Source organism: Bidens hawaiensis, unplaced genomic scaffold (genome assembly GCF_021521415.1).
Source record: "Bidens hawaiensis isolate Kalapana, Puna unplaced genomic scaffold, B.hawaiensis_p1.1 tig00026864_1, whole genome shotgun sequence".
Lineage (NCBI taxonomy): Eukaryota > Viridiplantae > Streptophyta > Magnoliopsida > Asterales > Asteraceae > Bidens > Bidens hawaiensis.
In genome coordinates this window covers 171,741-243,829 of record NW_027494333.1, presented here as the reverse complement: position 1 = coordinate 243,829, position 72,089 = coordinate 171,741, and the positions used below count along the sequence as shown (strand labels likewise).

The 72,089-nt window shown below is 40.0% G+C and overlaps 2 protein-coding genes and 2 pseudogenes across 3 annotated transcripts; 3 read left to right on the top strand and 1 right to left on the bottom strand.

The window, feature by feature from the left end:
• Positions 1-769: 769 nt before the first annotated feature.
• LOC143574257 (AAA-ATPase At2g46620 pseudogene) lies at positions 770-2,473 on the top strand (annotated as a pseudogene).
• A 26,949-nt stretch (positions 2,474-29,422) lies between these two features.
• Positions 29,423-35,136, top strand: LOC143574242 (vacuolar protein sorting-associated protein 26A-like). The gene is made up of 11 exons (XM_077058909.1): positions 29,423-29,482; positions 31,319-31,393; positions 32,384-32,458; positions 32,613-32,685; positions 33,014-33,058; positions 33,186-33,297; positions 33,470-33,536; positions 33,664-33,708; positions 33,830-33,885; positions 33,994-34,169; positions 34,815-35,136. Exons 1-11 carry the CDS (start codon positions 29,423-29,425, stop codon positions 34,994-34,996), a joined length of 966 nt encoding a protein of 321 aa, XP_076915024.1. The 3' UTR covers positions 34,997-35,136.
• Positions 35,137-36,295: 1,159 nt separating this feature from the next.
• On the bottom strand, positions 36,296-50,357 carry LOC143574239 (MAG2-interacting protein 2-like). The gene is made up of 13 exons (XM_077058907.1): positions 50,257-50,357; positions 48,728-48,858; positions 48,578-48,626; positions 48,268-48,441; positions 47,948-48,149; positions 47,641-47,861; positions 46,610-47,549; positions 44,451-45,385; positions 42,464-42,546; positions 41,871-42,230; positions 39,824-40,982; positions 39,049-39,314; positions 36,296-38,953 (listed from the first exon to the last, which is right to left on the bottom strand). The coding sequence occupies exons 2-13, from the start codon at positions 48,827-48,829 to the stop codon at positions 36,296-36,298; spliced, it is 7,149 nt and encodes a 2,382-aa protein (XP_076915022.1). The 5' UTR covers positions 48,830-48,858; positions 50,257-50,357.
• Positions 50,358-54,887: 4,530 nt separating this feature from the next.
• LOC143574256 (U-box domain-containing protein 44-like) lies at positions 54,888-60,594 on the top strand (annotated as a pseudogene). The gene is made up of 4 exons (XR_013142560.1): positions 54,888-56,093; positions 57,268-57,572; positions 57,949-58,439; positions 59,541-60,594. The product of XR_013142560.1 is annotated as a U-box domain-containing protein 44-like (transcript).
• The last annotated feature ends 11,495 nt before the right edge of the window (positions 60,595-72,089 follow it).

The window sequence follows — 72,089 nt, the reverse complement described above, 5'->3', positions numbered from 1 at the left end:
TCCAAGGACAACATCCTAGAAGTCCTCAAATTATATATTTTTAACTTCCAGGGTTTTTTGACCCCTATTTCCCTCGACGGGTTATAGTTATACCTTCCCCATTCCTAAACTATAATATCATTATCATAAAATATTAATGTTGGACACGTATAGGTTAGTTAAATTGAGTACAAACAAACTACGAATTAGTACAAACGTGACACAAGCACACGTTTATAGACCAATCAAATATTCCACCAGCATCTTCATTCTCTTCCTCACACCCTCCATTTTTGACTCCCACATGTTTAACCAATTTTATAATCATATCTTTCTCTTGACTCACTCAAACTTTCAAACCCTCAACATAAATTCATAATCCTATATATTCAATCCTAAAAGTATATCATATCCCCAAGCACCTCTCTTTCCATACTCAACCCCTCAAATCAATATTATTGTGTTCTTAAATCTTAATCATCATTTTGTTATTAATTAGAGCACCAGCAAACAAGTCAGTTCAACACAACCACCACCTCTCTCCGTCTTCTTACTCAATCGTTCAAATTCGTGTTCTTAATCATCACCGTGTTATCAATTAGAGCACCAGCAACGTCAGACGAGCCAACTCAGCACAACCCTCACCTCTCTCGTCATTCCCTAGTTTTCTCTCTCCTTCCTCCCCTGACAACCAAACTCCTCTCTCTCTCTCTTCCACCTGTGCTCCAACTAGGATCCACACGAGCGAAAAGTGTACTATTGTGGGTGCTCTTACGTGCTTGTGTTATTGTTTTTTTACGACAAAGTTACCGTACTCCTAATACTCCGAACAATCACTAATCACTGTGCCATTGCTAAACATGATTCTCACAACTTTAGTGGTGTTTGTGATGGTAATCATCACTTTCTGGTTAATCCCTAGAGTACTATCAACAACAGCAGTAGGACACATGTTACAAAACAAGTACAGAGAATTAGAAGAATGCTTTCACCGGCACCAGACCTACAAAATCCCTAAATTCAACCAGCAAATGCAGGAAAATCAAGTCTACCGGAAAGTAGTAACCTATCTTAACTCACTACCGTCAGCTGAAGACTCCGATTTCGTTAATCTATTAGCCGGTAACAGCAAACCTAACGAAATTAATCTAATAATCGACTCCACTACAACCGCAAAGTTTACCGATACGTACCTCGGTTCGCGAATCCTCTGGAAGTTCGATAACGACTGCTTAGTGTTGAAGATTCGACGTAAAGAGAAGCGTAGAATCCTCTCTACATATCTTCAACATATTCACAACGTTACGGACGAAATTGAGCAGAAAACGAAGGAAATTAGGTTATATATTAACGCGGCGAGTGAACCGGTGAACGGCCGGTGGATATCCGTTCCGTTTAGTCATCCGGCGACGATTGACACGTCGGTACTGGACTCGGATCTGAAAAATAAGATGAAATCGGATTTAGAATCGTTTTTGAAGTCCGAACAGTATTATCACCGGCTCGGACGTGTCTGGAAACGGAGTTACTTACTGTACGGTCCGTCCGGTACCGGAAAATCAAGCTTCATCGCCGGAATGGCGAAGTTTTTACGGTACGATATCTACGATGTGGACTTATCAAAAGTCGTTAATGATTCGGATCTGAAGCTGCTTCTGTTACAAACGACGCGTAGATCGATGATCGTCGTGGAGGATTTGGACCGGTATTTGACTGAGAAGTCGTCAACCACCGTGAGTTTGACCGGAATATTGAACTTTATGGACGGAATTGTAACTGCCTCCGGTGAAGAACGCGTGATGGTGTTTACGGTTAGTAATAAAGATCTAATCGATCCAACGGTTCTAAGGCCCGGTAGAATTGACGTGCACGTGCAGTTTCCGTTATGTGATTTTCCCGCCTTCAAAACATTAGCGAATAGTCATTTAGGGGTAAAAGAACACAAGCTTTTCCCGCAAGTTGAAGAGGTTTTCCAATCGGGTGCGAGTTTGAGCCCCGCGGAAATAGGCGAGATCATGATGTTTAACCGCGGGTCCCCCACCCGAGCGATTAAAACGGTTATTACCGCGTTGAAGTCAAATACTGATGTAAAGCCTGTGACGGTGGTTAATATTAATAATAAAAAGGAAAAGGAAGAGCCATTTAGGCTGACGCATAGTGTTTCGGTTGGTGGGGCACTGGGTGTGCCGTCAGGGTTGCTTGACCATGGTGGCCCGGTTGCGTTACCACCACCGAGGTTGATGTATAGTGGTTCGGCTAGGACGGTTGATGAAACGCGTGGCTCGCGGTCGTTTCGTGGGGATAGTATTTCGACGGTTAAAGAGTTTAAGAAGCTTTATGGGTTTTTGAAGCCGAAACATAATAAGAAGGAATTTCTAGATAAGGAGGAGTCTCGACACGAGGTGTCGGTGTTTTAGTTTGTATGTTGGTTTGTTTTTGTTTATTGAATGTAAATTTCACATAGAAATTTAAACGCACACGATCTCATTTGTTACTTTTTACAAAATGCTCATAGTTTAGTGAATTTAGTGTTATTTTAGCATATGATTTTCCAATTCTGATTTTGGGTCTTTAAAGATAGAGTAAATTTGTGAAAAGTAACACACTTAACTTTTTGTTAAAAATATGTATTAATAACGGTAATTTGATAAATTTATTTTGACCAGTTATAAAACAAATAATAATCATCCCTCTTAATGTCACGTTACCTCGTATTTATAGCTTTATATCATCCAAGGATTAACAATAAAATGTGTAAAATGGCGTTTCGATATCAGATTTACAGTTGAATCGTGGCTCTAGCAATTCATCCATTATCAAAGGTTAGTTGGCAGACAAAAAAAGAAAGGCAAGATCATGGTTTGTTACCAATATTATCGGGTTCATTCAAAGCTGGCTTTTTTATTTATGCTTGATTGATTGTCGTATAACTCAACTGGTGATAACATCGATTTCATGTTTTCCCGGTTAGGCTAGTCAATAGAGGGCTCACTAGTAAAGGATGGTGCAAGGGTAATTGTTTGAGTCCAACTAGTAGAGCTATAAATGTCTCACTTTGAATCCAATTTTCATTGGTATTCTACTTTTAACCAACTAAAAATCACTTGTCTAGCATAAGCTCTATTTACGTGATTTTACTAGTTAACTAGGATATAGCCCGTGTAATACATGAGCGGTTAAAAAATATAACAAAAAAGTTAAGATTTAATAATACACGTAATAACATATATTATGGCTCTTCTAAGAATAATAATAAATAAAATTTTATAATTTATAAATATCTAAAAGGCTCATTAAATACAATATTTAAAGCTACATTTATAACTTTATTAGTAATTATATATATGGTAATATTATTAGTTGACATCCTAATTAGTTACTCTAGTTGAATGACATTTGAAAAAATGGTTTGGTTTTAATAGTATATGCAGATATATGATAGGCTTTGTGAGTTTTCTCACAAAAAGTATAACTTTTTTAACAGAAAAGAAACAAAAGAAATATTAGTAAAAGGTTGAACAAAGAAAACATAGCTTTTGAATGCCAATGAGATTGTGATGTGGGTCAAAACAATGGACTTTTAAAACTAGCCTAAAATTGAAATTTTTGGTTGAAGTTCAAACTTGTCACATTAAACCAGTCAACAAAATATTTATTTCATTTTCATGCCTAGTAACTTTCAATAACCCATAAGCTTATTAGACAATTATTGTATTGACTGATTGACTCTTCCTAATCTTTCTTGGATGTTTCCTTTGGTTTCTTTTAGTTAAAAGGTACAAAACATATACCAACAAAAATTTGTATGTTTATCTTGTGAACTTGTTAAGAGGAAATTATTAAATCAGTCCTTGGATTATATGTGAATAGTCAATATTGCCGGTTAAACATTATATAAATTAAGATTAATATTTAGTGTTGGGGTCTCTTAACATTTCTGAATATTCTATTAGATTTTTTCTTTAAATATGTTTTTTTTGGTATTTATATTTTAATTTGACGAATATGGGTTTAGTTATAGAACAATAACGAATCTAATCGATACTGACAGAATTCGTGTTGATTCACCACTGTTCTTTTCTTTTTTTAAATAAGTTTTTTTTTTGTTTTAAACATGTTAACTGAAATTATTTTTTTGGTTAAGTTCTGAAACTGTAACTAATCTAAATAATACCAACCAAATTTGCGTTGAATCATTTCCGCAACGTTCGTGTTTTACCGGCGAAATAAACACCGTTTTCACCGTCTTATATTTTTTTATTGATTAAATTTTCTCATGTCATTCATGAGGTCGACTAGTAATTAAAAAAAATGATAAAAAAAGCAGACGAATGTAGTGATAACAATATCAGGTTCATGTCCATGGGCAAAGCTTTAATGGGTCCTTGGGGCCGACCCTCCCCTCCGTTTATTTTTGCTATCGTAATGTAAACTTTACGTATTTTTATTCAAAAAGAATTGTACATATTGAGTCTTACCCTCAAACTAGGTGCGCGACTTACGACTCCCTATGTTTATCATTCAATTCGTTTATGTATATCTACTTTCTAATACTCTTAACAGTAGTTAAGTGAATGCTTACTTCTGTAGTTCTATTATTTTTTATTTGTTGCTATTTGAAATTGAAATAATCTAGGTAGAAAAATGATAAATATTAATTTCTTACAATAAAGAAAATTTTTATTTTATATGACACTCTGGTATGTGACAGATTTAAAATTTAGACTATTTAGTATATATATATTTAGTCAAAACTGTCACTTTTTATACATATTAAAAAATCGTCCTTACACAAACTATTTGTTTAGTCAAAATTGTTTATAATATACAAATGAATTTGTAATATAAAAAGTTAAATACTCGTATAGTCTACACCTATATTATTAACTTAGTACAATTTTTATTAACAATTCAACCAAGTCAAAGTCTAACTTGTAATAGTTATCATGAGTGTTGTGGACTTGTGGCTGAGGCAATTTACAAGTAACGACCTTTATTTGATACTATATAATATTATAAAACTACTCTTTCAGATTAAGATTTAGTCATTCTTACTTTAATCTAGGGGTTAAGTAATGTTTCCCACGAGGATAAGGTCCAGCAGAGAAGGTTGTTCTTCAGGTGACCTGCAAAACAGACACCGTAAGCTCGTCACTGAGAAGGGGGGGTTCCTCCTTGTGACCACCCTCCGGCGTGAGAATCAGACTAGATTGCTCTGAATATAAGTGTATATTAAGAGATTGCTAGATAAGATAACGAGATATCAGATGATGTCCTTACCATTCCAAGGAGTTGGAGTATTTATAGCCGAAGGTAGGTTTCCTAGAAGGTACAGCCGGCTGAATAGTATTCCTGTTCTACCAACAGTGGGCTACGCACAAGCCATGCTGGTTGGTGGATAGGCTGCGGCCGACAGTGACAAGGTCGGCTGTATACTGTTCCTTTACTGCCGGCTATGAACTGTTCCACCAACTGTAGGCTGCGCACGTCCCACAGTAAGGGTTGGTGAGTAGGCAGCGGCTAATAGTGACAAACAGTACTAGAGGGTGCACCTCCTCGTACTGTTGTCGGTGAGCTGTCACCCTGTGATTGGTTCATGGGCGTCTGGCCAGATCGTCTGTTTTGCCCATACCTTGGTAGGTATAGTACAAAAGATCTTCCAGAAGCATACGGACTGGCTCATTTGGGCGGGAGTATTCCCGCCTTGCTCATTCCTTCAGGTGACTACTGAAGTAGCAAGAGTTAGTGCCTTGTGCGTGTAGCCTTGCTATCAGTGCGGGTAGCCTTCCCTGATGGCTTGTATCCGCAGCTGCGGGGACAGGCGGAGTACTTCACCATTGGGAGGCTTTTCCTGCGGGAACAGCTTGCGTACTGCGCGTAAGGACGTCACGTCTCTGAGCATGGTGGGTCCTGCGGATCCAGTTGGTTTCTGCGCAGACGTCTCTCTTCAAGGTGAGTCATGCGGGTCCAACTGGGCTCTGCTGGGACCTACCTCTTCAAGTCCCCCCAGTCCAATGTTCTTCTCATGAATGTTTAATAAAGTGAGGTGAACTTTTGGACTTAAGCAAAGGGTTTTGAAAAGGGTTTAGTTTTAAGGTTTTCCATGGGGATTCTTCCCGCGGAAGTCCTAATGTCACTTGCAGAAATTCCCGACTTTCCTGCTTGATCTTTGGGTATGATGCGGGTAGGTCTGTAACCTCCTCGCAAGTCAGGAGCGTTGAGTCCCACTTGTGTGGATTCTCCATGAGGTTTCAGTAGTTTTGAACATAGTGATCAATTATGTTAAAACCACCAATTCCATCTTGGATCTTCAAACAATGTAGTTCTCGACGTTCCCGCTATGCGGGGATGTTATTCCCGTTTCCGCAAGCGTGGCCCAGAAGATCCTTCCTGGTTTGAATTCCCTGCGGAGTGCTAAGTATGTGAAGGGTTTTGCCTTGACACTGTACCCGCACTCGTCTTACGGTTACTTCCAAGGTATTCCTGGCGTCAATTCCCTGCGGATGCTAAGTATGTGAAGGGTTTTGCCTTGACACTGTACCCGCACCTGTCTTACAGTTACTTGGTTGCCAAGGTAAGAGGTATTTTCCCGCTTACTTTTGAATCTTTTTTTTTTTTTTTTGAAATTTTTGAAATTCGAAGAGTTGGTGAAAGGATAAGAACAGTCCAAACTGCTGAAACGTCGTGCGACGGTTTCTTCTGACTGTGTCAGGACGTGCAGGAAGTTATGGTGACGTGACAGTACCTGGTCATTCCAGACGTTTTTTCAGGCGCGTGGGCGCGATTTTTCGGGCACGTGGCCGCGAAATTAATGGTACGCGTCCTTTCAACAGCTGTTGCCAGCTTGCTTTTTGCCACGTGTCATAGTTTCATTGCACCTTCGATTTCTCTCTCTTCCGCATTAAATTCATCGCATTAATTGCGATTAGTATATAAAGAGGGAGAGGGTTCTTTGTAATCCACACTTTCACTTCTCTCTTCATCTTCAAAACGATTTCCGGCGAATACTCATCTTTTCAGTCGAGCATTCTCTTGAAATCGTTTTCTTCTTTCGTATCTGCAAGATGTCGTCTCACGATCTTGAGGCTACAGCCCAGGAGGCTGGGGTGTACGCCGATGACAATAGTACTGCTGGCGAGTGCCAGTGTGCTCTGCCTGTCGATCTATATCAGTACATCGTCAGGAAGTTCATGCTCGAGTCTCTCGAGCCTGAGTTTCCTGAACCCCATCAGATGGTGTATGATGCCCCCAGAGGCAAGATCGGGGTATATGCTGACAAAGTTTGTGTACCGTGTCCTAGAGAGGCACGGTGTACACCTGACCGAGGTGCACCCGATGGCGATCGCGAAGATTCGCCACTTCGAGTGGGTGTGCCGGATTCTGAGCATTGAGCCATTCGTCGACCGCCTGATGACCTTCTACTCTTGGAGGTGCATCCAGGGGTGGTATACGCTGATAACCCGAATCAAGGGTTTGAAGATTTGCGCAACCGAGCTCAGTCTTCGTTCGTGAAAGCGGGAGTTCTTCTACATCTCCGCTCGCGCCATCCCCCTTGCCATGAAATTTAAGAATGGGCAAGCTCTCCCAAGCCTTCACGCCTCCAACTACCAGGAGGCGGAATGGTTCTCGAAGATATCCCGAGTCCAATCTCCGGTTTACCGGTTTGCGGAGTCCGGGATGGTGATGCTCGGGATGAGCCGGGTGTGGAAGGATGCGGATGCGCGAAAGATCCCGATCGTCCTCGAATACGGTTTGAACTCTGTTCCTTACGGTATGCTCTGTTTCTTTTTGTTGATTTAGAATCTCTTCTAACTTCTTTCCTGTTTATTTCAGAGGGGAACGACTTGCAGTCGCTCCTGTATCCGCGGGAGGCTGACAGTCCCGCTCGGATGGGTACTCGCGCTCTAGACGAGAACGAGTTGCCCATCCTAGAACAAACGGCGGATCGGTTCGTGGAGGTCTACCCGCTAGGCCACGAGATCCTGAGTGCCAGGCGGCCAGGTAAGGCGTTATTCAACCCTCGACCCCTCAATGCTGAAACCTCTGCTGGCATTCCTCTAATCTTATGTTCTGATGAGGAATCCGCAGATGGTCCTCCGTTGGTGCGGAAGAAGAAGGCTGCCGGCGGGAAGGGGAAGGAGAAGGTGGCCTCCACTGCCGATCCGGTGCCTCGGTCTGACTCAGAGGCCGAGAGCGAGGAGGTGGCGGGGAACCCCGGTGGTGATAAGACCACCGCTCCGGAGGCTGCGACGACTGTTACCTCCGGAGAGCCCAGGATGACAACGGTGAGCGGCGTGAAGAGGCCGGCTCCATCGGGTTCATCCCCGCCTGTCCGCACTTTTAGGCTCAAGAAAACCCGTAAGTACAAACTTTATTTTTAACTTCATAGCTTTCCATCATTAATACTTTTCTTTGTGCAGGCGTGGATGTTGACGCATTCCTGGGTGGAGCGGGGAGGAGTACCTCCCCGCCCATGACGGTAGGCTTGGTCAGCCTACCTGAGGCGACGACCCAGGCGGCTGCGCCTGCTTCCGCTGGTTCAGTTGCTCATTCTATTGAGCCAACTGTTCCAGCTGTGATGACATCACCGCCGGCTGTCAGTGCCATTTTTACCGCATCTTTCACTGAGCCGGCGGTTACTTTTGCTGCGGATTCCGCAGCGGCGACCGCGGCGGCCGCGGCGGCCTTCACCATGCCTCCTCCGTCATCGGCAACGACGGCCGATCCTTCAGGTATGCATGGGGCTTCTCGCCAACCTCTGCCTCCTTCCCATCTACCTGACCTCTTGGACGGATTTCCCTTGGGTTCAGGTGATGGGTTTGGCGGCTATCGGCCTGTTATTGACCCTACAGGTGCGTAGGGTTCTTTTGGCCTATTTTTTTTATATATCATCTTTTCCTAACTGCTTTTTGTTTTTTGCAGTGTCGGATTCCAATGAAGTGTATGTTCCTCGATGGAACATCCGCCGAGGAACAACCCTTCGCACACCTGTGGAGTGCGTGGAGTGGGCTCGTCACGCAGCTCCCAGTGGTGCGTTGGGGGAAGCCATGGCTAGCTACCAGGAGGGTAGGCTAACCAATGAGCTTCGGGTTCTCCTGGCCCGGATGCAGCCGCGCGTCGAGCTGCTTTGTCGTGAAAACGACAAGTTAAAAGCAGCTCGCATTCAAGAAGTAGCTCAGGCGCGGGCTGTCCGGGAGGAGAATAGGAGGCTCTCCGCCGCGGCTGCGGAGAAGGAGAAGGCGTTCAAGGCCCTTGAAGTTGAGGTTCAGGCCCGTCTCGAGGCCCGTTCCAAGGCTGCCCAAGCTGTTAACGAACAGCTTCTGCTGGCTAAGGAAACTGCTAGGAATGCAACTGAAAGGGCCACCAAGGCTGAAGCTGTTGCTGAGCCTCTACGCCTCGAGAATGAGGAACTTAAAGCTAAATTAGAGGCGCTCCAACAGGCTCATGATGCCTTGGCGATGGAGGACGCGAAGAAGCTCCAAGAGATCCTGGACCAGAGGGGCGTGCTTGACCACACTGAGCGGAAGCTAAAGGGCGTCGAAGAGGCTGCTGCAAAGGAAGTGTTGCTTGCCAACCTCAATAAAAGTGAAGCCGAACGCGCCTGTACCCAAGCTCAAGCCGCCCTCCAAGAAGCTCTGGTTGCCAAGGAATGGCTTCTTCGAGAAGCGTTGTCTCAGGTAAGCTTTTCATGTCTTTACGCTTTTCTTTGTAAATAGAAAAGGTTTTGATACTTGTATTTTTTTTTCTTTTTGTAGGTTGTGCATCGGGTCTTCACGGAGACGTCTTATGACGATGCTATGAGCACAGCCCTCAACGCTTCTCATGAGGATGGGGAAAAGGCCGGCTTCCTGCTTGGTCTAGGGTTTGTTGAGAAAGGCATCCCGCCTTCCAACTTCCCTTTGTATGATGTGGATACTGAAGCTGTTCATGACCAAGCAGTGAATCAGTATGCCGCCTTCCCGCATCCGGTGGTGGAGAAGGTAAACGAAGTCGCTGCTGCTGATGATGGGCTAACTATCCTTAAAGCTTTCCTTGAACCGCCACGCTCTGCTGATGGTGCGGGTCCTAGTGGAAGTGGTCCTGAAGCATGATCCTGAAGATCCCTTTCCACCATTAGCGTAGATTTTTGCTTTTGTATAGCTTCTTTTGTATGCGGGTATGCACCCAGCAATCTTTGTAATATTTGAATTTGATGGAATAAAGATTGTGTTAATTCTTTGCCTTGTTTATTTTACGCATGTTTTGATCTAACTTAGCAATTTCTTTAGTACTTAGATAAGTTAACTTTTTAACGTGGCAAATTATAAGTTTGTTTCGCTTCCTCTTTCATGATTGTGCGGGTATGACCGTCACTTACACTTAGGATGGCTTAACTTTACTTATATCTGACCTGCGTGGAAGTTTTCCTCATCTTTTCCTTTGAAATTTTCTAAGTGTTCAGAATAAGTTAACCTTTGGACGTGGTAGATAATAGGTTGAAGTTTTGCCTCCTTGTTCGTGATTGTGCGGGTAAGACCGTCACTTGCACTTACAAGGATGGCTAAACTTTACTTACATCTGACCTGCGTGGAGGTTTTCCTTAAAACTTGAAATTTTTACCGTTGTGTTTATGCGGGTTTTGCCGCCTTCCACACGTAACGACTTACTTCTTCCCCTATTTATGCGGTGAATACCGGCACATCAGTGTGGGAAGTTCATAAGTATAAAGGTAAGGCTATCAACACATTGTGAAAGGAGAATCATTTCCATTAGAAGTGGCTCTAGGCCTTTACAAGTTTGGAATTGATCTACATATAACATTTGCGTAATTGAGCTCCATTCCATGTTCTTGGGATGGGAGTGCCATCGAGCCTTTCGAGCCGGTATGCGCCCTTTCCCAGAACTTCTTTGATAATGTATGGCCCTTCCCAGACCGGGGCCAGCTTTCCTGGGCGTTCTTGGTTCGAAGCCTCGTTGTTACGCAGTATGTAGTCTCCTACATTGAAGTTGCAGAGTTTTACCCGCGTGTTGTAGTACTTTTGCATTTGTCGCTTGTAGTTCTCTTCACGCACTGCGGCTAAGTGTAACATCTGCCCCGATCCGACCCGACCCAGGTACCCGTTTCTCTTATCCGATCTCTTTCTTTTATGATTTAATATTTATTTATACTTATACTTTATTTTTAATAATAATATATTTTCCTTCCCGCCTCTCTCTCTTTTTCTTTCCGCCGTCCCGTCCCTCTCCTCTCTTTCCGCCTTCTTTTCCCTCTTGTCGCCGTCCCGCCCTTAAGCCTTGTTTCCCTCTTTTTCTTCTAACTCTTTGCTTGTCCTTTGTTCCTTCCCGCCTAAGGTTGTCTGCGCAGCTCCACGCGCCAGACTCCTTACAAGGAAGCCTGCGTGAAGACCATCTGTTCCAGCGATACGCGAGACGAACTCTTCTCGCAGCGCGCTAAGAATCGTAGTTCATCCCTCGACGCGCGAGGAATTTTAGTTCCTCCCGCGGCGCGCTAAGAAATGTGATTCTTCCCGCGGCGCGCTTAGAAATGTAGTTCTTTCCGCGACGCGTTAAGGTTGGTTCCGTCTGCCTTCGCGCTCGCGCTCTCTTGACCTTCTGTGTCTGCCTTCGCTCTCGCGCGTGCGCTCGAGCTTTCTCGCGCTGAACCCTTTTGAGTTTTCTTCTGTTTAATCTAGCCGTTGCTTTTGTGTTGTTGACCTAATCTGCTTTATGTCTGAAAAGTTACTTTCGGCGCAGCATGCGCACCAACCCCATTGGTTGGCAGAAAAAGTGACTGACATTATCTTTGGAGATCTGCTTTTTGCCATGCTTGACCAGTACCTTTATCTGATCCGCCCATGCCTTTTTTTACTGTTAACCTGTCAGCTTTATCTTGCCCCCTGCAGCTGCCATATCTTTCCATATCTTTTGCTTTTGTTTTCTTATGCTTTTTGATATCTCTTGCTTTTGGATATCTTTTATCTTTTGTTTTGTCTTGTTCTGTTTGTCTTGAGATCCTTTCCCCTTTTCTAGGGATTATGTCTCCTAGGGTTTTCCTATAAATAATAATCTTATTTTTCTTAACACTACACACACAAACACTTATTATCTTTCTCTTCCTTTGCTCTCTGCCGATTGTCCTCCTGCCGCCTCCTCTCTTGCCTCCGTTTTCTCCTCTCCTCTGCCCTGATTTTCGGTTAACTTGTGCTTGTTTAAAGTTGGTTCTTGCTTTATCTTACACCGCATCGTTTATCAAGTGAGTAATCTCGTACCTAATCCCTTTTTGCTTTTAATGTTTTGGGATGTTCATGTGTTCATACAAACTTAGAGTCTTAAACTTGTTTATGAACTTTAGTCGCGCAGTATCCCATGTGTTGAGGACGTGGACTTGGCTGTTTATTTGTATGTGTGGATCATTAACCGTCTTGTCGGTCTATTCCGCAGTTCTCATGGTACCATTAGATGAACACGGGAGAACTATCGTTTATGATTTTCTCTTTTGTTTACACATGCACAGTTTGTCTTGTTTGTGAGCTCAATTGTGAGCACTGGCAGTCTTATGAATCTTAGAGTTGGTCCCGATCAGATTACACCCTTGTTGAAAACCAGACATACACATGTTGCGCGCAGATTTATTGTTATCTATGTATTGTATTAAACTTGATTTCTCACCAACACGCAAGTGTTTGACGTTTATTTTAACACATGTTCAGGTTTGCAGTAGCTGTTTTGGAGCTTGTGGACACATAGGAAGTTTCTTTATTTTGGACCTAGATTAAAATGTATCAAGACAAGTTTTTGCTGTTCGAATATTATGATTTATAATATATTGATTTATGATGTTTTATGTTATCTTGTTTACCTTGCGCGTGCGCGAATGAATGTATTTGTTAAATATTGACACCCAATAGTGTCACGAGTAATGAAACAATATGTGGCGCCCCGATGTATAATCCGCCTTTGGTCGGGGTGTTACAGATTGGTATCAGAGCTCGTTGACTTTAGGATAGGTGGTTAGACGTAACGGCCTAGAATACCTAAGAGTCCCTTCTCGCGCATGAGAGAAATCTCATGTTTGCACGCTTATTGTTAATTACTCGTTATTTATGAATATGCTCGCGCTTGCGCAGTATATGATTTTATGTTTTATTTCGCGATATTTCGATTTTTGTTGAATTTCGATTTTTATTGATTTTTCTTACATATTCGTTTGTTGGGTTTGAAAATCCGAAAAGTCATGGTGATACATGAATAGTTGATTTTCAATTTCCATTTACGATTATGTTCTGAGGTTGGAGACTTGAAAAGTCATGGTGATACATGAATTGTCAACTTCCAATACTCATTTTCTTGTGTATTTTATATTGAAGATTGAAAAGTCATGGTGATACATGAATCGTCAATCTCCAATACTCGTTTGCTCGTATATTTTAAATTGGGAATTCGGAAAGTCATGGTGATACATGAATTGTCGATTCTTGATTCGAATTTGTTACCTTTATTAAGTCTGCATTTAGGATCATTTATTTTACTTTAACTTTTGACAGTAACTGACTCCGCGAAACCAAGCTTTATAAGATTAAAACTTTGCGCTAAAACCAAGATATTAACTAAAATTAAAATTTTTATAGAATGCCTCCGCTATCTCGCCGATTTCAGAGAAGAGAAGCCTCGCGCATGCGTAGACAGCAACGTTCCCAGGAAATGGCCGCCGCAATAGCCCAAGCTTTGAGCCAAAACAATACCAACACCTCTGGTTACAACATTAAATCCTTCAACGCGGGTAACCCTCCAAAGTTCACAGGTCTTGAAGGAGCCACCGTGATGCTCCAGTGGCTTGAGAAAATAGAAAACACTTTCCTCCACACCCAATGCCCCTCAGACAGACGAACCCTGTATGCTTCCAGTGTCCTGGAATCCAGAGCGCTTACATGGTGGAATGGAGTAGCTCATGCGCGTGGCGCAGAAGCTGCTTCCAGCATGCTCTGGGAGGAATTTAAGGAAATTCTTACGCGAGAATTCTGCCCTCCCAACGAAGTTAAGCGCCTGGAGGAGGAATTTTGGAATCTTAAGCAGTACAGTGGCGAAGCGCGCGAGTACGCGACGCGCTTCCATGAACTAAGCCTGCTTGTCCCTCACCTTGTTACCCCTTCCCGCCGAGCCATAGAGAAATTCCTTGGGGGTCTCCCCATGGAAATTCAAGATTCTGTATGGGCCAGAAACCCAGTAACCCTCTCTGACGCCATTGAGTTGGCCGCTGTGCTCAGCGACAACCATGTCAGAGCAGGAACCCTGTTCCTGCGGGGAACAGAAAAGACCAAACCCACCAAGACTGCCCCTGAACCAACAGAAACCAAACCTGAACCCTCAAACCGTAACAACCTCAAGCGCAGGCGCAAGGCCTATGCGCTTACCAACCCGCCCATTGTCCAGCAACCCGCATACCAACCTCCAGTTTATGCGCCTAACCCACTGTCAACCTACCCAACACCTCCTATAGCCCACAACTATGCCTTAACCAATCCAGCACTCCCTGCCCCGCCACCTAAGAAACCTTACACAGGAAACCACCCCTTTTGCCCAACCTGTAGACTCCACCACCCACCTCAAGTCCCATGTCGACTTTGTACCCGATGTGGCCGTGCTGGTCACCTTGCAGAAAACTGTAGGGTCCCTCTCGCCAACCCAATTGCGCCAACACCACCAGTCTACCCGCAGAACCCACAACCAACCTACCAAAACCCACGACCCAGATCGTGCTTTAACTGCGGTGATCCCAGTCATTTCCGGAACGCGTGCCCGAGACTACAAGTGCAAATCACACAAGCGAATCCGGTGAACCAGATTTCAAACCAAGTAACGCGTGGACGAGCTTTTAACATAACCGCGCACCAAGCGCAAGCGAATAATGACGTAGTTAATGGTACATTTTTGCTTAACGGATTTTATGCTTCTGTACTTTTTGATACTGGCGCCGATCGAAGTTTTATCTCTCGCGCCTTCGAGCAGAAGCTTGCGCGACCGCGCGATAACTTAAAAGAAGATTTTTCAGTTGAATTGGCTAATGGTGAAATTATTTTAATAAACTCAGTGATTAAAGATTGCACGCTTAACCTTAACGAAAACGATTTTCTGATTGACCTCATCCCTATGCCTCTTGGAAGCTTTGATGTTATCATTGGTATGGACTGGCTCTCGAAGAATCGCGCCGAAGTTATTTGCGCCAAGAAGTTGATTCGCATTCCTCGAGAAAATGGTGATCTTCATATCTACGGCGAAAAACCCTCCAGTGGTCTTAAACTTATGTCTTGCGCCGAAGCCCAAAGACTCATGCGGAAGAAGTGTATTGCATTTCTAGCCCATGTGGTTAAACCTGCTGAAGAAAAGAAGCTTCGCGATATCCCTGTTGTGCGTGATTTCCCTGAAGTTTTTCCTGATGATCTTCCTGGTATCCCTCCCGCTCGTGAAGTCGAGTTCCGTATTGATCTTGTCCCTGGTGCTTCCCCCGTAGCCAAATCTCCTTACCGTCTTGCGCCCGCTGAGATGCAAGAATTGGCAAGCCAACTTCAAGAGTTGACTGCTAAAGGATTCATCCGCCCTAGCTCTTCGCCCTGGGGTGCTCCGGTGTTGTTCGTTAAAAAGAAAGATGGATCGTTTCGCATGTGTATTGATTACCGCGAGTTGAACAAACTCACCATTAAAAACCGGTATCCCTTACCGCGTATTGACGACCTCTTTGATCAACTCCAAGGTGCCTCTTGTTTCTCCAAGATTGATCTCCGCTCTGGCTATCACCAGTTGCGCATCCGCGATGAAGATGTTCCGAAGACTGCTTTTCGAACTCGTTATGGCCATTTTGAATTCTTGGTCATGTCCTTCGGTTTAACCAACGCACCCGCCGTTTTCATGGATCTAATGAATCGGGTGTGTAGGCCTTTCTTGGATAAATTCGTGATTGTGTTTATCGATGATGTTCTGGTGTATTCTAAGACCAAGGCCGAGCATGAGCAACATCTTCGGTTGGTGTTGCAGAAGCTTAGAGCTGAGCAACTCTATGCTAAGCTCTCCAAGTGTGAATTTTGGTCGGATGAAGTACAGTTTCTTGGTCATGTTGTAAACGAGATGGGTATTCATGTCGACCCATCCAAAATTGAAGCAATCAAGAACTGGATTACGCCATCCTCTCCTTCCGAGATCCGTTCCTTTCTGGGCTTAGCTGGTTACTACCGGCGATTTATTTCGAACTTCTCAAAGATCGCTTTGCCTTTAACAGCTCTAACGCACAAAGGTAAACCATATATTTGGGGCTCGAAACAAGAAGAAGCCTTTCTAACGCTCAAGCGTTTGTTGTGTGAAGCTCCTGTTCTTGCGCTACCTGAGGGTAATGAAGATTTTGTCGTGTATTGCGATGCATCCAACCAAGGTCTCGGTTGTGTTCTTATGCAACGAGGCAAGGTTATCGCTTACGCATCAAGGCAACTCAAGGTTCATGAAAAGAATTATACGACTCACGATCTCGAACTTGGTGCAGTTGTTTTTGCCTTGAAAATCTGGAGACACTACCTTTATGGTACTAAGTGTATCCTTTACACTGACCATAAAAGCCTTCAGCATATCTTTGATCAGAAGGAACTTAACATGAGGCAACGCCGATGGAACGAACTCATCAGCGATTACGATTGTGAGATCCGGTATCATCCTGGTAAGGCTAATGTGGTAGCCGATGCGCTCAGCCGAAAACCCTGCCGGCTTAACTGTATCTTGCCGCGCACGCAGCTTCACTTCGCGCCGATCCAAAGCAACCTTGAATCGCGTATTCGTGACGCGCAGCGCGCATCCATCAGTAATGGTAACCTTCGCGCCGAGTTAGCGTGTGGCGCGGAAGCACACTTTGTCCCTAATCTGAGTGGAATTCTCTGCTATCTCAATCGCATCTGGATTCCCTTTGATGAGAATCTTCGCGCTGATATCCTGAGTGAAGCGCACAAATCTCGGTATTCTATTCATCCTGGCGCTGATAAGATGTACAAGGATTTGCGCATTACTTATTGGTGGCCCGGTATGAAAAAGGATATTGCTGTGTTCGTAGCTAAATGCCTGACTTGTTCTAAAGTAAAAGCTGAACACCAACGCCCATCTGGTTTGCTCGAACAACCAGAAATTCCTACGTGGAAATGGGAAGGTATAGCGATGGACTTTATTACCAAGTTACCTTTGACAGCAAGCAAACATGATAGCATTTGGGTAATAGTGGATCGTTTGACTAAGTCTGCTCACTTTCTGCCCATTCGTGAAAACTACCGTGTTGAGCAACTCGCGCAGCTTTATGTCAAGGAAATTGTCTGCCGCCATGGTACTCCTTTGAGCATCATATCCGATCGCGATGGCCGTTTTATATCTCGCTTTTGGAAATCTCTCCAATCTGCGCTAGGAACTCGCTTGGACATGAGTACGGCATATCATCCTCAGACTGACGGTCAGTCTGAGCGAACTATTCAAACTCTTGAGGATATGCTCCGATCTTGTGTTCTTGATTTTGGAGGTAATTGGGATTCGCACCTGCCTTTGATCGAGTTCTCTTATAATAACAGCTATCATTCCAGTATCGGTATGGCCCCATTTGAAGCACTTTACGGTCGTAAGTGCCGCTCCCCGATTTGTTGGAGCGAAGTGGGTGAAACTCAAATCACAGGACCCGAACTTGTTCAAGAGACAACCGATAAAATTGCCAAGATCCGTGATCATCTGCTGACTGCCAGAAGCCGACAGAAGAGTTACGCAGATCGCAGGTGAAAGCCTCTCGAATTTCAAGTTGATGATCTTGTTCTCCTCAAAGTATCGCCCTGGAAGGGTGTTGTCCGCTTTGGGAAGAAAGGTAAGCTTGCTCCTCGATATGTTGGACCATTTAAGATTCTCGCGCGTGTAGGAAAAGTTGCCTACAGACTTGACCTGCCGCCCGCGCTCAGTAATGTGCATCCAACGTTCCATGTATCCAATCTCAAGAAGTGTTTAGCCGACGAGAACCTTCACATTCCACTTGATGAAGTTCAAGTTGATGAATCCATGCATTTCGTTGAGAAGCCTGTTGAGATTATGGATCGCGAGGTTAAGCAAACCAAGCGCAGTCGCATCCCTATCGTGAAAGTTCGCTGGGAGTCCAAGCGCGGAGCCGAGTTTACATGGGAAAGGGAAGATCAAATGAAGATCAAGTACCCGCACCTGTTCTCTGCGCAACCTACTTCGAGATAAATTTCGGGACGAAATTTCTTAAAGTAGGGGAGACTGTAACATCTGCCCCGATCCGACCCGACCCAGGTACCCGTTTCTCTTATCCGATCTCTTTCTTTTATGATTTAATATTTATTTATACTTATACTTTATTTTTAATAATAATATATTTTCCTTCCCGCCTCTCTCTCTTTTTCTTTCCGCCGTCCCGTCCCTCTCCTCTCTTTCCGCCTTCTTTTCCCTCTTGTCGCCGTCCCGCCCTTAAGCCTTGTTTCCCTCTTTTTCTTCTAACTCTTTGCTTGTCCTTTGTTCCTTCCCGCCTAAGGTTGTCTGCGCAGCTCCACGCGCCAGACTCCTTACAAGGAAGCCTGCGTGAAGACCATCTGTTCCAGCGATACGCGAGACGAACTCTTCTCGCAGCGCGCTAAGAATCGTAGTTCATCCCTCGACGCGCGAGGAATTTTAGTTCCTCCCGCGGCGCGCTAAGAAATGTGATTCTTCCCGCGGCGCGCTTAGAAATGTAGTTCTTTCCGCGACGCGTTAAGGTTGGTTCCGTCTGCCTTCGCGCTCGCGCTCTCTTGACCTTCTGTGTCTGCCTTCGCTCTCGCGCGTGCGCTCGAGCTTTCTCGCGCTGAACCCTTTTGAGTTTTCTTCTGTTTAATCTAGCCGTTGCTTTTGTGTTGTCTTATCTTTTGTGCTGTTGACCTAATCTGCTTTATGTCTGAAAAGTTACTTTCGGCGCAGCATGCGCACCAACCCCATTGGTTGGCAGAAAAAGTGACTGACATTATCTTTGGAGATCTGCTTTTTGCCATGCTTGACCAGTACCTTTATCTGATCCGCCCATGCCTTTTTTTACTGTTAACCTGTCAGCTTTATCTTGCCCCCTGCAGCTGCCATATCTTTCCATATCTTTTGCTTTTGTTTTCTTATGCTTTTTGATATCTCTTGCTTTTGGATATCTTTTATCTTTTGTTTTGTCTTGTTCTGTTTGTCTTGAGATCCTTTCCCCTTTTCTAGGGATTATGTCTCCTAGGGTTTTCCTATAAATAATAATCTTATTTTTCTTAACACTACACACACAAACACTTATTATCTTTCTCTTCCTTTGCTCTCTGCCGATTGTCCTCCTGCCGCCTCCTCTCTTGCCTCCGTTTTCTCCTCTCCTCTGCCCTGATTTTCGGTTAACTTGTGCTTGTTTAAAGTTGGTTCTTGCTTTATCTTACACCGCATCGTTTATCAAGTGAGTAATCTCGTACCTAATCCCTTTTTGCTTTTAATGTTTTGGGATGTTCATGTGTTCATACAAACTTAGAGTCTTAAACTTGTTTATGAACTTTAGTCGCGCAGTATCCCATGTGTTGAGGACGTGGACTTGGCTGTTTATTTGTATGTGTGGATCATTAACCGTCTTGTCGGTCTATTCCGCAGTTCTCATGGTACCATTAGATGAACACGGGAGAACTATCGTTTATGATTTTCTCTTTTGTTTACACATGCACAGTTTGTCTTGTTTGTGAGCTCAATTGTGAGCACTGGCAGTCTTATGAATCTTAGAGTTGGTCCCGATCAGATTACACCCTTGTTGAAAACCAGACATACACATGTTGCGCGCAGATTTATTGTTATCTATGTATTGTATTAAACTTGATTTCTCACCAACACGCAAGTGTTTGACGTTTATTTTAACACATGTTCAGGTTTGCAGTAGCTGTTTTGGAGCTTGTGGACACATAGGAAGTTTCTTTATTTTGGACCTAGATTAAAATGTATCAAGACAAGTTTTTGCTGTTCGAATATTATGATTTATAATATATTGATTTATGATGTTTTATGTTATCTTGTTTACCTTGCGCGTGCGCGAATGAATGTATTTGTTAAATATTGACACCCAATAGTGTCACGAGTAATGAAACAATATGTGGCGCCCCGATGTATAATCCGCCTTTGGTCGGGGTGTTACACTAAGTCTCTGCGTTCCTCGGTTAGCATAAGGTCTAACCGTCTTTCCGCATCATTGTCTTCTGGCTGAATCAAGACCCTTGGTGAGGGTAAACCAATTTCGACCGGGACCATGGCTTCAGTGCCATAAGTGAGACTGAACGGGGTTTCTCCCGTACTGGCCTTCTTCAGCGTTCTGTTTGCCCAAAGGACGTGCGGAAGCTCGTCCACCCAGCCAGATATGTGTTCCAAGAGTCTTTTCTTTATGCCTTCGACGATGCTCTTATTTGCTCTTTCCACCTCACCATTACCTTGCGGGTGTGCCACTGAGGTAAAGGTGTGGGTGATTTGAAGTTCTTTCAGCCACTGTTGTAGCTTCTTGTCAGCAAAGTTGGTGCCGTTATCGCTCACCAAATTCTGTGGAAGTCCAAAACGACAAATAATAAATTCCCAAATAAATTTTTTGATATGTTTCGCGGTTGTTTGGGCTAAGGGTTTTGCTTCTATCCACTTGGTGAAGTAGTCGATGGCTACCACTAGGAACTGAACATTTCCTGCTGCTGTAGGAAATGGGCCTGTCACATCGATGGCCCACTTCTGAAATGGCCATGAAGAGGTGACTTGAACAAGTTCATTCTTCGGGCGGTGCGTGTTGGGTGCGTAGAGCTGACAAGACCTGCATTTTCTAATGTATGCCAGCGCATCCGTATGCATCCCCGGCCAAAAGTATCCCGCGTTGTTTAGCTTTGCTACAACAGCGCGTGGACCTGCGTGTACTCCACAGATGCCTTCATGTACTTCTCTTAGGAGGTAGTCAGCATCTTGGTTGTCCACGCATCTTAAGAGTGGGCCAAGAAAGTTACGTCTGTAAAGGATGTCATCGATGAGTTGATAATTCAATGCTTTACAGCGTAGTTTTCTTGCCTGTGTTTTTGACTCTGGTAGCTTACCTGCCGCGAGGTATTTTATTATTGGTGTCATCCATGTTTCTGTGCCGGTTTGGATGACACAAATTTCCTTGTGCGGGACCGAAGGTGCCTCGAGGAGTTCAATGCGGATGTCCTTTCCCAAGTGGGTGAAGGCTAATGATGCAAGCTTGCTTAACGCATCCGCAGATTTGTTTTCACTACGCTTGACGTGTATGACTTTGCAGTCGTTGAAATCGCTCATAAGGGTTTTTGCTTGTGCGAGGTACAGGGCCATTGTGTCGTTCACGGCCGTGTACGTCCCGTTGATTTGATTGCTACTAACATGGAATCCACGTGGGCTTCCAAGTGTTTTACTCCCATCTTACGCGCAATTCTCAGCCCAGCCAAGAATGCCTCCTACTCGGCTTCGTTATTCGTACTTGGAAAATCCAGTCGAATAGCGTAAGTGTATTCTTGGCCTGCTGGGTTGGTTAGTTTCAGCCCCGCGCCTGAACCCTCGTTACTGGCTGCTCCATCAGTGTAGAGTCGCCAGACATCATTGATGTCTTGTGCTGGAAAGGGTTAAGCCTCTTCCTGGCACTCTTTTTCCCGCGATGCAGGCACTTCCGCAATAAAGTCGGCCAAAACCTGGCCTTTTATGGCTGGTCTTGGCTTATACTTTATCGCGTACTCCCCCAACTCAATTGCCCATTTGGCTAGGCGTCCCGATAACTCGGGTTTGCCTAGAACGTTTGCAAGTTTGAAGTTGGAGAGAATGGTGATTGGGTGACCCTGGAAATATCGTCTTAACCTGCGTGAAGCGTGTATAAGTGCTAAGACTAATTTTTCGAGGGTAGAGTACCGGGTTTCTACGTCTGTTAGGATACGGCTGACATAATAGATTGGCATCTGGATGCCTTTTCGCTCTACTAGCAGGACTGCCCCGGTTGCTCTATCTGTTGCGGAAAGGTATAGGATTAACTCCTCTCCCGCTTTTGGTGCTGTGAGCGTTGGGAGTTCGATCAAGCGTGACCGAATCTCCTGAAAAGCTGCTTCCGCTTCTGGTGTCCAGCGGAAGTGCGTTTTCTTTAAACAGTTTCTCAACGTTGACACGAAAGGAAACGACTTATCCGCGTGGTTTGCCAAAAAGCGATTAAGTGCCACTAGTCGTCCATTCAGTGTCTGAGCCTGTTTGATGGTAGTAGGTGATTCCATTTTGATAATGGCTTCGACCTTTTCAGGGTTCGCTCTGAAGCCATCTTTAGTGACGATGACCCCCAAGAACTTCCCTTCTTCCATTCCAAAGGCACACTTGCCCGGGTTGAGTTTCATGTTTATCTTCCTAAGCGTGTTGAAAGTTTCTTCGATGTCTTTCAACATCGCTTCTGCGTCAGGGCTTTTGATGACCAAGTCATCCATGTAGACTTCCAAGTTCCTCCCAATTTGGGCATGAAACTGGTTGTCCATCAGGCGTTGGTATGTGGACCCGGCATTCTTAAGTCCGAATGGCATTATTTGGTAACAAAATGTGCCATCGGGCGTCCGAAAAGCGGTTTTGTCTTGATCATCAACGGCCATGTGGATTTGATGGTACCCCTTATACGCATCCAGGAAGCATTTATGGCGAAACGGTGCTAACGAATCCACCTTAAGATCAATTTCGGGTAATGGATAACAATCTTTGGGGCATGCTTTGTTTAAGTCCTTGAAATCTATGCACATGCGCCATTGTTTGTTATTCTTCGGTACCATAACAGGATTTGCAACCCATGTTTGATATCTACTAACGCGTACGATGCCTGCGTCAACGAGTTCCTTGACTTGGGTTCTACACGCGTTAGTTTGTTCTGGCCCCATTACTCTGCGCTTTTGTACGATTGGCGTAACAGCCGGATCGCATTTGAGCTTATGCTCTGCCTTACTTCGGGGTACACCAGTCATGTCAGCTGGTGTCCACGCGAAGATGTCAGCGTTTTTCTATAATAAGCGCTTGAGTAAGGTGCGTGTGGGATCAACAACTGTTGGGCCAATGGAAACGGCCTGGTCAGGGTATTTGCCGTTGAAGGCCCATCTTTTTGGTTCGGTGATGGTTGGTTTAGCCATCTTTGGTTTGGGTTTAGATGAGACAGATGCGATGCATACCTGGGGAATGCCGGTGATCATCGCTACACCCTCAGCTGTTGGCCATCCCATCATGTCGTGGACTGAGGATACCACGGCGTCGAATCTTGCCATCCCGTCTCTTCCGAAGAGAATGTCGTATGTGTGGTGTGGCTTCCTCATTACGACAAAATCCACGTCTTCTGTGCGTGAGTGATTCCCGTCTGTAAGAGTGACGGGGAAAGATAGGATACCCAGGGGGTGTTTGTGCTGCCATCGAACCCTTCCATCGAGGCGTAGATCGTTTCCAGGCGTTCCTTGTCTTCGTCATCTAGCTTATCGAAGAACTGCCTGTACATCACCGTTGACGAGGCGCCGTTGTCAGCAAGAGTGCGAGAAGTGATGTAGTGCCCCAGCTGGCTTTTGATGACCATAGGGCCTTCTTTGCTGGGTCCTCCTGGCACTCGCGGGAAGCGCACCTCAGCTTCCTTCCACGCGCATGGTTCTGTCGTTCGCCTTTTTCTTCCTCTGATCTTACCATGAACCATGTTGATGCTGATGTCAACGGGCTTTCGTCCGTTGCCTCGGTACCGGTTATCATTCCTTCCTCCCTTCTTGATTGATGCCACAAGGTGTGCAAGTCTTCCATCCTTGACGAATGTTTCAACAATATCCTTCAAGGATGTACACTCTTCCGTACTATGACCTTTTGTCTCGTGGAAGTCACATGATTTGCTCTGATCCGCATTAGGTCGCTGCCGGATCATTGGAGCTTTTGGCCATGGTAGTTTTTCAGTGGCAAATATCTCCGTGACGCTTTTGGTGAGTGGCGTCCACCGGTGTTTTCGGCTTGAAGGGTGTGTGTTATCTCTTCCGCCAACAAGAGGGTGAGAGCTGTATGAGGTGTCAAAGTTTACCCTTGACTGCTAAATACCTAGCTTCCTCTTTTTGTTCTGCCAGGCGATCCGAACATTGTTTTCTCTAGTCCTTTGCGTGTAGAGGTGTGTACTCTGGGGAAGATCCCTTCCCAGTTGCTTCTCCGTCTCGACAAAGCGCTTGGCCGCCGTCATGATGGCATCCCATGTGGATGGCATGCCGTCCTTACCCGTCAATGTGCGGATAAGGTCTGGGTATTCGGCGCCCTGGATGAAAGCGGCGCGAACAAGATCTTCACTTATGTTGCCCAGACTTAGCTTTTTGGAGTTGAAGCGAGTGATGAAGTCTAGTAAAGATTCATCCTCCTCTCTAACGCAGTTGAGGATCGTCCACTGTTCTTCAGTATATTTCCTTTGTTGGCTGAAGTGTTGGCTGAACTTGTTCTGAAAGTCCGCCCAATCATAGATGTGGTGGACCGGTAAACGATCGAACCATGCCCTGGCCGCTCCAACCAGAGTCATCTGGAACATATAACACCACGTGGGTTCCGTCCAGTTACTGACGGTTGCCCCCGCAATGAATCTGTTCAAGTGGTCGTCTGGGTCGGATAGACCATCATAAGTGCCGATGTTGGACATTTGTTTGGCACTTCTCGGGACGATTGCTTCCGCAATGTCCCTTGCAAACTTTGACTTTCCTGCATTTGCAGCAGTTGGTCTAAAGGTTTTGGAGAAGTCACGCGGGTTTCTCTCCGCATTCGTTGGTTTAAAGGCTTCCCCAAAATTCCTTGTCGGTTGGAAGTCCGTTTCCTTACGCTTCCCTTTTGCCTTATGGCGAGGGTTTGCGTCGGTATCGGATTCTTCCCGCTCATCGTCTGAGTACTCGCACTCACTGTTCATATTGAGATGTTGGCGAGTACTGCCGAATTCGTCAGCCTGTTGAACTGAACGCAAGCGTTCATCCAACTCAGCTTGGAACTCTTTCTGACGTGCTTCGGCCCACGCCTTGACTTGATCTAGTGTTTGGCGAGGGACCCTCGTCCGTTTCTCCAACTGGGCATTAGTGAACCCCAGTGAAATATTGTTTACTGCACTTGTCCCGGCTTGGGTAACCGGGGTAGTGTTCGTAAAATTTGTATAACCGCCGGTGTTCCCAGTTGCTGGGGTTGTGGTCACCGGGGTTTCATGGTCACTTACTGGCCTTGGGACCGGAGTAACGTTAACCATTTCTTCAGAAATTTTGAAAAAACTAAGAATTAGTTCTAGCTTTCGTCCCACGGATGGCGCCAATGAAGAAACACTAAGTGACCCGGGGCAGATTACAGATAATCTGGGGGTTAAGTAATGTTTCCCACGAGGATGAGGTCCAGCAGAGAAGGTTGTTCTTCAGGTGACCTGCAAAACAGACACCGTAAGCTCGTCACTGAGAAGGGGGGGTTCCTCCTTGTGACCACCCTCCGGCGTGAAAATCAGACTAGATTGCTCTGAATATAAGTGTATATTAAGAGATTGCTAGATAAGATAACGAGATATCAGATGATGTCCTTACCATTCCAAGGAGTTGGAGTATTTATAGCCGAAGGTAGGTTTCCTATAAGGTACAGCCGGCTGAATAGTATTCCTGTTCTACCAACAGTGGGCTACGCACAAGCCATGCTGGTTGGTGGATAGGCTGCGGCCGACAGTGACAAGGTCGGCTGTATATTGTTCCTTTACTGCCGGCTATGCACTGTTCCACCAACTGTAGGCTGCGCACGTCCCACAGTAAGGGTTGGTGAGTAGGCAGCGGCTAATAGTGACAAACAGTACTAGAGGGTGCACCTCCCCGTACTGTTGTCGGTGAGCTGTCACCCTGTGATTGGTTCATGGGCGTCTGGCCAGATCGTCTGTTTTGCCCATACCTTGGTAGGTATAGTACAAAAGATCTTCCAGAAGCATACGGACTGGCTCATTTGGGCGGGAGTATTCCCGCCTTGCTCATTCCTTCAGGTGACTACTGAAGTAGCAAGAGTTAGTGCCTTGTGCGTGTAGCCTTGCTATCAGTGCGGGTAGCCTTCCCTGATGGCTTGTATCCGCAGCCGCGGGGACAGGCGGAGTACTTCACCATTGGGAGGCTTTTCCTGCGGGAACAGCTTGCGTACTGCGCGTAAGGACGTCACGTCTCTGAGCATGGTGGGTCCTGCGGATCCAGTTGGTTTCTGCGCAGACGTCTCTCTTCAAGGTGAGTCATGCGGGTCCAACTGGGCTCTGCTGGGACCTACCTCTTCAGTCCTTACACAAACTATTTGTTTAGTCAAAATTGTTTATAATATACAAATGAATTTGTAATATAAAAAGTTAAATACTCGTATAGTCTACACCTATATTATTAACTTAGTACAATTTTTATTAACAATTCAACCAAGTCAAAGTCTAACTTGTAATAGTTATCATGAGTGTTGTGGACTTGTGGCTGAGGCAATTTACATGTAACGACCTTTATTTGATACTATATAATATTATAAAACTACTCTTTCAGATTAAGATTTAGTCATTCTTACTTTATAAAAGTCACCTTTTCAAAGTAATAATAATTTAACATTTACTAACTCTCACGTTGGCACAACTTTTCTACTAATAACTTTTCCGGATATGTTTGTTGTTTACTAATTCTCACGTGACCAATATGAAAAAAACATCATATCCAATTTTATTTTATTTGATTTTACGTGATATATGAATAAAAACCAAGTTAAACTAAATAACATGAATGTGACGTTTAAGATGACTATATAATCGTCCACTCTTTTTTTTCTACAAAACGCTATGTAGAATTATTCTATACAAAAAATTACCTAGAGGTGTAAAGAACCCGAGCACTCAGGAGCTACTCGATATCGTCGCACTAAAAGTTTAAATTGAAATGATCAACGAGCTTGAACCTTTGTTGAAGCTCATACTATAAACGAGACCGAGTCTCAGCTTCAGTTATTGAACCTTATTTATATAGTTTATTTAATATATTAATTATATAATTACATAATAACAATTGTTATACATAAAATTTTGATAAAAAAATAACTAAATAAAATACACAATCATGCTATGTACAATATGAAGACCGTGTGTGGTGGCGAAGGGTGTGACACCCCCTTTGGCTCCCTTTCAGTCGTTACTCCGGTGGTGCAAATGGGAATTCGGAATTAACCACTCCTTTCTTTTCTATTAATTTCCTTTCTCTCCTTTCAAATCCTTCCATTTTGGAAGGATAACTTTTACACTATAACGTTGTGCTCCTGAGCTCATTTTAAAGAGTGAAAGGAAGGAAAAACAATGTTCTCCTTTTCTTTTTATTCTTTTCTTTTCCTTTCTTTTCTTTCAATTTCATCCAATATGAAAGGAAAAATATTCCACCCAAATTTCTTTTTATTTCTCTTATCTTTCCATTCATTTCCTTCCTTTGTATTCTTGAGTTCCATTTAAGGAAAAGAAATGGATGGAAAGATAGAGTAGGGTGTGTTCCAAAGTTTTTTCTTTTTGGAAAAGAAATGAATGGAAAGTTAAAAACCTTGTGTTTCCAATTGTGTTCCCGAGTTTCATTTAACAATGGGAAAAGAAAGGAAATGGAGGGATGAAAAGAAATTATTGTGTTCCAGAGTTTCATTAAAGGAAAAAACAAAATGTATATTCCCGAGTTTCATTACATTGTGTTCCTGAGTTAACTTAATGAAATAAAAGAAAGAGAAACTTTCTTTTCCTTTCCCATCATACATCTTCTTTCATTTCCTTTTCTTTCTATCCAACTCTTTGTGTATTGAAAAGAAAACTTTTACCCTTTAAAATCTCACATTCATCCCCCCCCCCCCATTTTCCTTTCCTTTCTCCCCTTAACGGTGTGTTCCAAAAGTTTTTTTTTGGAAAGAAATGAATAGAAAGTTAAAAACCTTGTGTTCCCAAGTTTCATTTAAGGGGAGAAAGGAAAAGAAAATGAGGGGAAATGTGAGATTTTAAAGGGTAAAAGTTTTCTTTCCAATACACAATGAATTGGATGGAAAGGAAAGGAAAGGAAAAGAGATAGGATGCATGATGGGAAAGGAAAAGAAAGTTTTTCTTTCTTTTCGTTCATTAAGTTAACCCAGGAACACAATGTAATGAAACTCGGGAATGCACATTTTGTTTATTCCTTTAATGAAACTCAAGAACACGACAATTTATTTCCATCTCTTCATTTCCTTTCTTTTCCCTTGTTAAATGAAACTCAGGAACACAGTGAAGGAATGAAATAGAAGGAAATAATAAAAAATGGGTTTACGACTTTCATTAACGCAAAATATGTTATGTTCTCGAGTTTCATTTAAGAAAGGAAAAAAAAAAGAAAGGAATGGAAAGTAGGAGGCTGCCGAGTCTAATTTAAAGAAAAAAGGGAAGGAAAATGAGGGATGAAAAAAATATGTTGTGTTCACGAGTTTCATTTAAGAAAGGAAAAGGAAGGAAAATTTTAAAGGGGTGTTCCCGAGTTTCCCTCACTTTCCTTTCTTTCCTTTCTTGGAACTCGGGAACAAAAATAATAAATTTATACACTTAAAGATATAAAAAAACAACTATAAATGCATATTATTTAAATGAATCCGATATTTATTCACAAGCCAAGCTCAAATTCAAAAACCAAACACATAGGGAAGTGGGGGTGGTCCGTTATACACGTGATGGCCTCACGAACACCGCCGCCGGTCCCCCCATCACGCGTGATGGGGGTTCGGCCGTGATGGGCATCACGTGGTGAATACCAATAAATTTGAACGTTGGGGAGGGGGGTGACCGTTGGAGTTGGGTAATTAAAAAAAAAAATTTTAACAATATAAATTAGCAACCATTTCAATCCAACTCAAAATCAAATCCAACTCAAAACACTCTCAATCTTCTACTACAAAAACCTATTTCTTCACCACTTCAATTCAAAACAAAAAAATATGGATTTTCCGAGCAACTCGTTTCCGCTAGACACCGATAGCTCTTCGTCTTTGGACGATGACATTGTTGAATGGTTCCCGTTGTTATATAACGAACTTGAAGGCCCGAGCCGTCCAAAGAAAAAAATGGTGGATCGTGATCATATACATGCCCACGAAGTGCTAATGAACGACTATTTTGTGGAGGAGCCGAAATACAATGACGAGACGTTCAGGGATCGGTTTTGTTTGCCGAAATCTTTATTTTTAAAGATTGTAGCGGACGTCGAAGCAAACGAAGAATGGTTTCAAGAATCTTACGACGCGAGGGGCAAACGAAGTTTTACGACGCTTCAAAAATACACATCCGCTATTCGTCAATTAGCGACAGGTAACCCACCCGATCAATTCGATGAATACTTACAAATGTCTCAGAGAACTTCACGTGAATGTCTGCAATTCTTTTGTAATACGATTATTAAATTGTATGGCACACCACACCATCACCCCCACCAAAATTCCGTCACTAGTGATGGAAAATAGTGAGGTAAGATGACACACTTGTATTGGTGGGAGCAGTGATGGTTTTTAAACCACCCCCGCCCCCCTAATAATAATCCATCCATAAAACTGATTCCAACATAATTTTATTGGGCCTCCAAATAAAACCAGTCCATTATTCTAAACTCTAAACCACACCGGACTCACACCGCACCACTGCGAGTGCGTGACCAACTGACCACACCGCATCTGTCACAATCAACTCGCAGATCCATTCAACGGTGCACAGATCCGGCCACCGCTTTCTCCGGCGAACGTTCCGGTGAGCTTATTCCACCTCATCTTATTACATAGTTCAGCTCAATTGCATCGTCAACTAACTAATTTAGGTTTTCGTACGGACGGAAACTAGAGGAAACTTTGTAATGTAATTAGTTAGGTTTTTTATTTGTGTTAATCGACGGCCTATTAGTAGTTGTTAATGATCTTATACGATTTGCTGGAATTAGATATAAGCTTAAACCAATTAATTTAGGTTTTTGTTTTATATTACTGGCATGCAATGTGTTAACTGACGGCCTGTTAATAGTTGATGATCTTATACTATTCGATTTGCAACTGGAATTAGATACGAGTGTAAACTAATTAATTTAGGTTTTCGAACGGAAACTAGGGGAAACTTTGTAATGTAATTATTTAGGTTTTTGATTTATTCAACTTGCATATTAATCGAGCGGCTGTTAGTAGTTAATGATCTTATATTTTTCGATTCGCAACTGGAATTAGATATAAGCTTAAACTAGTTAATTTAGGTTTTCGAACGGAAATTGGAGGAAATTTTGTAATGCAAGTGGTTAGGTTTTTGATTGATTCAACTTGCATGTAATGTGTTAATCGACGGCCTGTTAGTTGTTAATGATCTTATATTATGCGATTTGCAACTGGAATTAGATACGAGTGTAAACTAATTAATTTAGGTTTTCGAATGGAAATTGGAGGAGATTTTGTAATATAATTAGTTAGGTTTTTGATTTATTTTTACTCGCATGTAATGTGTAAATCGACGGCCTGTTAGTAGTTAATGATACTGTATCTTTAGGTTTTTGAACGGAAGTTGGAGGAAGTTTTGTTGTATAATTGGTTAGGCTTTTGATTTATTTTACTGGCATGTAATGTGTTAATCGACGGCCTGTTAGTAGTTAATCATCTTGTAGTTTTTGGTTCTTGAACAGAAATTGGAGTGATCGGTTAGGTTTGTGATTTATTCATGTAATGTGTTAATTGACTTCCTGTTAATAGTTAATGATCTTAAATTTAGGTTTTTGAATGGAAATTGGAGGAAATTTTGTAGTATAATTTGTTAGGTTTTTGATTTATTCTACCAGCATGTAATGTGTTAATTGACGGCCTGTTAGTAGCTAATGATCTTAAATTTAGATTTTTGAACGGACATATGGAGGAAATTTTGTAGTATAATTAGTTAGGTTTTTTATATATTCTACTGGCATGTAATGTGTTGACGGCTTGTTAGCTGCTAATGATCTTAACTTTTAGGTTTTTGAAGGGACATATGGAGAAAATTTGGTAGTATAATTAGTTAGGTTTTTATATTTATTCTACTGGCATGTAATGTGTTAATCGACAGCCTGTTACTCTGTTAGTAGTTAATGATCTTGTATTTTTCGATTTGCAACTGGAATTTGTTATAATAAACTCTGATTCTGTTTAGATTTTCAGACCAAGTTTAAGAGAGGGAATCAATCGTATCCAGAATGGTAAGATCTTACCTAAAACCTTGGTTGTTTTCCTTCCACTCTACTTAATTTGTTGTTTCAATGGATTATTGGAATGTGACTTGCTCTCCATGATTTTTGTTGATCAGAATTATATAATAGGGGCTTTCAAGCCAACTTGTAACATCTCAATCACACTTAATGATGGAAAAACTCGCAAGCAGGTACGCCTTTCTTGTAATTATATTCAAGATTAGATGATCTGCATACAATCTTAAATTGTCATATGTATTGGTTCTTCTGTTTTGAGACTTTAATCACTATGTTTTGCACTGGATATTATAATGCAACAGAGAGATTTCTGTATCTTATGAACGCTGGATTGAATTGTACATAATGAAGCTTTGGATGTTTATTTAATAAAACAAACAAACAAACAACAATACCCAGTAAATCCCACAAATAGCCAAAGTTATCAGTAGGGTCTGGGGAGGGTGGGAACCTCTATCCTAGGGATAGAGAGACTGCTTTCAGCGGGACCCCAGCTCCAGAAAAAAACAACATAAGGGTAAAACAAATAAAAATAAAGTAATATATTAGAGTAGTGTATTATGAATTACGAACAAAAGAATTTGAATGAAAATAAAAACAAATAATAAAAATAATAATAAATAAATGTTAATACTAATATTTATAAAAATAGTAGAGAATACTGAGTAAGTAAAGTTATGACCATAACACATATTTCTAACCAAAACTATATCTTTCCCTTAAAAGTTCTTAACTTAAATTCTACGTCTCCAAGAAGTCCTATCATCAACCATATCCTCAGAGAGGTGCAGGTCTATCAAACCATTCCTAATTCTCTCATCCCAAGTCAAAGAGCCTTACTTAAAGTTCATGTCAAAGAGCCTAACTTTATTTCTTGTATTTTAAGCATTGCTTAGGGGGTGTTTGGGATTCCTTATTTTTACCTCCTTATGACTTATAGCAATAAGTTATAAGTTGCAAGTTTGTAACTTATCAACTTATCATCTCACATAATAAGTAATCCAAACACCTTTTTTAACTTTTCATAAGTTTCATAAGGAGGTAAAATAAAAGGAATCCCAAACACCCCCTTATTCTGGAATTTTCTCCTGTAAACTTTTACTTTACCACTATGCCTGGCTTTACTTGTATAATGATGTTTCTTTACTACTTATCTTTATTAGGTTCCGTTGAAGAAGGAAAATGGTCAAATGTCAATGGTCCCACTTTTCCAGAGCCAAGAAACCATTGCTGGAAAGGTATATAATGATGTTTTTTTCTTAAAGTTTGACTTCTTAACTCTAGTGGCATTGTTGCAAGGTGTGCTACATTGCAGTTTTTTATATCTATACATAGCACATAGGCTAGTGATTGTAACATGCCGCATTTACTTATGTATCATCTTTTTTTCAGATTTCTGTAGAACCAGTGCAGGGGAAGAAAGTTGAGCATAATGGTATTAAGATAGAACTTCTTGGACAGATTGGTAAGTGTTTTTTACCTAGCTATAAAATGAAATTGGCATTAAGAGGGTTAGTAGCATAAGAATGCTTGTAATATCCAACTTGGCGTTTATTATGTAGCAGTTATTGGCGACATTTTTTAACACTAATGACATTTAATATCTACTAGATATAAATAAATTAAATACTGTTGGACTGCTAGTCTGTATAGGCTATATATTCAAATTCGGGACTATCTCTGTTCATCTCATATTTACTTGTGAACTTTATAACTATTTGTAAAAGCAGCTACTTGAACAGTTTTCCATACTGATCACTGTTGATGTATTGGCATATTATTTTCATTTGCAGAAATCTATTTTGACAGAGGCAACTTTTATGACTTCACATCTCTTGGTAAATTTGCCTGACTTTAATTGAACTTCATTTTTTACTTGTCTATGATTAAAATGAAACCTTTTCTCTTTGATTTGAATACCATTATTTTTTATGATATTTACTCTACTACCATTTTGTTATGCAGTTCGTGAACTGGATGTTCCTGGTGAAATATATGAAAAGAAAACATTTCCTTTTGAGTTTTCTACGGTTGAAATGCCTTATGAGACATACAATGGTGTGAATGTGCGACTCAGGTAACTGTTTTATTCTATTGTATAATATATTTATATGATCAAATAATATGAAAAGAAAACATTTCCTATTGAGTTTTCTACGGTTGAAATGCCTTATGAGACATCTTTGTTATGTGTCTGATTAATACTTTATTTTTATAATATAATCAAGTTTCTTTCAATTTGCTCTCAGGTATGTTCTGAAGGTAACAATCAGTCGGGGCTATGCTGGCAGCATAACTCAATACCAAGATTTTGTGGTGAGAATCCTTATCCGACTCGCCCACTCCCAATTCCAAAAGAAAAAAAAATATTATGTCACTGCTACATTATGAACAGTATTCTTTTAATTAGAAAAAGTATATTCTTATGTGTTTGCATATGCAGATTCGCAACCACAGCCCACCCCCATCAATCAACAATAGCATTAAGGTCATTATAGTGTAAAAATATTGTTTTTCAAATCATAAATGTCTCTTAATATTTTTCGTTTTTTTGTAAAAAGTAAAAAGGACATACTAAAGTATTCATCTCTGACATATAAACCTGACAGATGGAAGTTGGAATAGAAGACTGCCTTCATATTGAGTTCGAGTATAACAAAAGCAAGTAAGTCAACACGCTCTCAAACTTGAAACATTTGTATTCTTCCAATCTTCCTTTAGAAAACATATAAAGAAGCCTGATAACTAACTTATGGCGCTGGTTAATATTCAGGTATCATTTGAAAGATGTGATCATTGGGAAGATATATTTTCTTCTCGTTAGAATCAAGTTAAAGAATATGGATCTTGAGATTAGGCGACGTGAATCCACTGGTTCTGGGGCCAACACACATGTTGAGACCGAAACCCTAGCCAAGTTTGAGTTAATGGATGGTGCTCCTGTTAGAGGTATATCTTAAACTTTTGACCCATTTACCTGTAAACAGGTCAATTTGGATTGGGTTATATCCCTAAGTCCCTAACGGGTCTAACAGTTTGGCAGTTATTCAACGTTTATTGAAATGCATAACAAGTTTCTCAATCGTTTTGATCTAAAATTCGAGTTCTCCTGGTAAAAATAGTGTTTTTATAGTTATATTATTTCACTGCAAATGTCATATACTATAAAAAAATAAGAAATATATATTTGGCTGTGTGTTTTGGTAATTACAAGTTTTTGAAAGGCCCACCTTGGTAATTATAGAAAAAAAATTAAAATAAAAAAAAAGTTAAAAAAAATTAAAAAAGGTAACCAGATAGGGGCAAAAAAACTTATCTAGTTACCGAATATGTGGCCCAGAAAACATAGATTAACTGAAAACGGATTGTAAAAAGTTATTATTACCAAAACTGACCACCGCCAAAAGTATGCTACTATTTTATGACATTTGCAATTGTATTGGGAAAATACCATATAAATTATTATTAATTTTATAAAAAAAAATGGTAAGCTAGTTTTTTTTAACTGCTGACCGACAGTTCAACACTTCAACCCGTCTGTTCACATTAAACAGTTAGCTATCACATTAGTGCTTCAACCCGTCTGTGCTGTAGGTGAGTCTATACCAATCAGGCTGTTCTTGAGCCCGTACGAACTGACACCAACACATCATAATATCAACAACAAATTCAGTGTGAAGTATTATTTGAATCTGGTACTTGTGGATGAAGAAGATCGAAGGTACTTCAAGCAGCAGGAGATCACTATTTATCGAACGGCTGAAACTTCTTCCTGAGTTTAGGGTTTGGGTCCGGTCCGGTCTGCCTGAATATGTCTTGAGTTATATAGGTCAGCAAAGTTATGTAAACATAATTGCAGGTAAATGAGGTGTGTGTTTAATGTTCTTGTTTTCGCTACTTTTTTATGTTATTGAAGTCAGATTCCGTCAAAGGCAAGGTATTGTTTGTGGAGTTTATTTAATAATTTTGATTTGTTTGGGTTATTAAGAATTGTATTCATAGCAACATATCGAAGTAGTGAACGGGTTTGTAATTTCAAATTCACGATTCATGAATACGAGTGTAAACGAGTCAACTTTTGTGAAAAACTTGAGTCCGACTTGCTAACAGCTTGAATCGAGTCAAGCTTTAACATAACATCGAAGTTGTTTACATATAGACTTATAATAAGCTTATTTAATAAATAAACGAGCTCGAGAACAACTTCACTTGTCCTGCTCAAGTAATCTCCGAAGTTGTTTACATGTAGACTTATAATAAAGAGTTAATTGCAGTTTGTGTCCCTGCGGTTTATGAACAGGAACCACTTGTGTCCATCTTAAAAAATGAGCATGTTGAGCCCTTATGGTTGTTGAACTAGATAAGTTTGCGTCCTTGAGTTTTTCATTTTAAGAAAAACTGAAATCCTTCTGTCCTGCTTTGATTTTCTAATTGCATCCTTGTGTTGCATCCCAGCAATTTGTATTCCTCTGTCTATCCCCCTCTCTCACCGCTTCCCCCAATTTCTCCATATTCGGTTTGTTTGATCAGAGGGGGAAGGTCGAGTGTGATAGGGCTAAATAGAGGAATGCAAAACTCATAAGCACAATTGTGAAATGATTTTGGAAAAAAAATTTTATTTCAGCTGTTTCTCATAACAGGAAAAAAAAAAGACAGAAGGGCGCAAACTGATCACGCTCGACAACCACAGGACCACTGACTTTTTTAAAAGAAAGGAACTAGTTCCCGCCCGTAACTATCTGCACTTTTGTATTTAACTCTAAAACTATCTGCACTTTTGTTCTCTCTCTCCCTCTCTATATATATATGTGTGTGTGTAATTAAATTAACATACAAGTAATAAAGAAGCCAAACTCAATCTTAAAAAACTAGTAACAAACGGCTTAGCTAAGCGTGGCTCATTTACATTATACTTGGTTTCTATGTCCAAACTACTAACGAGATGGATTAGTGTTTTAGCATTTGTTACAATAATGACATCTCTTCACACCATAACATGTATTAAGAAAACAAATGAGAACAGTAACATGTATCGTATATGAATCCCTTAAAGTCCAAACAAATCATGTCTTTTTCTACACAGCAAAAGGATGACATCTAAATCTCAAATCATTCAACCTTTTAACATCATTCGACGGCAATATCACCAGAGCCGAGTTGATCGAACTCTCCACCCGGCCACTCAACCCGACAACTGTATTCACAAGCGGCTCACAAAACCTCATTTCCTCTACCTTAAACCTGTTTCCTCGTATAACTTCAATCTGATTTTGTAAGTACTTCCTAAGACTAGCTTCTGCTACATTAACCAAACCGAGAGAAATACTTGTGTGCATCATCTTTGTAACAACTAATCCCGCTAACATCACCTGATCCGCCTTTACAAGCTCACATATATAACAAGGTAATAGAATCATTTTGAAAACAGACCACACGTCCATCTCGTGGTCCTTGCTTTTATTCTCTGCCTCTTGACTTTTACCAGAGAAACACCCGACCATATAACTTATATATGAAAAAATGGTACCGTATGAAGGTTTGGTCACGATGGTTGATATCAAGCCCGATGATAATAAAGTACTAAACAGCCCGTGATCGGTTAAAACCGGGCTCGGTATGTTTCCTTGCTTTAATTTATCCTCCACAAAGTCCAAACACTCCATTTGTATGTTTTCATAAGGAAGTAAACCCGAAAGTTTTACAGCTGTAAAATAATCTACCTCGAGTAATGATTTGGTCAAATGTCGGGTAGAATCCTCGGTCAACAAGACCCCGTTTCCTTTTAATTTGGATTGGTCGATGATCTTCAAAATGTCACTGAATTCTGATAACGATGCTAGTTTCTTGAAAATTAATGACCAGCACTCGTTTAAAGAATGAACCAAAAGGATCTTTTTGTCATTTGTGGTTTCTTTTTCTCCCAATTCTTCTTCTTCTTGGAAGTCTTCCCATCCTTCATCCCAATCATCGTTGCCCCAATCATTCCCGACAGGCGCTCGTTCCGAGTTTGTTACCTCCTCTTTTGCATTTAAACTACCAAAAAGCCCTTCCCACTCTCCTAACACGGCTATTAAAATATCAACATCGGATCGTGAAACAACATTATCAGATATCTTTACAAAAGAAGAGACTGCAGAATCAAGGGTAGAAAGTTCATTTGGAGATATTTCGAGGTTCGGGGAGATATTTGATAGCAGTTGTGACGATTTTAAAGCAACCAAAGTGTGTGTGAAACTTTTCGGTGCACCTTCATTATCTGGTGCGGTTTCATGGTTTGAGTTTAAAGATCCCATGCTATCCCACCCAACCCACGGGTCAACATTGGCCCGAAGCTCGCTAGAAAAGGAAGTCAAATTCGTGGTCAACGCCGTTACAAACTGCATAAGCTCCAGCATATGAACACGAGCATGACTCGGGATTTCCATGTCGTCAGAAAATCGAACCAATCGATCCCAAACAGTACTTCTAACATTCCTTAATTCCTCCAAATCACCATCTAATTCACTCAAACTCGATAAAACCCGATACAAAGACAAATGTTCACGGGACCCACGAGCTAAATCCTTCAACACGGGTTCCAAGATTCTTATGTAAAGACAGGGCAGATCCGCAATATATTCATAATGCCTTTGAACCACAGGTGATAAAATTGTGTCGGGAAAACGCGAAATCGAAGCATGATAAACACACGATATCGCATTAAACCGACACCCGGAAAACACCATCGATTTACAGAAATTAAGAATTTCGGTGTACACGTCACCTACGAGACCCGAATCTATATAAGCAAAAACCGAAGCCCATCCTTCACTTACAGAAATCTTTCCATCTTTGACCAAGTCAACAAAAGCTTCAAGACAGATCATCACACACCCGGGAGAGAATAGATCCACATCATCAGAAGATACAAATTTATGTAAATCGTTTATTAACCGAAGCCAGAAATTAATAAGCATATCGAGATCATCCTTCCAATTTGGATCTGATGAAAATTTACCAAAATCGCCCTTCACTGATGGAGTTATTTTGAAAAACTTCTTCACGATACCCGTTACCGAAGCACCAGGATAAGCAATAAGTTTTATATACTTTTTGCAACGGTCGTATGTACTTTCAACCTCGTTAATGAATAACCGAAGGGTTTCTGGGTTTTCAAAATGAATTTCTGATTTTGCATTATTTTCTAAAGCGGTTAATGAGCTCGATACATAATACCCGTACACGTATTGCCATTGCACAAGACCCTCAGGAACCCGATCTTTATACATCCCGGTTAGGGTTTTCATCAGCTCTGCAAGTGGTTCAACACTTGTTTCATTTACATGAGTGTATACTTCATCTCTAACACATGCTAAATTTGGACCGAATAAACCGGCGATATTTTTGAAGTTTAAATCTTTGATGAATGAAAGTTTACTGCATTCTTGCTCCATGATGTTGTAAAAACTGTCCAGCTCATCAATTGTCAAATGTGTGGGACCCGGGTTGATGGTCGTTAAGAGTTCTGTTTTGTCTTCAACTTTTGAGAAACAAATGGAGAGGAGATTATATATGTAAGCGAGACGTTGTTTATCCTGCCCGTTTATTTCAGGGTACACGGATACGGAGATTGTTTTGAAAACTTCTTTTGCAGAATCAAGTATTTTGGTTTCGAATTGTGCGATTTCGGATTTGATGTCATCAACGGTCCAGATGTTAGAAAGAAGAGTTGAACTGAGGAATTTCAATAGTACCTGAATGTGAAAGATACGAAAATGAAAAACATTTTTTTTAAATAAATAGATAACTTGCATTTTGAGTGTTAGCCAGAGGTTATATATTTGCATACCTTGGTTTGATCTAAGCCATAGTCTGAAGCTAAAGTCAACACATCTTTTAGAATTTTCTTTTTCTCTGTTTTGACCGAGTCAATGAAGTCGAATATTACACTCTCCATATAGTCAATGTCTCCAGATAAAAAGCGTGTTGTTTCAATACCAGGAATAACTTTCTCAATTGCTCTTGTATGATCAGCCACACGTTTTTGTTCCTCTAACTTTGACTTCCATTCTCTCCAAAATGATGCCTGGGCTTCGTCAATTTTGTTGCGTTCATCTATTATAGGAATGTAAAATATAGAAATGATAAATCATAAATGGTTAAATTACAGCACTAATATGTACAGAGATTACTTTGCTGCCACAACTTTAGAAGAGAACTATTGAGAACATAAAAAGAATGTGCGCAGCAAATTGCAATTGAAGGTAGTGATTTCGATACATTTACTAGTAAATGGGGACTTGGTTATATATCATCTCTAATGGGTCATATCGATGCAAAGGTAACATTTTTGACCAATTTACTTATTTGATGAGTCAATTCGAGTTATGTTTTATCTCCAGCATGCCATATATATAAAAGCTAACAAGTTGGTTAAAATGAAGGGGTCAAATGGTTTGAGTATCGCCGAAAGTTTAACTTTAATACATAAAAGATATCTGGTGAACATGTTTCAAAAACTAATTAGTCATACAAAAATCAGATTGTTTTTGACAAGTTTGCAAGTCAACCCAACCAGACCCACAAATTTTCCCACCTGTAATTGCAATATACAAAAAAAATACCTGAACTTAGTGACGTATATTTCTCTTGGAACTTTCTTAGCAGCAACTCCCTTCGCTGAGCTGGACCGTCACACTCGCCACTAGAGTTGTGCAATATACTATAAATCATCCCCAAATTCATCATGCTACATGTCTCATTATAGTCTTCCCTTGATCTCACCTGTTCTTCAATTATTTGCACACCATAGAATGAATCATTAAGATTTAACAAAAACGAGCACCCTAAAATGTCTTCCTCTTCTGTGACAGGTGGCGCCATAACTGTCTTTGCTAAAGAAGCAATCAAATTGTCTTTAGGAGAAAAATCATTTCTTGCCAACCAAGAGAAAATCGTCGACATTGCTTGTGTACCAAGAAACTTGTTAACCTTTTCCGCTTCCTTACCAAGTTCAAGTAACCATGGAAGTCGTAAAGCCACAAAAGTCAACACTTTACTGTTTTCTTTTAACAAAGAGTCAAAGTCAGAATCATTTGTTTCAGATAACAAGTTAGCTATATCAGAAAGTGTCGTTTTAATGGTTTTGAAATATGGGTCTTGTTCAAGATTTGCGTCGACCTGCCCGGATGAATCTATTAGATCAACTGTATCGTGTACTGATAGTTCCGGAACGTTCTTTCCAGTGAACTTGGTCAGCTTTTCACATTGGCTTTGCATGTCTAGATCTTTCCATGCATGTAAGAGTTCACTGATTGAATCCTTATCACAATGGCTCAAAGCAAACCCTAGAAGTTGTTTTCTAGAATTAATATCCATGTTTTCAAGAGCCGGCCCCCGTGCAAGTGCGGTACATAAATCCCAAACGGTTCCGTGACCCTTCTTTGCCATAATAAGACAAAGATCAAAAGCGAGTTGAAGATCTCCAGCAACTGCTGCTTCCCTTGCTATAGCTTCTTGGACAGATGAGATTTCATCTTGAGAGTTGAGTCCAAGAAGTTTGGCGATTTCAATAAGCTCATCAACATTGGAGTAGGCCCCACTCTGAGTGGTGATTGCTAATTTGATGATTTCCATTGGGTCTTTGATTTGCCTAAATTGCATTGGAAGAATGTTTACACCTAATCTTGGGAGTTTAACAGTTAAAGCATCGATCATATCCGACTCTTTCATCATGTTTCTACTGCTTGGAAGAATATTTAGACATTCCTTTGCCTTCCAGATCTGAAACAAGTTCCAAAATTGTGCTTTTAAGTTAACTTTGAGGCATTAATTTATATAAATTTGATTCAGGTTGTCATCTCTATTGAATCAAAACAGAGTAATAAGAAACCAGCTTAAAAGTCAACAGGCCAAAAGCTGCCAAAGTGTAATTTACTAAAAAAAAAACCCTCCAAAATCTATTCAAAAAATTATATTCTTATTGAAATCATATACTAAGTGCATTTTGCATTATATATATAGCATTAATAGTGCATTTTTGGTTTTTGTGCCCAAGATAGTTTTCTTATTTGTTTTTGTTTTTAACTCCTATTTGTTTTAATTTTTTTTAGATATGTTGTTTTATTAATATACTAATTAATTAAATTTTAAATAATAATTTTAAAACATGTTTCGATATCCTTTTGAGCAATTACTACTTTATTTATTTTTGGCTTTGTTAATTTTGTACGGATACCATAACTAACCGAACCAATACGACCAAATTCCTGTTGTGTCCCCACCGCAGCACACTGGTTGAATACCGCTAGTTTTAGACAATAATTATTTATAAAAAAATCGTTTTTAAGTAAAAATATGATACAAAAGGTGTTCAGTAGAAAAGGACAGATTTACAAATCAACTCAATGTTGAAGAATATGCGCACATATAATAAAACTAGAGGTGGAAAATTTACCCGTTTACTTACGAATTGGTCAAGACATGTATTTTAATGCATACAACCATCCAAAATTGGCTATTTCAATTATTAAGACTGTAGTAACAAAACTGTAACTGTAATCATATTTAGTTCGTTAACCGAACCTGACATGACCTGTACCAAAAATGATATGTTCCGACCCATTACCCAACCCACCCTGATAACAGAACGACATAAAAAATGTTACTTACTTCTGCACTAGATAGGCTAGAAGCTGAGAAAAAATACTCTCGTGCTGCCAGAATGATGATATTTTCAGCCTTTTCTGTTGGCAGCGCCACAGAACCAGAGCCTTTTAGATAGTTTCTAGCAAGTGAGAATTTCCCAGCTTTTAATAATCCCCTACAGAACTCGATCAGCATGTATTCTAAATCAACAAAAGGAAATGCCTTTTCCTGCAGGGACTGGAAATCTCGCCACATATTTGCCCAGTCAGCGTCTGTTCTGCCAGGCTGACGACGGATAAACTTTGACAGGATAAGACGGAGAATTTGTTTCACGCTTTTGCTATCTGATTGTGCCTCCAGGAAGAAAGCAATCGGCTTTGGAACCTGAATATATAAAAGTACCCTAATATATGTAATTTGATATATATAAATTGTCATATAAAACTAAAACTGTTTTGACTGTTTATCAACGTATCAACATAAAGTTCAAAGTTATGACCTATGACAGATAACATTAGCAAGTGCCACATGTCAGGCCATCATTAGTAGAGTACAAAAAAACAAGATGATCTATCTAACCTGAAAACCAGCAGTCACTAATGAGTACAAATGCATACCTGGTACAAAGCCAACAGTCGTCCAGCCTCAACATGCCCTTCTGCAACTTTAAGTTGCTTTTTAAGGCCCTCTACTTCATAACCTGCTCAAATGTAACATTGTTAAGTAGTTAGCAAAACGCGACCCAAAACTAACAATCTTGCTATAACTCTATGCACACTCGCATTCTTGAAAATATGCACTCATGAAGTCATATATTCAGAAAAACTCAAAAACAGTTGACCTTTTGAACCTTAAGTATTCTTGATTGTTAGAAATCAACACCAGACAGTTACAAGATTGTGACCCTAAAACTCTGTTCCAAAGTTAAGTTATGGGGGGAAAGGAAAAGAAAGTGGTGGGAGTTGGGGAGAAAATGGTGTTCCATAGATTTTTTTTAGAAGGAAAGGAAAAGAAAGGAAAAGAAAAGGATAGCAAAAAGATGGGTTTTGTTTTCCTTCCAAATTGGAGAGAATCAGATGGAAAGGAAAGGAAAAATGTTATACTTACCATATTGCCCTCATTTTAATTAGATTAGGTCAAATGTTTCAGATGCTCTCCAAACACAACCATCGTTCATCATCAATTTCCTCAGACACCCCAAGCATAACCAGCTGTTCATCAAGTACTCCGACGCCCCAAGCGTATACGTGCTTCAGTGCCTGTTCTTCTTTTATCAGGTATTTTAAAGTTAATCTCACTTTGTTTTGATTTTACATCTTATTCAATTAGGGTTGTAGTGACCGATTAAGGAAGAATTAATATGGTTTCTCTTGAGATAATTAAATATGTAATAAGAACTTTGATGTAAACGACAACAATGGTATGCATCATATCTAGAAGTAATTGTCAAATAAGACCCCACCAAGAATGTAGTAGTTGATGAAGTTGCAGGCTATGTTGTTTGTTAAGTTGTTAGCCTTTTGAATTATATAACTTGAAATTCAATGTTAAGTATGCATCACTAAAAATGTAATAATCAAAAGCTAAATCTTTAGCTGCACTATTAATTGATTCCCTATTTGGCTTGTATGTAGAACTGTTTCACGGAGCAAATTAGAACAGTTTATTAAACTGCATGCCATATAATTAGCTGCACCATTAATTAAAAGGTGCATATATCATTTGTAGGGAAGCCATATAGTTAGGCTGTAGGTTATATTTTGTAGATGTTAAACCATATATTTTGGATGTAGTAAACCTAACCTGCATTACTTCTAAAGATAATATTACCATAAGTTTTGCATTTAAGAACATATCAAAATATTAGAAGAAATAAACAGACGCTAGGCCCGCATATGACAATGGCAGGTAAGAACATAGTTAAATTTAATTGTGGAAGGAAGGAAGAATGAGGTTTCAACATGTTTAAGCGTTGAGACTCGTTTAAGACTACAAAGGTAGAGATGGCTTAGAGAAACGAGTAATGGACACTTGGGAGTAAAGTAAGGGTATAATGGTAAAACTGAAACTTTTCTTTCCTTTCCTCCCAACTAGGTGACACATAAAGTGTGAGCTTTTCTTTTCTTTCATTAAACTAGGGAACACCACAAAAAATCATATATTTTCCTTTCCTTTCTCTCCTACCTTCCTTTCTTTTCTTTTTCTCTCTTTAAATGAAACTCTGGAACAGAGTGTAAATAAAATTGATCATTTGTAACCAAGAAACTATGATACGTGTTCCATATGAACAATCATTCACTTACAACTGTAAGTTTTTTTTTCATTTTTTTTCTTGCGTGTGCCCTCAGCCAGAAGGCTTCGGGCGCAACTTGCGTTCAAAAACTCGATGGTTCAACAAATTTAAGAACTATTTAGAAATAATGTATGCATAGGTCGCCCAAGTTATCAGAAGTTTTCACTTCTAGAGTTGTAAAATGACAAAAATAAGCTGAATCTACTCATTTACGTTTTGAAAATCCATTGGATTTATTTTTCTGAGAAGATTCGGTGGCACTTTTGTCATTTTGACAACTCTAGATGAGACATAAACTTTCAAATGCTTACCATCCAAAAGTGGAAGTCTGAACATTATTGTGGCCATAGTACTCCATTTATCAGTAGCAATACATAAATACAAACACTGAATCGCACAGTCTACTGCTTCAGCTTCATTTCTGAAAAACATGCTTCCAGAAAACTCATTGCATCCTTCTTCAATAACTACCAAACAGACCTCAATCTGATTCTCCATAGCAATTTCTTTCATCCATCTGACTAAAAACCAATCACCAGTACCATCAACTACTTCATCCCCAAATTTCGTGTGCATAAATGGTAGTGCTATATCTCTTAATTTTTTTATTACATTTTCCTCATTGAACCCTTTAAGCATCATCTTGAACTTTTCATAATCAGACAACTTTTCCCATGTGGCTAAACTCAAGCTAAAATTCACATCATGATCATCATCATCAGAGTAAATTAGCTGTTGCAAATAAGATATAAGCGTGTGAAACTCTTGCAATTCGTTAAAACCCTTCCGGCAAGCAAAATCAACCAATGATAAACTGTTGTCCAGTTGTCCACTTAGGGTGTCCATTTCTTTAGCTCTATGTTTGTACCAGATACATAGTTCACTAACTGATGGCCATTTGTAGCCCATTAACTGCTTCACAATCGGTTCGGTTTTTATCTGAATGGCAGTTTCATGATTTTCTGGGAGGGTATTAATGTAATTCACCATTTTTTCATGCTCAACCCAGTCTTCTTCTCTTAGATAAGTAACTTGAGGAGAACTACCGGGAAGCAGCTGTGCATATGTCTGAACCGGGACAGTTTCAGGGATGGATGCTAGAACATCGAGCATGTAAGGAGATATTGAATAAGGATGGCGCTTGAAAAGAAGATTTAAAGCTCCAATTTTCCCACTTTCTGCAAGTGCAGTAGCAGCTTTGTTAATGGGTAATGAGCGGAATTTGCTGTAATCCTGTGCAGAAAACCTGAAAGAAGCTAAGTCAATGTGTCCAAGTAAGTTAAAATTGGTGGGATTATTAAAACATATCCACAGTGTCCATTTGATGTAACAATTGCGGATCGTTTACTTAAGAATGAGTCGACTACTCAATTCGGGTAATGTTTTATCTCTAACGGGTTATACGGGTCAAATAAATATATCGCCTTATAGACAGTTAAAACAGTCGGGCGGTTTTGCATATAGGCTGGAAGGCATAACAGAAGAAAGTAAATGGGATATCCTTGGGTCAGGCGGGGCCATGTGTCAGCTATATGAGAAAAAAAAACAATTATGTTGAGCTTGATAGTTTTAGTCCCTGAAGTTTTAAAAAGTTTATTTTTGAAAAAATTTTAACTTTTCTGAATGTTTTATAATATTGTAAACTAAAAAAAGGCCCCTGGACTTTCAAGGTATTATAGATTATATAAGTAAGCATTTTTTCTAAAAAGATTTAAAATTTCCCCTGTTTACGTAAAAATATACTTTTACTACATGACATGTAATTTATTGATTCTGGGCATGCTTTTAAGAGGAATTTTATACATTATTTATATATGTGTATTTTATATTAATTGGTTGAAATTATTAAGGTTTATAAAACCATCAACATTAAATTATCTGTTTAGCACGTTTAGAAAACTGTCCTTCTGTAAACATTATAGTATTTTAATCAAACTAAAATGCAAGGATGTTATGTGTTAAGTTGAAGGTTCATACGCAGTTAAGACAAGATCCTTATGTAGAGAACACCAATGCCGTGTATAAGCTAAGATTATGATATGCTACAGGTATTCAAGGTCTGAGTGATGGATAGACATTTGTGTCTCCAAGTGCATGCAATTAAGCATTATTAGGTATACATGCCTACTAATTATTTTGCGTGTTTAAAGTGAAGTGCTATGTAGCTTAACTTCTTATGTACAAGAAACAGAGAAAGCATGTCAAAATGTTGTACCAAACAGCCAAAACTGGAGCAAATCAGACTGCTCGGCCGATTTGAGATTTATATGGTTCAGTTCACGGTTAAAAACCGGGTTTATCTGTTTGGCTCATGTTGTGTTGCTTAGCGCATCAAAGTTCAATGCACGAAGGCTTTATGTAGGTTAAACTTTAAATTCACTACTTTCTTAAAAAAAATAAAGTTCAATATATGAGATTATGCACCAAGTATAATTAAGATTTAAGATGCAATTATGTATGGCCTCATTACCTGCCCATATTTATTCCAAGGAATGTCTCCAGCCTGTCTTTAAATTGTAACATCTTGAGTCTTGCCAAACGGGAATCCCAATTTGGGCTACCCTTTTCATCTACAACCTCAGAAAACATATAACTATTTGTTAACTGGAGACCATAAGCAAGTAAAGCCCTAACTGCATCTTCAGTTGGTCCAACTCTATCCACACACTCTGAAAGTACAAAATCTTGATCTTTAATAAGTGAAAGAAAGATATTAATTTCACGTTTTCCTTGTGAAGAATGCAGCCACTGTGCTTTCAACACTTCATCTTTATCCAGCCCATGATGATCAGCTAGTTTAGCTGCATCCTCAAACTGCTGCCCGGTAATTAAAATATCATAAAGTTCCTGAGCAGATCTTTTTGAAAATGACATCAAGCTCCATTGCAGTTTACCACTGTCAAATTGCTTATACTTTTCAACTGTTACTGGCTCATAGAGAACTAAATCGGACGGTTCAAAACTCTTTACAGATGATTTACTTTCTAGAATAAATATACATCCTGGTGATGATGGCACTCGCTCTAAAATAGGCAAAGAGTATTGATAACCATTTTCTAAAACCTTAACACCAGTATTGACGTCATACATAGTAATTTTGCCACTTCTATTAGCAATGACAATGATATGATCCATCCACCATGTAAAATCTGTTGTATTGTTTAACTCGTTCTTTTCTTTGAAATAAACTTCTGAAAGTGAATCTTCATCATTTAGCTTATAGATTGTCAAGCATCCTCTCAAATCCAATGTAGCAACAAATTGTTTTAGTGGTGAAAATTGGACCTTTGGGGATGATATTTGATCTGTATACCCTTTTGTTTTAGTGTAGAGACCTTCAAACTCAGCAGAACACACTTGTTGTAAGCCTGCTTGTCGACTCCATTTCCAAAGAGAAATATTGTAAGGTCCTAGAAAGGGTAGAAAAGAAATAAACAATTTGGCAATCTGGTTTTATGGGAAGAAATATAACAAAAACATCCTTGACATCATGTATATTACCAATGATGGCGGTGGAGGTTGATGTGATTGCAACAGGACTACTAACAATAGCAAGCAACAAGCTATCTAGATGATATCCACAACAACTAACATTATGAGGAAACTGCTTATGTAACAATGAGCCCGAGCCCAAATTTGAATTGCTCAGAGAGGCACTTGGGTCCTGACTAATCTCAATATCATGAACTGACCCATCTGATGCAAGTATGCTAAATGTACACCTGTAACATAATAATAACACTAACAATTTAACCGATATGAACTTGGTTATAATTAGGATACAAATTATGGGAGATATAGTACTTACAAACAAGACTTCTTCTTATCCTTATTATTATGAATAACAAAACTGACAATTGGCAAAGGCATTTTTAAATGCTGCTTTGTAATTCGGGTTATTTCATCACCATTTGCCCTTATAAAATAAAGGGTGTCGGTATTGTCAAAAACTCCCAAAATGTCATGATCCTCTGACCAGACTCCAAACATGAAAGTGACCAGGGAGTTACCTGACATAGCATAGCAAAAATTAGTCATCCATGTTATAAACATAGAGTGCTAAAATAATGAACACGATAGCACCATAATTGTAAAATAAAGACATTCAAACATGTTCAGGAATCTTACTAGTAAATATCCCACAAGGCTCTTGATAATTATCATCTATGTGTAAGAACGTTATCACATTTCCAACTGCTACAGCCACATGTTCGCCATTTGGAGAGACGAAAATTGATGTCCATTTGCTTAACTTCTGAGCATGCCGATTTGTAGTCCATTTCTCTCTAAATTCACTGAGACCTTCACAGTACGATATAAATAAAACATTTTTCTCTAAGCACATATACATTGAAAAACTCACATTACATGTAAGAAAACACACCAGCATATATCTAAATCATATATGAAACAGATAACAAAAAATGAAAAGGTATACCTTTTGTTGAAAGCAGTCTAAGGAAGCTTCCTTTAGTGCTTTCATTTAGCTGGAATTTCAATCAAAACTTCCATTAAATTCATAAACTATGAGAAATCAAAGCAAATTCACGAGCTAACAAATCTTGATCACAAATGAAATAAATTGAACCTCTTGGTGATTCAAGGGGTAGTTGCATGTGTAAGGTCTAGAAGCATGATGACGAGTCTCGTAGAGAACTTGAGAATCACTCCTTCCCCCCTCAATTTCCATTTTTAACAAGTATGAACAACTTGCTACTGCTACTGCTACTGCTGCTACACAGAATCAAAAAAGGGGTCCCACCAGAGATCTCACAAAGAAAAACTGTACAGAAGACAAAGAGGATACTAGTGAAACAATGAAAGTACTTGCCATATCCAAGTTTAACTGTGTTTTCTCTTTTTTGCTTATTATATGCAGATGATCCACTACAATGTGCCTTAAGGTATAATCAGTGTCTTCAATATTACCAGATAATGAGATAAACTACTAAGAAAATGAGGCATTGATAAATCAACAAGAATTGCCCAATGTTGTCAAAAGCCCTTTGGGCATGCGCCTACGCCCTTGGGCAAGGCAAGACGCAGGGAAAGCGCCTTGCTTCCAACCAGGCAATCCGGCGACCTTCAGGCAAGATTCCCGCCTCAGATTCCGGCCAAATGCTGAAAGCTTTGGCAAGAGTCTACAAATTCTAGGCAAATTGGTCTACAAGACTACAACATCCAAAAATGGCATAAAATCATCCTAACATATGCCTAAACAACTCTAACCCCCCCACCCCAAAAAAAAAAAAAAAAAAAACCATATGTGTATCATGCTATGCACCTTGCTTATCACAGGCCCTCGCTTTAAGCACCTTGCTTATCACAGGCCCTCGCTTTAAGCACCTTGCTCCATTGACAGCTATAGAATAGCCCTAAAAACAGCAGTATAAAACAAGAAAATGAGGCATTCAAGAACTTACCTTCATCTTAGCATATATGTGCCTCACTTTCAATGTAAATAAATTTGTTCTCTCTGTTTAAAAGCTTAACTTCCTATCAGATCATTAAAATTCTTCAATTTACAGTGCATGTTAAATCATTAACAAAAGGTCATTAAGTCCGTAACTATATCATTACATTTAGGGTTTTTTATAGTAATTAAACAACATGCAGCATAAATTAAACGATTAATCGAATGTATATAAAACTAGAATCACTACATTGAGGATGTCATAGTAAAATTGAACTACATGCAGCTTAAACTAAACAATTAATCATTTGTATAAAAACTAGAATCGTTGCATTTAGGACGCTATACTGAAATTGAACTACATCAGCTTAAATCAAGCAACCAGTCCATTGCATATAAAACTAGAATCATTACGTTGAGGATCTCGTATTGTAATTGAACTGCATACCGCATATATTAAACAACTAATCCTTTGTATATAAAACTAAAATCATTACACCTAGGGTTTTGTATTGTAATTGAACTGCATACAGCATAAATTAAATAATTAACCGAATGTACATGCAAGTAGAATCACTACACCTAGGGTTTTGTATCGTAATTGAACTAAACACAGCTATAATTAACTAACTAGCCAATTAACCAAACGCATATGGTCATGTGGACTTAGAATCACATTAGCTAACAGATGAGCATCAAACTACCTCATCGATGCATCCAAAACTGCAATAACTGAGAAACGAAGCCCTAGATCCACAATTAGGTTAAAACTGATAGCAATTAGGATCCGAGATCCGAATTAGGTTGATCCGATGAGCCTGCAACACACCGATTAACTGCCAAGGGTACCCATTCGTGTATCTGTAACGTTTTCGTGCTGTTGTTCTTCTAGTGGTTCAATAATAATAATATTAATAATAATAATAATAATAACAATAATAATACTGTGTAATTGTGTAAACTGGTGAGGTGTGACTTTTGGGCGACTGTGATTCAGAAGATGAACGTAACAGAACGGTTTTGTATAACAAGTGGCTCTAGGTACGTGATATCGAGCCGCTGGTTAGACCACTCGACTAGGCTCGTCGGTTTGGTTTCGGTCGAAGAACGACAAAATCGGGTTTCTTTAAATCGATTATTGTCTAGTTCGGTTTTAATTGGTTCCGGTGAAATAATTCTTAAATGGACAATTTGTTCATTTTCATATCTGGTTTTTTTAAAGTGTTTTTTTAAGTGATTCGGCTGGAAAGACAGAGGTTTTTGCTCTGGAAGGTTGTGGTTCGAACGAGTGGTTAATTTGAATGTGAATCAAGCCCTAAACGTGACCAATTCATATCAAATTTTCAAGGTGTTACACGTTATTTTACACGGTTCTAATTAGCGTCACTTAATTTATGTTCCCATAACTCATCGTTAAGACGTTAATATCCATAGCCTCAATTAACATCCCCTTAACAAGGCAAAGCGATATATTTTATGGCAAGATTCATCTTCCATGTAAATCATTTGTTATGAGTATTTTCAATCATATAGCATGATTGTCGCTTAGTTTTATATCAGCGTCTCTAATTAAACTACCTTAAGGTTAACATCCTACAATATCATTCATCAATCTTTGGCTGCCAAATAATCCATATTATCACCCATACTTGTATTGCTACTATGAGACTGAGTTACACGCTACCACAAGCAGGCAAAGACAACACATGATTATTAATCCATCATTAATCAACCATGTAACTACATACATTTCAAGTATCTCCATACTCGTATAACAACTTTAGATTACCGCAATATCATAAACCAGTCACACAGCACATATAACGATAATGCATATTAAATCCCATAATGTCACAAACCAATCAAATTAGCAATTGCTATGTATTAATTACATATATATTAACAAGAAGAAAAAATATTTTTTATTGTGGTATGCTTGTGTATATTCATTCATTAGTACACATATAATCATAAAAAAAAATTTTAACCTTTGTATCAAATTATTTCTCATACTCACAATTTAAAAAAGCAAAACCTTATCAAAAGCTTTGATACCATAGGCCAAAAGGCTATTTGTTACATATAATCATATGATACATCATATCACTGTTGTTTGTTTAAATTTGCTCACGTTAGACATAAATTTCACTGACAAGAATGGTGTATATACCCATACACGAATGAACTCATTGTATCAATTTTTCAATCCACGAATAACAATTTATTTATTATTATTTTTTTGTTATATACATTTTCTTCACGATGAAACGTAGGTAAATCCCGCCAATTGTAGTTATAAAACCTTAGTGTATACTTACTTTGTAAAATTTTTAATAAATGTCATTTGGCAATGTAGTAAGTTTATTGCCTTTTCGAAAGAAGACTATGATTCAAATCATGACATTTGCGTACATTGTTTATTGGAGTTTTTTAGAAGTTGGAAGTAGATGGACGTATGAGTCGTCGTTTGAAAAAAAAAAATTAATAATATGTGACAAGTGTAGAGAGCCATCATTAAGTAATAATTATCTTGCTAGATAAATTACTTGTAATTTGTAAGAAAAAAGAAAAGTATTTATTTTATATAAAACTCTTTTATATATTCAAAATCCAGGAACATGTTATAGCTTATATCATGTGTTGTGGAACCCCTTGACGCCTTACCCTCCACCCTGGATTCATTTGACTGGGTTGCAGGCGATGACGCCCCCCCCCCCCCAACTGTCGTTATACGATGATACTCAAAGGGGCTCTGCCCTATTTTTGAGATGATGTGGGAGATGGCACCCCCTCTTCGGCGTCAATTTGGACACCGTAGCACTCCACCTTATAAAAGTATTGTTTTTGTTAAGTAAACTTGAAGAATACAATACTAAAGATAAATTACTAATTTGTAACAAAAAAGAAAAGAATTAATTTGCGTTATAGTTTTTTTTTTTTTTTGCTTGTTTTATTTTGTGCTTAGCTTTTTGCTAATTCGTCTTCTTGTGAATATTATACCATCATTTAAAAATAACCGTGAGGAAAAAAGAAAAGTATTAATTTTATATAAAACTCTTTAATACAATCAAAATCCAAGAATATGTTATAAGTTATAACCTAGACCGTGTGTTGTGAAACCCCATCTTGACGCCCTCACTCTCCTCATCGGATTCATTTGATAGGGTTGTAGACGATGGCATTCCCCTCTTCCGTTACTACTGTGACATTGTTTTCATAACCAGAACGGGCAGCGACCCGGACATGCGACCAGTGCAACCGATCGGACCGACCGAACAACTTTGGTAAAAAAAAATGACGCGTAGGGCTGGAAAAAAGTTTTTCAAATTTTTTTTTCATAGGAAACCGGTTCAACCGGTCCGGTTTTCCAGTCGAACCAGTTGAATCGGTTCAGACTGCCCGGTCCTCTAAGAGTCGAGCGAACTACACAGAACCGGACCGATCAGTGGACCAAATCCCTGTCGAACCGGTCCGATTTTAACAACATTGATTCAGAAGATGACGTGGAAGATGCGCCCCCTTTAATGCCCATTTATTTGAACACCACAACACTCAACATTACACTACATAATCTACGATACAGGTGGGCAAAAGAACCGGTTAACTAAACCGACCCTAAAATCAAACCGAAATCGAATCGGTTTGAAACCATATGTTCGAAACCATTTTGTAATTTTCTCCACCGAAACCGGTCAAAACCTGAACATAAACCAATCAAAACCTTAACCAACGCCAATCCTAACTTCTCAAGAAACCGAGTTCAACCCGAACTGAAGCTGATCATAAACCGTTTTTGACTTTTATTGACCAGCGCAAACCGGTTTTGGATTTAATCCGGCTTGTGCACCTCTAATCTACACCATATTTAATTATTTAATTATATCAACCCTTTAAGAGAGAATAATGATAATACTATTTTAGTAGTTAGATATTAATAATTACATGCTAATTAATTACTTGGTCAAAAGTCAAAATCGTTGACTACCAGTCAATTTACCAGAAAGAAAACTAATTAATTGATGAGGATACCGCGTCAAATATGAACTGTAAGCATTAATTAATTTAAATTCAAAGACTTTGAAGTCTTGGTTCACTTCATTTGTGATCACAATTAAACCACACATCATTTTCTCCGGCTGCCGGATGATCGCATTATCAGGTAATATCGAAGTTAGCCTGTGATCAGAGTATTGAATTTTGGATATCTGTGGTTGGTGATGGAGATAAGGGGTGTAAGAGCGGAGTATGAGCTCGACTAGGCTCTAGCTCGGCTTGTTTTCGTTTCGAGATATTTTTATTGTTTTATCTAACTAGACTTGAGATTGGCTCATTTATTTTTATTAATTTATTTATACAGTTGTTGGCTATTATTATATAATTCGAGAAAACCTTAATAAGCTTATAATAAGCCTAAGCTCGGGCTCGGCTTATTTTGGGATTCTTTTCTAAAGTTAGTACTCGGCTCGTGAATTGTTTTTCTAGCTCGCACTCGATTCTTTATTTTTTATTAATTAATTTACACACATTATTAACTATCTTTATGTAAAAACTTTAACAAGCCTCAGCTTGAGCTCAGGCTCGGCTCGTTTCTTTTTCTATTAATTAACTTATACACATTAATAATTATTTTTATATAATTTGAGAATAACCTTGCAAGCTCGGCTCCAGGTTGGGTTTGGCTTGTTTATTTTTTATTATTAAATTTATACACGTTCTAATTTTTTTTTTTTGTATTATTTGTGAAAAACCTTAGCAGGTCTAAGCTTGGTTCGAGCTCGAGCTCAGCTCGTTTATTTGTTATTAATTAATTCATACACATTACTAATTATTTTTATATGATTTGAGAAAAACATTAACGAGCCAAAGCTCAGCTCGAGCTCGTGTGTGGTACCATAAACAAGCCAAAAGTAGAAGTCTAAACGAGTTAAAACTTAAAAGTACATAGGCTCGTTAAGACTCGACGAACCTAAACGATCTTCCCATTCAAGGCTCGAGCTTGGGCTTGATAACTAAACTAGCTTTATTCGAGGCTCAGGCTTGGTAACTTAAAAAAATCATGAACCAAGAACCATGCACCGAGAAAAAAAGTAGTCGGGTATGTTGTATCGCTTTTTATGTCGTGTCAGCATTCTGGACAAAGATACGATATAAAAGATGAGACAACATATCTGACTATCTTTGTTTAGTTAAACCGATTATGTTTCTACATTTTTGTGAACCAATACTAATTTGAAACGACTTCGTTTTGCTATTCAGAAACGGCTATTGCCTATTTGCCGTAAACACTGCTTTTTTAATGAAATGCCAACTTGAAAGATACTAATATTAGTTTCTGATCTTGAACAATCTCAGCAACTTTTGAACATCTTGATTGTTGAAGATCATGAGTTCAGACACTCTTTCCGCAGCGGTTTCGATCACACTCGACACCATTACCGCCACAAAATCCGTCCATTACCAACAAGAAAACTTCAACAAACTCTCATCCTACTTGGAAAAAACAGCCTCCATATTACAACAACTACACAAACCCGACTTCAACGACTCCACAGCCTTTAAAACCGCCATCAACGAGCTCACCAAACATGTTTCACAAGCGAAAACACTCGCTCTCGAATGCACTACTAGAAACAAAATCTACTTGTTACTCAATTCCAAAAAGATTGTCACATTGTTGGAAAAGAACACGAAAGATATCGGTGGTGCATTAAATATGTTGCCTCCTTTGATATCCTTCAATGTGGTCGGTCAAGAAATCAAGAAACTTTGTAACGAAATGCTGGATTCGAAGTATCGAACGACATCTATAGAAGATGACATCAAAGAGAAGCGATACCCTGACCGATCATTCACGAACAATCTGTTAATATTGATTGCGGAAGCGATTGGTGTTTCGACCGAGCAGTCGGTTTTGAGAGCAGAATATGAGGATTTTAAAAAAGAGATGGAGAAAACGGATATGACCGCTGACGTGGCGGAATGTTTACAAACTGAACAGGTTGTTAGTTTGTTAGGAAAAGCGGACATTATTGCCACGGTGGAGGAGAAAGAAAAGAAATATTTTAATAAGCGGAATTCGTTGGGGAGACAACCGTTGGAACCGTTACAGTCGTTTTACTGTCCCATCACGGGGGACGTGATGGAGGATCCAGTGGAGACGCCAATGGGGCATAGTTTTGAGAGAGTGGCGATTGAAAAATGGTTAGCAGCCGAGAACAGTGTTTGTCCTGTGACGAAAACGCCTTTGAAGTCATCAGCATTGAGGACGAATAAGACGCTTCGGCAGTCGATAGAAGAGTGGAGAGATAGGAATACAATGATTGTTATTGGTTCAATGAAGTCGAGGATTGTTTCGAACGAGGACGAGGAAGTGATTGGTTGTTTAGGGAAGTTGGAGGGGTTGATATTGGAAAGAGATGTTCATCAAGAGTGGGTCATGATGGAGGATTATTTACCGATTCTTGTTACCAAAAATGTGCAAATTAGATCGCGTGTTCTCGTTGTTCTACGCATCCTTGCAGTCAACCATGATGACAGGAAGGTATATGTAACACCTTTTTTTAATATGTTTAGCTGAATGTGTCGTGTTCGTGTCAACTTGATTGGTTTACGGGTTGACCCTTTTAACCCGTGTGTTTAAATTTTCTAGTTTTTCAGAATGTGCTTTGTAAAATATACTATTTGGGTACTTTTATGTCAAATTTTAAAACTTTAAAATAAACTGACATGGTTTAAACATAATTGATTAAAAAAATAAAAAGTAAATTTAGATCAAATGAAAAAAAGAAGAGTAAACTGTGGTTTTCGTCCCTATGATTCGTCCAAATCTGCGGTTTTAGTCCAATAGTTTTAAATCTGCGATTTTCGTCCTTGTGGTTTCATTTCACTTGCAATTAAACCGACACCACTAACCTCGTTAAGTCTGGTCGTTAACCCATTAGCGTGCCCCTCACGTGAGGGGAAGTTTTGTCCTTTTTCTCTCCAAATAAACCCTAACTCGCAAGCCCCTTCGCTTGAGGGGCTAAGGTGTATTTGGGGAAAAAAGGACAAAATTGCCCCTCACGTGAGGAGCACGCTAATGGGTTAACGACCAGACTTAACGGGGTCAGTAGGGTCAGGTTTAATTGCAAGTGAAATGAAACCACAGGGACGAAAATCGCAGATTTGAAACTATTGGACTAAACTGCAGATTGGGCAAACAACAGGGACGAAAACCGCAGTTTACTCAAAAAAGAATTAAACACAAATTTTTCGAGTTAAACAGGTCCTGTTCGTGTCAACCCACGATTTACGTTTTTGTGTTCGGGCTGGTGAAAAATTTTCGGGTTCGTGCTGACTCAACCCACCAATGCGAGAACAGGACCTGTTTAGTAGTCCTACTTTCTTTCCTCTCTTTGTTCTTTTAACAAGTTTTGTACACATTATGATACATGAATAGACACAATTCACGCATATATGCATAATATATGAATTCAAGTATATGCTATATTTTAATGGTCATGTTACAATCTTAGATAAATACTCAAGTAAATATATGTTCCACATTTATGGTCATTGCAATATTAATAATACCATTTAGGAGTTTTATGAATTTTATGCATTAAAATTTAGCTTTGGGTGACATTCTGGCGTGTTCTCTTTTAGCTAAATTTAACTCGTTAGAGATATAACACGAAGCATATCAAAACGGTTCAAAATAAGTTGTTAACTTGCAGGAAAGCATAGCAAAAACGGATGATGCAGTCAAACTAATCGTGTGTTCCCTTGCACGAAAGATTGAAGAAAGTAAGTTGGCATTACAGTTACTTATGGAGTTATCAGAAAACGATTCAGCAAGAGATATGATCGGTAATAGGCCAAGGCTGCATACTTCTTCTTGTAACCATATCCGGCAGCGATGATCCTCAAGCTGCAAACGATGCGAAACGCCTTTTGGATAATCTTTCTTTTCTTAACCAGAATATTGTGCAGATGGCTAAGGCTAATTATTTTGGACCTTTGCTTCATCTTCTTGCTTCAGGTAAATAACTATTAATAATGAAAAGTCAAAATAGAACGGTATATAAGTCAGGTTTGACTTTTGAGGTCAAACTTTACTTTTTTATAACTAAAATGAACAAATTTCCAAATTTTGATTTGGAAATGAATGTGTCTAACCTCAAAGATGTTGTTTACATCCTTTCTTTGTAGCGAGCCATAAGTTTTTTTTTAAACTTTTATTATTTTTATTTTCTTTTTCCCACTTTCGAATATGTTGTTATGTATATGTATTCTAATCATGACCGTCTTTATCATTCTAAAAATATAAATATAAACTAAAGTTTTTTCAAAAAATATACTAATCATTTTAAACCGCCAAACTGGTTAAAGATGGCCCTAACTTCTAATCAATGCAGGGTCCGAAAGTGTTCAACGTTTGATGGTTGAAACATTATCAGAACTCGAGATGACAGATCATGGAAAGCTAATGGTTTGTGAGAACGATACGGTTTCATTACTCGTTATTTTGCTCTCTCGCAACGATATAAATATGAAAAAAGCAGCCATTTTAGCTCTCGAGAAGCTCTCGAGTGTGCCACAAAACGGGTTAAAAATCATCAAACAAAATGCAGCCGAGATCTTATTTGGAATACTCTTTCGCGAGAGCTTGTCAATCCCGAGCCTGGTTGAAAAGATTGTAGCCACTGTTATGAATCTAGCATTATCATTAACTTCACTAGAATCTGATCAAAGGGAGATTCTGTTTTTGGAATCTAAAGAAGATGTTTTCAAATTGTTTTCTTTGGTTTCATTAAATGGTCCAAATGTTCAACAAAGTGTTCTCAGAACATTTCTTGCAGTTTGTCAATCTACTTCGGGTTCGAACATCAGGAAAACGTTACGAAAGGTGCGTTCTTTTTATTTTACTCCGATTTCAACCCGTTTATTTACAATCTAGTTGATTCGGATTTTACTTTAAATGGTTAAAAATATAGCAAAAAGTATTTTTTAAGGATTAATTTCATATATACCTTCCTAATTACATACAATTACGTATATACCCTCCAAACTTAGTAATATCATATTTACTTTGTCAAAGCTCTCAAATTCTTATATTTATTCACACTACTATAAATAGTATGTGAATGTTATCATATATCATGTTATCACTAAATAAGCAAGTGGAAATGCTCTCTTCATTTATTTAAAACTTGTTTTGTTTTCTTATTTAATGTAGAATTGGTATATATAATAGTTTTAGGGTGCCTTCGTTTCACAAAATGGAATGGAATTGGAATTGGAATTTGCATAGGATTTGGAATCTGAACAGTCCCCATAGGAATTGGAATTTGAAGGAATTGAAATCCAATTCCATTATTGGTGTGTTCGTTTGAAAAATGAATTGGAATCGAGTTTTTTTTTAACGAGGATATGGGTGGAAACATTTTAGTTTTCTTTAGATTTTATGTTTTTTATTTATATTTTGTGTTATGATTTTTTTTATTATTTTTTTGAATTTTTTTTAGGGGTTTTCTATTAAGATCAAAACCCCTCAAAAAAATATTCAAAAATAATAATAATAAATTCATAACTCAAAATATAAATCGAAAACAAAAAAATTAAAAAAAGCAAAATATTTTATTCGTTGTTCTCGTTAAAAAAAAAACTTGAGAAAAGATTCCATCGAATTCACTTGAAATCCTCCACATTTTGGAAGGATTTAGAATCCCTTTATTTAAAGGAATTTGAAGGAATTGAATTCCAATTCCAATTCCTTGACAACCGAACGCACCAAAAGGAAATTAATATTCCAATTCCAACGAAACGAGCACGCCATGTCATGGGATTTTAATTCCAATTCCTTTGAATTCCCACGAATTCTGTGAAACGAACCTCCTAAAATGGTAAAGATAACTTATTATTACCCATTTTGACCCGTTACCCGACACGTTGACCCGTCAATTCTGCCACCGCAAATCAAACTGATACTCATGTTCACTTTCATCAGATTTCTGCTGTACAAGTACTAGTTCAGTTATGCGAACACGAAAACCAAACCGTTCGATCAAACTCAGTGAAACTATTATGCACCTTAACCAAAGACGGAGACGACGTAACTTTCATGGAACACGTGGGGCCCAAATGTATCGAAACATTGCTTAAAATCATAACCACTACTGATAACATCGAAGAGAGTGTTGCTGCAATGGACATCATCTCAAACCTCCCCAAAAACCCTCAAATGACCCAATGGACCCTTGAAGCCGGTGCACTTCGTGTAATAATATCCATTCTTTCTAACCACTTTCATAAACCCGAGATCATGATAGAAAGTGCTTCGGGTGCACTTTGTCAGTTCACCGTTTCGTCCGATCAAGAACTGCAAAAAAAGGTGGCGGAAACTGGGATCATCCCAGTCATCATAAAGTTGCTAGACTCGGGCAGTGCTTTAACTAAAAAAAACATATCAGTTTCACTCAGGCAGTTTTCCGAGAGCTCCACGAGCCTGACTGGGCCCGTTAAGCGTAAACCAGCTTTTTTAACTTGTTGTTTGGCGTCACCCGACACGAGTTGTGCGGTCCACTCTGGGATTTGCACAACCGAGTCCTCATTTTGCCTTATTGAAGCGAATGCAATAAACTCGCTTGTGAAGGTTCTTGATGAGCCCGATTTTGGGGCATGTGAGGCTGCATTGGATGCTTTGTTGACTTTGGTCAACGGGGAGCTGCTGTTGAAGGGTAGTAAGGTTTTGGAAGGCGGTGGGGCGATTGGTAAGATTGTGAAGCTGTTGAGTTCGCCTAGTGTGCGGTTGCAGGAGAAGGCGTTGGTGGCGTTGGAGCGAATATTTCGGTCGCCCGAGTATAAACAGAAGTATAAGGTGTCAGCACATATGCCATTAGTTGAGATTACACAAAGAGGAAGTAGTGGCATGAAGTCTGTTGCTGCAAAGATTTTGGCCCATTTGAATGTGCTTCATGAACAGTCATCTTTTTTCTGATTTTTGGTTATTATTCTTTTACTTGTTTGTATAAATTCAAAATATTCATTGAATTCTATAGTCATTGTGATTAATGAAGCAGTGTATTAATAAATAAAATTTATTTGAATAGCAAAATATATAATATATATGATTATGTTAAACTGGAGGCTGTGGGGCTGTTCACGAGCCGAGTTCAAGCCAAAGACATAGTCAACTCAGTTTGACTTGAAATACTCAACCGAGCTAAAACCTAGTTACGTGTGCAGCTTAACTCGAGTTTGTTTTTTATTTATTTAGTATCATTGTTATTTTTTTCATATTACTACAATGCAACTCTAAATGATTTAGAACAAAAAAAAACAAATATTTAAAACAATTTGCATACAACCATTTAAGTTACGATACAAATAACAAACAAACAAACATATCCGGTAAGGTCCCACCATAGGGTAGGGGCCTCGGGAGGGTGAAACAGAAGCAAACAGTACCTCTATGGTATTAATATAATAAAGTTATAAACACCTTCATATAAAACTAACGGATTAAAATTAATAATGATATTAAGGAATATAAAATTATTAATTAAAAATATATTGTATTTATTGTTTTATTTAATGAAATTATTAATTACAAGAGAGATATCAGGAACAATAAAAGATGCACATAAATACAATATATATATATATATATATATATTAATAATTTTATACCCTGATAATAACAATTCACATCCAACCTTTATATCATGTACTTAAATTAGAAACCATCAATAAAATTCACTTAACCAAGTTCTATACACAATCATTAAAGCTAAAAAAAGAAAAAAAAATCCATGTGGTAAAACATAATAAAAACAAGACATTGTTATAACTAACTAACTAACTGAAAATCGGACAACCATCGACCACAATGCCAGGAGCGGTTGGGCAACTAGCAAGCGGGCACCCTTCGCCACTATTCCCCCACCACTCAATCGATATCCCCGAATTTTGTAACCCGAGGAACAAAAACACACTCATGAAAGCCGTCCCAGCATCAAGCCCACCCGCAAGAATATAGTTATATCTTTGCCACGCCTCGGGGTAAAACTTAAAAACCACATAACCCGAAATAAACGCCAAAAGTATCCAACTCTTGTAGTTGACAGTCGAAGCGGGTGGCATCATTGCAGTGGCACCCAACAGCACTGGGAAGTGTATGTTCCGGATCCAAGATCGTGTCGGGAAACACTTATGCGCTATCCAAACCAAAAATGGCAAAAGCGCCCTGAAGAAGCGTGTATCGACTTACTTGTATACGATCAACGTTCCTCGGGTACGAGTGTGCTATATCACCGATGGTTTTGCGAGACACGAGTTCTTCCACCTACAAAACGAACAGCACCGTGAGCTTACCCCTCAGAAAGGGACAGAGGGGTCCTCTTTGGGGTAACCCTCCGGTGTGAGAATCAGATATTGTAGGAGAGGATAATCAGGATGTGAAAATGAGTAAAGGACTTAGAATATATTTTCTTGCCTGCCTCAAACTGTGGAGGTGGTGTGGTATTTATAGTATTAGGGTTTCCAATGATTTGGCTCAGACCCAATTGGGGCCTTTTTGGCCTCCTCCTGTTGCTTCGCGCCACGTGTACTTAGGACACATGGTGCTTTTTCATTGATTATTCTCTAACCAAGGTCTTTCACCTGACCCATGTGCCATCACGTGGTGGCACATGGCTTTGCTGAGTTGTCCACCCTTCATTGGCAGCTGTCAACATCAGCACATTCTTTATTCCTTAAAAGATACCTTCTGGAAGGTTGTCTGATGAGTACAATCATGGTTGTCCTTATCCTGATTTGGATTAGACTATTGTCTCATTTGTTGTGTGTCGCTTACGCGCGGACTTTATGCGCCTATCCCGGGGATGCGCAGGGTCTTCTCTTTATTCTCACACTAAATGTGTGTGTTGTGTGCATATGTGATATGCGCCAAGCGCAGATGTTTCATGCACTTGCGCATAGGTTTTGGCTTTGTGTCTTCATGACATCCATGCGCTTGCGCATAGGTTTTCAAGCCTCTTGTCTATATCTTGTGGGTTGACCCGCCCCGCTCGATGTTAAGGCGGGTGCATACCCCTTCAAGCCCCCCCAATCTAATGTGTGTCTTGTCTCGCGCGAGCGAGGTAAGATAGATATTAGACTTAATAGTTTGCTTTTTCAATAGGGCTTGTTTATTCTTTTTCTTTTCTTGTACGCGCGTTGCGCGAAATTCCATCCCTTTGGTTAAAACGAATCGTCAATGCACGTGGTTGGTTGGTGTTGACATGCATCAGAGATGGAGACGTTATGTGTCAGACCTTTCGTGTGCTCGAGGTGCTACAGTGGCTTTTCACGTCTCCTCATACAGTGTCAGGAACACGTGCCGCGCTTATGTTGACCTACGCCTGCGAGTGGGGGCGCGTGAGCGTAGATCTGATTATTACTTGTTTCTCTCTCTCTCTCTCATGGGCCTATAAAACCAAACCTTTTGAACGGTTTTTTCTTCATCTCCATTGTCATTTTCAGAGCTTTTGCCTATCATTTATATTCCGATTAAGAGCTTTCGTCTTTGTCCCTGAATTCCGTGCTTAAAGTAACCATATTGTTCGATTCGCAATTGTATGTCTGATAACCCAGACACCACAACTTCCCCTAGTAAAGGCCGTGTAAAATCAGTGGTTATGTCTACTTTGAAGAAAACCGGCAAGGGTACTCGGGTTGCCGAGGCCTCGTCGGAGGAGAGAGGGAAGAACAAGGCGGTGAAGAGATGGGATGAGATTCCCTGCAAGTTGAAAGAACCTGATTTTGATAATCTCGTCGCCTCTCAGGGTTTTCTCCCTGAGTATGGTTGTCTGCTCCCGACGACCGGGAAAACGGCAGCGGATCCTCCCGCCGGCTATATCTCTTTATATTCTCACTTTTTCACCCACTGTAATCTTCGTCTTCCGATGACGAGGTTTATAGGTGCGCTCCTCCAATTTTACGGGATTCATATATCTCAAGTCCATCCCTGTGGATTAGTGCGTATGACTCATTTTGAGTTCATGTGCAAAGCTCAGCGCGAGGAGCCCACCCCTCGGCGCTTTCAATATTTTTATAAGCCGAAAATCCAAGATTCTTGGTTCTCATTCACACCGCGCAGTCAGAAGGTTAAGTGCTGCACTGTTGCCTTCAAAAGCCTTCATGACTGGGCTGAAAAATTCTTTTATATCAAGGCTGGTGTTATTCCCATTCGTATGACCGTGCGCGCGATTACTTCTGCGCCCGCGGATGATGACGTTCTTAAGAATCCATCTGGCGAGTGGGTTAAAAAATTAACTGCTGAACCATCCCCCGCCAAGAATATTTGCGAGGAAGCGTTGGTGGGGGTTGGTATGAGCAAGAGGTGGACTGACAGCGAGACTGAGCCTATCATCCATGTTGATGGCTCAGGTGGGTTGTTTGTTCATTGCATTAATTTTGCGCGAGTATAATTCGTTTTGCTGATATCACTTGTCTTGTTTTATGCAGAAAGCAAGGAATACATCCACGCCGCCTATGACTAGCATATTAAGAAGGTGGCTCTGTCGCCCTGAACGCTGGGGAAGTTGCTTTCCCTGATCGCTTCGATGATATGTTCATCCCTGTCGACTTAGAATTTTGCTTTGACAGCGTTGCGCCTGGTAAGCCCTTGTATTTGTGTTTAGGCCCTTAGAATACCAAATTTGGTTTTAACATTTCTGTTGCGCGTATTGTAGATGCGCTCGCTAATTATGAGTTGGAGCCTGTGGAAGAGGAAAGGGAGGATGAAGAAGCTGAAGCGCGAAAACTCAAGCGCAAGGCTAAAGGCAAGACTAGCGCAGGGGCCAGTAAAAAACAGAAAAAAGATGATGCCTCTGTTGCCCAGAATCTTCCTCCTACTCAAGTGAAGGGACTTGAGAAAACCAAGGGTTTTACTTCCAAGTTTTCCTCGTCTTCTTTGCCTCAAGGTGTGGGCAATCCTCCAGTCCACACGAGGTATGGTGCTGCCACCTCATCTCTGCGCGCGGCGGACAAGGGAAGCGGTGCTGCGCCTGCTGTTTCGTCTTCTCCAACAGGTATACTTTGTTTATATTTTGTGGTTTTATGAGCGTGATTCCGATAGAGTTATTAATGAAGCTTTGTTCACTCAAATGTTTGTAGAGCCGGCAACGTTGGTGGCTCAACCTCAGGCGCAGCAAGGTGCCAAGGCTATGCCGAAGGTTGTTTTGAAGTCCTCTGTTTTGCCCTCAAAAAGGGGAAAATGGACTTCATGGCGATGCTTAATTCGCGAACTGCGGTGCGCCAAGGTATTTATTGCGCTTTGATTGTCTGATTTTTTCCTTTAGTTCAAGTCATGAATCATTTCTCCTTGTTGGTTTTTTCATAGGAATTATAGCTGGCACACAAGCTGCTGGTGGCACTGCTAGCGCTGGCGCCGTTAGTTCTGCTCCTGCTCCAACAAGTACTGAATCTCCCCGGGATCACTAAGGAGCAGGAGACTATTTTTCGCGCTGCTCTAACAGCGTCAAGACCTCCCTCACCTCCTCCTGCGCGCAGCCCTCCTCGTGAGACTATTTTTGCTTCTTCCAAGTCGCAGGAGAAGAGACATGTTATAGAGGATGATGAGGAGGTTAATTTTGAAAATTCTGATGGTGGCCGCGTAAGCCCTATAGCGCCACGAGATTTCGTGGCGCAGCCTTTTTCTCATGGGGCAGGCAGGAGCTCATCAGCTGGCGCTAATCTTTCTGCAGGTTCTCCTCACGTATAAGTTTATTTTGCTCCGCTGTGCAGACTTCCAAGTTAGTGTTTAGATAACTAAAACGTTTCTTTGCGTTGCTTTGTGTTTGTAGGGAGCCGATCACATATACCGCCCGAGCTGGAGTATCACTTAAGAGAGCTCATTCCAATCCTTGGGCGTATGTGAAGACTTTTGGGCTCACTCTGTTCCTCCAGCTGAAAGGAGGTTTCAAGAGGACCGCGCTCGCTTGGATTTGCTTAATGACCACCTTTTTGCTGGGTCTGCGTTTTTTGCTGCCTCCCAAGAGCTTCGCAATGATTATATAAAGGTACGTGCCCTTGCGGAGGCCAAGCAAGAGGCTAAGATTTCTGATTGGAATCTTTCTGATGCCCGAGAGAAAGCTGAGAAACTCCAAGCAGAACTTAGCGAGAACCGGGCAAGTTCCAACGCTGCTTTTGTGAAGCGCGGGCTTGAGCTGCAAGCTGCGCGGGAGAAACTGCAAGTGGCAGAGGCAGATGCGGCCAAGTACGCGAGTCAAGCGCGTGACCTGGAGTTGGCAGTGAAGGCGCGTGACCAAACTATTGCGCAGGTTAATACTGAAAAATCTTTATTGGAGACTGAGGTTGCGCGCCTGAAGAAAGAGCTCGATGCTGCGCCAGCGGAAAAGAATGAAGCCTTGGCGGCAGCAGCGTCTGACAAAGAAGAGCTAGAACAAGTCAAGGAAACTGTTAAGTTATTAAACTCTCAAATCCCTGCTCTTGAGACGTCTGTTTCTTCCCTCGCGCAGGACCGTCAATGGCTGATTTCATAGGGTGTGACTCGTTGCTCTTATTCCATGAAATACTCAGACGAGTTTCAGACCCTTGTGATGGACTGTAATGCGGCGTCGCGCTTGGTGGGTCGGGCTGAGGGGTTTAAGGATGGTTATGAATATGGCATGCTAAAGAAGAATCCATCCGACTACCCTTATCAGCTCGACGCTGTCTGCGCTGACATGGCTGAGGTGGGGGAGAAGTACTTGAATACTCCAATTCCCATCCTTGAGCAGGTATTTTAACCTTAATGAGTTTACTTGACTTATTTTCATAATCTTTGGTACTTATACTGTTCCTTGTGACTTGCAGATAGCCGCGCTTGCTGACCAGCCCGATCTTGGCGCTTTAAAGAAATTACTTGATGAATGTGAAGGGACTGGTGGCAATGATGATGGCGCGGGCAACGCTACCTCTGCCAGCGGCTCTGGCGTGGCCAAAGGACCTACTCCTGACGCTATCATGACAGAAGAAGACTATATTCAAGACGAACAGCTTGATTATGGTAAGTTTGGAGATGACGAGGAGCGGGTTGCGCCAGATGCTGAGGGAGGAAATAATGATGAGGAGGATGAAGAGGCTGATATTAACATAGAGACTTGAAAAGCCCTTCTTGTTTTTTTTTTTTTTTTTGTGTTTGTAGTTTCTACCTCATTATTTGTAAATTTGTAAACTTCTATGTTTTAGAATGAAATTTTGTTTTTCCCTTATTCGCATCTTGCGCATTCCCAATTCATCTCTTTATATTGCATGTGTGTGCTTGTTGAATATAAGGTATGCTTACACATTGAAACTTGAACAAGGTTGTAAGGAAATTATTTTTACTTAATCCTTAACAGTTGTCATATTTCAAGATATTTTGCGATATTCTGAATATGCTGACACGTGCCTTGGCATTTCATTATTCCTCTTTTGCGCGACGTTATCGTGCATTTATTATAGGGAATTATGAATGAGTTTTTTAGCCTTTACGTGTCAGTATGTGTTACTCTGCCTATATCCATTATAATCCCATGCGCGGCCCCGACCTGAGACCTTAACAACTATGCTTTGGCATGTGCTTTGCCTTAGTTGTGCTTAGGTATTTTTATGGTCCAGCTGCGCAATACGTAGGATGGATGCTATGAGTAATTTGAGCTAAGGCTCATATTATTGGGCTAAGGCCCTGACGTTTTAGAGTTAAAACTCGTTAACGCGTCTGAGCCTAAAGCTCGCGCATGTATGCTTTACTTCGTTTTATTTTTAGTTTGATGTCAATACAATGTTGTCATATTGCTCAAAATTAATAAAGGGAAGTGTGAAACATGTATGCAAAAGGTAATAGAATGCATATTAAGAAAAAGTAGAGCGTATCATTATTCGTAATGGCTTAAAAAGCCTTGATTACAAACTTGACAACTTTTACATGAAACATTTTCTAAGTTGTGCTGCGTTCCATGTGCGCGGGATCTTCTTTCCATTTAAATCTTTTAAAGCGTATGCGCCTTTTCCCAATTCTTCTGAGACTTGATAAGGTCCCTCCCATTTGGGAGACATCTTTCCCGGGGGTATTGCGCGACTAGCTTCATTGTTCCAAAGGACAAAATCATTCTTCTTGAAGTGGCATTCTTTCACACGCTGATTGTAGTATTTTTCTAGCTTTTTCTTGTATTTGGCTTCACTGATGATAGCCGCCTCTCTGCGTCCCTCAAGTAAATTGAGATCCAACCTCCTTTCTTGCTCGTTATCCGTCTTACTCATCATGAGCACTCTATAGGATGGGCATCCAATCTCTGCTGGAATCATAGCCTCTGTTCCATAGGTTAGGCTGAACGGGGACTCGCCATTGCTGGTTTTGCTTAATGTCCTGTGCGCCCACAGGACATTAGGTAACTCCTCGACCCATGCATGGGACTCTCCCTCCAACCTTTTCTTCAGCCCATTCAGCAAGCTTTGGTTCGCGCGTTCCACTTGGCCATTCCCTTGAGGGTGGTATACTGAAGTGAAGACCTGATTGATGTGCAATTCCTTGAACCAACTGGATATCTTCCTGTCAGTGAATTGTTTGCCATTGTCGCTCACGATTTCCATGGGCAGGCCAAAACGGCATACGATGTGGCTCCAAATAAATTGCTTCATTGCCTCGGCTGTGATTTTTGCCAGTGGCTTGGCTTCAACCCATTTTGTGAAATAGTCTACTGCCACTACCAAAAACTTTACTCGCCCTGGCGCTTGTGGTAAGGGACCCACAATATCGATTGCCCACTTGTGGAAAGGCCATGCAGAGGTCACCGGGATCAAGTTGTTCTTTGGCCGCATGGTATTTGGCGCATAGCTCTGACACGCTTTGCATTTTTGGATCTCTTTTAACGCGTCCAAGTACATGCCTGGCCAATAGTAACCTGCGTTCATTGCCTTGGCGACCACCATGCGCGGGCCAGCATGTATTCCACAGATTCCTTCGTGTATCTCTCTGATCACATAGCTTGCTTCCTCAGCGTCTAGGCATTTCATGAGTGGTCCAAGATAAGAGCGTCGATATAACGTACCATCGAGCATTTCATAGTTCTGCGACTTGTGTCTTATCTTCCTCGCCTGTGCGCGATCGTCTGGTACCTTTCCCTCCTTCAAGAATTCCATTATTGGAGTTATCCATGATGAATGTGTTGTATGAATTACAAGAACAGACTTCGCTCCCACTGACGGGTTGCTCATTACTTCCACCCTGACATCTTTGCCAAAATGATCGAAGTTGGTTGATGCCATCTTGCTTAGCGCGTCGGCAAACTTATTTTCACTGCGCGGAATGTGTATGATTCTGAAAAAGTCAAATTGTTCGATGAGTTTCTTCGCCTGCTCTAGATACAGAGGCATGGTGTTCTCCTTAGCATCATAAAGGCCATTGACTTGTACTGCTACCAGGTATGAATCTACATGAGCCTCTAGCTTTTTAACTCCGAATTTGTGCGCGATGCGCAAACCAGCCAGCAGGGCTTCATACTCAGCTTCATTGTTGGTGCTCTTGAAATCCAACCTGATTGCGTAAGTATACTCATGATTTTCTGGATCCACCGGTTTGAGGCCTGCGCCGGACCCTTCGTTGTTTGAAGCTCCATCAGTGAATAATCTCCAAACGTTTTCTTCATTATTGGCTTGCGGAGGGTCTACTTCGCGCTGAGCCTCTTCGACTTTTCCCTCAGGGATTTCTGCGATGAAATCAGCTAAGACTTGTCCCTTGATTGCTGGACGAGGCTTATAGGTGATCGTGTGCTCCCCTAATTCCAGCGCCCATTTTTATAAAAGTTGAAAAGAAAATTGCAATAAAAAAACATTGATTAACGAGTTCTAAAAATTGAAATTAAAAAACCAACGAATCACTATATTAATCCCTTTATCGTAGCCGAATTCAAAAAGTGACTGATGAATGCCACAAATTGAAATTGAAATCCAAACTTAGGCATGAACTTAAATCAAAGGAATTGGATGCAAGGATCAAGTTCAAAACAATGATAGTATTAGTCTGAAAAAAATAAACGAAACAGAATTTGAGATCGAAATAAATACTACGATGGGTAGTTTCTTCCAAAATGAACCATTAATTGTGTAGAGAAATGAGCACCGATAGTTTTAACCATCGTGATTACTGATTAGTGATTACGGTGGATCATGTAGATGAATTTAATGACGATGAGAAAGGTTGTTAGGGCTAAGGAGAATTGACAACATATTCTTCTTTAGGTATTTTTGTCTTGTCTTTTTAGAATTCTAATTATATTAATAAATTACAAACCAAATACTTTAAGATTTTCAAATGCTTTCTTTTAATTCTGTTCCATTTTCATTTCAAGTTTCAGTTCTATTACAAAATATTTTGTGAACCAAGCGACTCCAGATTCGAAATAAAATAAATTGTTATTCTTAAAAGAAAATTAAAGTGATAGTTTTGTTTTGTTCTTTTAGTAGACTCATGGGCATGACTTTTTAAAACAATCCCTTAAGTTTGAGTAAATGTTCTTGTTCATTTAACTTTAAATTAACAAAAATGAACATACACTTATATTCATTTGGTTTGTTTACGAACACACATTTTAATAATTTATTATGCGCTCAAACTTCAAGTTGAGGATAGTTCAACGAAGATTTTTTAAAAGTTTTATTATTGGGAAGGGTGTAAAATGATCAAGTAGGCTTGTGGTCCCACTCAAAAGAATCGTTAGTCAAACTAAATGTTTTACAGTTGAACTTATGGTCTTTCTAATCGTAAAACGTCTTATGGTGGGGTGTTATGATTAAACTTAGTCTTCTACATTAAATTTTATATTTTTTTAATATCAAAATTCACCTTTACCTTGCACATTTATAAGGCTAAGGGTAACGGGGCGAGGATGGGGGGCGCGGTTGGCCCGGCGTGGCTACCTGGCTCGCGAACACCGCTACCCTCTTGGCGCGGATGGGGGGGCGGTTGGCCGGCCCGGGGCGGTCCGCGTGAGGTGACCGTCGGGGAGAGCCGTGGGGGAGAGCCGTTGACCAAATAAAAAAAAAATTTCAAACTTATTATAAATATCACAATTCATTTTTTTTAAAATCACCCATCTCATTCTCTTTCTCTCAATATTTCTACTAATACCTCTCATTTGATTTTCCAAAGTTTGTTAAAAAATCATGTCGGGTTCGTGAAATTTCAACTACAACGCTCAATTTCAGATGCAGAGGTTGGACTACATGTCTGACGAGGCCTTTCAAGATCTAATGGCATCTCAAAACGCGACTTTTTTCAACTTGGATACACAACCCGAGTTTTCCGATCCGGAGACACAACCCGAGTTTTCCGTTCCGGAGACACAACCGGGACCGGATAAACCCACAAAACGCTCTCACAAAGGTAAGAAAACGAATAAAACCGGAGAAGCGGGCGGTTCATCGACACCGGCTGTGACGAAGCGAAAGACTACTCCTTGGAAAAAGGATTAAAAATTAGCGTTGGCTAGAGCTTGGATTGAGATATCTCAAGATCGAAATGAGTGTAATTATTTTTTGGTGCATTTTTTTTTAATTTAAATTTTTAGTTTTTGTTTGCAATTTACTAAAGTTTTGTTATTTCTTTTATAGCCGACTTTCATAAACGTCGAGTATTTTGGAGCAAAGTTCGGGAATTGTTTTATGAGCAAGTGAGGAGTAGGGACCGAACCGATAATTTGATATCAGGTCAGTGGTCCGATATTCGTAAGTTTGTAGGATTATTTACCAACCTACATAACCGAAATGCAAACCGAATGCGACAGAGTGGGTCCGATGATCTTCAAGTTTTTCATTTCACTTGCGACGAGTGGAAAGCGAAGGTGTTAAGGAAGTACGGGATGCTGAAGACGTTTGACGAGCGCTGCTTGTGGGACGTGCTCAATAAGTGCTCGAAATGGATTATGTTAGTTACTCTGGATGCGGATGTCGGAAAAGAATCGGCTAAACGTACGAAAACTAGCGAGTCCGGCTCCTACGTCTCTTCTAGCGGCTCGGATACTCAAATTAACTTCGACCTAAACTTGTCCGAGGGCGATTTGAAAGAGTAAGGCTCTAGCCGCCCCCCGGGTAAGGAACGCGGGAAAAGAACCGCCGATCACGACTTCGGAAAAGAGATTGCTAGAATGTTAATTGGTCTCGAGTCGATTGGTCAAGCTAAACATGATAGAAACCGGATGAGGAGTTTGGAATTTATAGCCAAGGACTTTAGCCACTACTGCCATCCGACCAAGCGATAATGGAGGAAGAAAAAGATCGTATTCGGAAGGAATTGATGAAAAAAATTAAAAACGCTATTTTTATGTATTTTTTAGAGGTTGTTGCATTTTAAATTTATGTTTTTATTTTCCTTTTTATTTATGTTTTAATGAAATGTTTTAATTTAGTATTGTTAATATTTATTTAGGATATAGTATTAAAAAAAAAAACTCAACCAAGCCCCGGCTCACCTGGACCATTACACCCTTTGAGGCTTGGTCTAGGGACTTGGTTGGCATGCCTAGTCAGCGCCACG

What these genes read in the sequence shown, in the direction of transcription:
- LOC143574242 (XM_077058909.1), top strand. Translation starts at nt 29,423, where the DNA reads ATGGCACACCACACCATCACCCCCACCAAAATTCCGTCACTAGTGATG. An exon ending in TTCGAGTATAACAAAAGCAA is followed by an intron (nt 33,886 to 33,993) that starts GTAAGTCAACAC and finishes GTTAATATTCAG; the next exon opens with GTATCATTTGAAAGATGTGA. An exon ending in GGATGGTGCTCCTGTTAGAG is followed by an intron (nt 34,170 to 34,814) that starts GTATATCTTAAA and finishes TCTGTGCTGTAG; the next exon opens with GTGAGTCTATACCAATCAGG.
- LOC143574239 (XM_077058907.1), bottom strand. Translation starts at nt 48,829, where the DNA reads ATGGAAATTGAGGGGGGAAGGAGTGATTCTCAAGTTCTCTACGAGACT. An exon ending in GATAAGAAGAAGTCTTGTTT is followed by an intron (nt 47,862 to 47,947) that starts GTAAGTACTATA and finishes ATTATGTTACAG; the next exon opens with GTGTACATTTAGCATACTTG. An exon ending in ATGGCTTAGATCAAACCAAG is followed by an intron (nt 38,954 to 39,048) that starts GTATGCAAATAT and finishes TTTCACATTCAG; the next exon opens with GTACTATTGAAATTCCTCAG.